This window comes from Sesamum indicum, linkage group LG4, assembly GCF_026168435.1.
Source record: "Sesamum indicum cultivar Baizhima isolate 11 linkage group LG4, ASM2616843v1, whole genome shotgun sequence".
Classification (NCBI taxonomy): Eukaryota; Viridiplantae; Streptophyta; class Magnoliopsida; order Lamiales; family Pedaliaceae; genus Sesamum; species Sesamum indicum.
The window spans coordinates 14,210,557-14,277,955 of NC_142660.1; the positions used below are offsets into that span (position 1 = coordinate 14,210,557).

The 67,399-nt window shown below is 33.5% G+C and overlaps 12 protein-coding genes and 1 pseudogene across 13 annotated transcripts; 5 read left to right on the forward strand and 8 right to left on the reverse strand.

Annotated features, from left to right (window-relative positions):
• Positions 1 to 5,180: 5,180 nt before the first annotated feature.
• On the reverse strand, positions 5,181 to 8,354 carry LOC105160647 (acid phosphatase 1). Its single transcript, XM_011078123.3, has 3 exons — positions 7,662 to 8,354; positions 6,785 to 6,994; positions 5,181 to 5,523 (listed from the first exon to the last, which is right to left on the reverse strand). The coding sequence occupies exons 1-3, from the start codon at positions 8,081 to 8,083 to the stop codon at positions 5,346 to 5,348; spliced, it is 810 nt and encodes a 269-aa protein (XP_011076425.1). The 5' UTR covers positions 8,084 to 8,354; the 3' UTR covers positions 5,181 to 5,345.
• Positions 8,355 to 9,249: 895 nt separating this feature from the next.
• Positions 9,250 to 11,517, reverse strand: LOC105160741 (F-box protein At5g07610-like). The gene is made up of 2 exons (XM_011078220.3): positions 10,934 to 11,517; positions 9,250 to 10,809 (listed from the first exon to the last, which is right to left on the reverse strand). The coding sequence occupies exon 2, from the start codon at positions 10,249 to 10,251 to the stop codon at positions 9,496 to 9,498; it is 756 nt and encodes a 251-aa protein (XP_011076522.2). The 5' UTR covers positions 10,252 to 10,809; positions 10,934 to 11,517; the 3' UTR covers positions 9,250 to 9,495.
• Positions 11,518 to 11,662: 145 nt separating this feature from the next.
• LOC105160648 (uncharacterized) lies at positions 11,663 to 12,862 on the forward strand. Its single transcript, XM_011078125.3, has 2 exons — positions 11,663 to 12,011; positions 12,568 to 12,862. The coding sequence occupies exons 1-2, from the start codon at positions 11,801 to 11,803 to the stop codon at positions 12,699 to 12,701; spliced, it is 345 nt and encodes a 114-aa protein (XP_011076427.1). The 5' UTR covers positions 11,663 to 11,800; the 3' UTR covers positions 12,702 to 12,862.
• A 449-nt stretch (positions 12,863 to 13,311) lies between these two features.
• On the reverse strand, positions 13,312 to 14,937 carry LOC105160742 (F-box protein At5g07610). The gene has a single exon (XM_011078222.2). The coding sequence runs from the start codon at positions 14,626 to 14,628 to the stop codon at positions 13,462 to 13,464; it is 1,167 nt and encodes a 388-aa protein (XP_011076524.1). The 5' UTR covers positions 14,629 to 14,937; the 3' UTR covers positions 13,312 to 13,461.
• A 981-nt stretch (positions 14,938 to 15,918) lies between these two features.
• LOC105160743 (F-box protein At5g07610-like) lies at positions 15,919 to 17,740 on the reverse strand (the record flags this gene model as incomplete). The annotated part of the gene is made up of 3 exons (XM_088880106.1): positions 15,919 to 16,384; positions 16,454 to 16,731; positions 17,423 to 17,740. Coding segments are annotated over 3 exons (1,062 nt in total), but the record flags the coding sequence as incomplete, so codon positions are not given.
• A 779-nt stretch (positions 17,741 to 18,519) lies between these two features.
• Positions 18,520 to 23,010, reverse strand: LOC105160649 (uncharacterized). Of its 2 annotated transcripts, XM_011078126.3 has the most exons (8): positions 22,739 to 23,009; positions 22,439 to 22,619; positions 21,451 to 21,664; positions 20,967 to 21,133; positions 20,588 to 20,703; positions 20,212 to 20,272; positions 19,076 to 19,124; positions 18,520 to 18,861 (listed from the first exon to the last, which is right to left on the reverse strand). In XM_011078126.3, the coding sequence occupies exons 2-8, from the start codon at positions 22,604 to 22,606 to the stop codon at positions 18,785 to 18,787; spliced, it is 852 nt and encodes a 283-aa protein (XP_011076428.1). In that variant the 5' UTR covers positions 22,607 to 22,619; positions 22,739 to 23,009; the 3' UTR covers positions 18,520 to 18,784. The 2 variants fall into 2 exon arrangements, 1 of the variants encoding a protein (XP_011076428.1); XR_016065069.1 differs by lacking the exon at positions 18,520 to 18,861 and having other exon boundaries at positions 19,070 to 19,124; positions 20,568 to 20,703; positions 22,739 to 23,010.
• Positions 23,011 to 23,852: 842 nt separating this feature from the next.
• LOC105160650 (H/ACA ribonucleoprotein complex subunit 2-like protein) lies at positions 23,853 to 25,601 on the forward strand. The gene is made up of 4 exons (XM_011078129.3): positions 23,853 to 24,073; positions 24,175 to 24,244; positions 24,744 to 24,849; positions 25,346 to 25,601. Exons 1-4 carry the CDS (start codon positions 23,938 to 23,940, stop codon positions 25,505 to 25,507), a joined length of 474 nt encoding a protein of 157 aa, XP_011076431.1. The 5' UTR covers positions 23,853 to 23,937; the 3' UTR covers positions 25,508 to 25,601.
• A 1,126-nt stretch (positions 25,602 to 26,727) lies between these two features.
• LOC105160651 (Transducin/WD40 repeat-like superfamily protein) lies at positions 26,728 to 30,817 on the forward strand. Its single transcript, XM_088879313.1, has 6 exons — positions 26,728 to 27,241; positions 27,840 to 28,328; positions 29,136 to 29,357; positions 29,433 to 29,505; positions 30,009 to 30,119; positions 30,277 to 30,817. Exons 1-6 carry the CDS (start codon positions 27,125 to 27,127, stop codon positions 30,642 to 30,644), a joined length of 1,380 nt encoding a protein of 459 aa, XP_088735439.1. The 5' UTR covers positions 26,728 to 27,124; the 3' UTR covers positions 30,645 to 30,817.
• Positions 30,818 to 35,422: 4,605 nt separating this feature from the next.
• LOC105160652 (lipid droplet phospholipase 1) lies at positions 35,423 to 40,362 on the forward strand. The gene is made up of 11 exons (XM_011078131.3): positions 35,423 to 35,867; positions 36,271 to 36,338; positions 37,120 to 37,190; positions 37,308 to 37,550; positions 38,083 to 38,246; positions 38,362 to 38,417; positions 38,523 to 38,575; positions 38,653 to 38,770; positions 39,730 to 39,827; positions 39,915 to 40,046; positions 40,143 to 40,362. The coding sequence occupies exons 1-10, from the start codon at positions 35,728 to 35,730 to the stop codon at positions 39,984 to 39,986; spliced, it is 1,083 nt and encodes a 360-aa protein (XP_011076433.1). The 5' UTR covers positions 35,423 to 35,727; the 3' UTR covers positions 39,987 to 40,046; positions 40,143 to 40,362.
• A 477-nt stretch (positions 40,363 to 40,839) lies between these two features.
• PFK4 (phosphofructokinase 4) lies at positions 40,840 to 46,311 on the forward strand. The gene is made up of 14 exons (XM_011078132.3): positions 40,840 to 41,333; positions 41,432 to 41,478; positions 41,629 to 41,668; positions 41,760 to 41,822; positions 41,973 to 42,110; positions 42,519 to 42,677; positions 42,751 to 42,804; positions 42,885 to 42,953; positions 43,569 to 43,698; positions 43,791 to 43,831; positions 44,097 to 44,321; positions 44,804 to 44,852; positions 45,437 to 45,591; positions 45,824 to 46,311. The coding sequence occupies exons 1-14, from the start codon at positions 41,058 to 41,060 to the stop codon at positions 45,986 to 45,988; spliced, it is 1,611 nt and encodes a 536-aa protein (XP_011076434.1). The 5' UTR covers positions 40,840 to 41,057; the 3' UTR covers positions 45,989 to 46,311.
• A 2,201-nt stretch (positions 46,312 to 48,512) lies between these two features.
• Positions 48,513 to 50,101, reverse strand: LOC105160744 (mitogen-activated protein kinase kinase kinase 20 pseudogene; annotated as a pseudogene).
• On the reverse strand, positions 49,868 to 51,307 carry LOC105160655 (ethylene-responsive transcription factor ERF106). Its single transcript, XM_011078133.3, has one exon. It carries the CDS (start codon positions 50,903 to 50,905, stop codon positions 50,216 to 50,218), a length of 690 nt encoding a protein of 229 aa, XP_011076435.1. The 5' UTR covers positions 50,906 to 51,307; the 3' UTR covers positions 49,868 to 50,215.
• An 8,242-nt stretch (positions 51,308 to 59,549) lies between these two features.
• On the reverse strand, positions 59,550 to 60,854 carry LOC105160656 (ethylene-responsive transcription factor 5). Its single transcript, XM_011078134.3, has one exon. It carries the CDS (start codon positions 60,747 to 60,749, stop codon positions 59,787 to 59,789), a length of 963 nt encoding a protein of 320 aa, XP_011076436.1. The 5' UTR covers positions 60,750 to 60,854; the 3' UTR covers positions 59,550 to 59,786.
• Positions 60,855 to 67,399: the final 6,545 nt, after the last annotated feature.

The window sequence follows — 67,399 nt, forward strand, 5'->3', positions numbered from 1 at the left end:
TGTTTCGAAAATTATTAATACTCCATAATGTTTGATGAAATTATATAATTTTTTTATGGGGTCTGAAACTGTCGACTTTTCCTCTACTATATTTTTTTATTTAAAAAAATTATAAAAGAATCTAACCACTTGAATAGAAAATTTTGGAAAATTGTAAAAAATTGTACGCTTTGTCTATAAAAAAAATAAAAATAATAAAATTATAATTTATAATCAATAAGGGCATTTTTTTTTAGCTCACCATAAAAAATGAATGAAAATCTAACAAATACTAACAGAATAGGTTAGAATAATCATTAAAAAATTTCAAATAACGAGAAATATTTATAATTATGTTAAATTTTAAAAAAATTTATTGTAATTTATCTAAAAAATAAATATAATAATTAAAACAAAAAAAGCCTATCAAGGCATAGTAACTGGGCCATCACTCTTTACCACTGTGGCAGTTGGAAGTTGGAAGTAACAATAAAATCATACCTTGTGCTGACATTTTCCCCCACCTTAATTTTCCTGGAGTGGGACAATAAGACTGTTAATGGGGAGATAATTTTTTGATCGGATCGAGTTCGATCGTATCTGAATTAATTATATAATAATTTTTTTTTATATTTGTTATATGATTGTTCATTCAATGCTAATTTATGGAAAGTGACTAACTACACCACAAGAGTCGAGTAATTTGTATCTTTCATGTTATAGCAAATTATAATAAAAGGCACATAAAACAAAATCGATGTGCCAATTTTAGGAATCTTGTATACGACTTAAATTACAAATAGATCTTCCTTAACATGCCTTGTACTTTGGACGGATACAACTTTCTCTTTAGTATCATGATTTTTTGTTTATCAAAAGAAGGTAATCATTGTCCATTTCAACGTCCACACTCTAAAATCCCGAGTCTTGTTAGAGGTTCTCCTATGTTAAAACAAAAGATGGTTTTATTTTTTATTTCACTGTTAGTACTTCACGATAAAAAATTCAACATTTAATCATGGCTAATTGTCATGGTTAAAAATAAAATAGTCGTAGCAAATATTCATTGACCATGGCCGTAACATCTGAAAGGGTGGCTAAAGCATTCATCATGGTTAAAAGCGATGACAGATATTTTTACCATGGTTAATAACTTTTTCTTGATGAAAAACTTATATTTCTACATCGACTTTATTTAACCATGGTCAATAAAAAAATATTTACCATAATTTTTATTCCATAACAGGAAGTCAGCCAATTTTCATCTTATTAACCCATGACAAAATCGACTCAATCATAATCTTAGTTATCAATAATTCAAATAAATAACCAACACATATGATTGGTTCAATGTGAATTTTTTTTAATAAGTAAAAGTAATAAAAGAGTTAGATATATAATTAATTATTCTTTCCACCTAAAACTTTAAAGAAAACCATAATCACCTTAGCCCTATTTACACATAATCATTCAGTCACATCTTGCCTCTTTTGGGTGGTAGTTAGGTGACTCAATAATTGATAATCATACAACTAGGGTTTTATTACCTACACTTTAAAAAAAAAAAAAAAAACCCTTGTGATACGCAATTTTGAATGTATAACTTTATCCTTTTATTTTATTTTATCTCTTCAATATATTTCGACCATTATAGTAATTTCAGTATTTTTTAATAAATTTATTAAAATACCCTTTAAATTTATACACGTATTTCAATTTTCGACACATTTTATATTTTGAAGTTACTATATCATAACTGATACTCAATCCATTAATTTTACAATATTTTTATACATATATCGAGTGTATTGTGTACTGCAAGTTTCTTCGAAATAGAAAAGGAATTAAGGACCAAAAAGAGCTTGAATTTTGACATTATCTTGATTTAACCTTTGCATAATCAAACAAAAATGGGACATCTCCCACCACGTGGGGATGATTTTATAGCAAAAAGTGAAGACAATTTCTGGCCCATAAATCCATCCATGCATATTGCCACCATCTTCTGTTTGGACGCCTTGATTAATTCTTTTTTTTTTTTTTTTGGTATAGATTTTGTTAATTTCTACATAAATTATTAGAATTGATTATTTATCTTTACATATCATCAAATAATAATTAATTTTTTCTACTTTCTATACGATGAATTCATTTGTTGTGGTGATGGACAATCAGTTCTAGTTTCTTATTTTAATATGATGATTTGGTGTATAATTTTGATACGTACAGAATCGAATTTTGTTTTATTTAGAAATATGCAATAGGGTCATTGTGGGAAGGGTAGATGCGTTTGATGTGATATTGAGAAAAATATATATGAAATAGATTATCTGAAAAATACATTAGAGACGTTCAGTTACCGTGAGAACAATATATTGATATTCAAGTTAAATTTGGCTTAAAATTAGATAATAGTGTAGTAGAATAGTTTGTGAACGAAGAAATTATAGGGGTTTATAATGTCTTTTTTATATTTAAGTGATGCGATTTAATTAGCACCTTGTTGTACGAGAAATTGTCAGCTCAACTTCGTATGAACCTCACATTTTTTTTTTTTTAAAAGACGCTATGCTACGAGGAGGTCTTGTGGCTTATAAACCACTCAAATTTTTCGTTTGCAACTAATGTGGGATGCGTATAGATAGGATAACACCGTGAGGCTCATACGAAATCAGTACGGACAATACCTTGGGACAACAAAGTACCAATCAAGTCTAAACCGCATAATTTGGCAACATCTATACTAATATAAAAAGAAAAATTCTTCCACACTCACAAACGACGATTAATGATACTGCCGTATCAATTTTTTGTGAAGTCAAAAATGTCCTTTATGATAACATAACTAACTTATTCAACTTCAAAATTTATATTAATTGATAAATTATTCTTTTTATTAATAGAATGCATTGATTTACATATTTTACTTTTATTTGTAATATATTTTAAAAGATAAAAAATTATTTATTATATACACGTAGAAACAATTTACGAGAACCAAGAATTTATAAAAACAAAACCATGTGTTGTCCCAAATTCCTCAATTAAAATCTGGTAATATTGACATTCATCCCACATGATTAAATCTACTAAAATGAATTAAAAGACTCCAACATATAGGCTTGGTAGCTACTACCTCCTGGAATTAATTCAGTCCAACTTAAGAACTTATACATATACATATATATATATATATATATAGTTGACCTAAGGCACATGGGACAGACAGACATACTATTCCTATCTTCAACTGTACATATATATATATATATATATATATATATGAATCAAGCAACATGATTTTTCAATCATTGTTCATCCAATCTAATTTCGTTGAGATCAACATTGTTTCTGCTCAAATGATCATTTTTTAGGTTACAGACAGTGCGTGGGTCAAAATGGTACTAGTACAAGACATAAAAAGATAAAAAGCTAATTATACTTATATTCCATTAATTTATGATTTATTTATATAAATTATTTTTATTTTTTTGTTTAATTATATAAACTATTCATGACAGCAAAAAAGTATAGATAGTTTATGCAATAATGTTGGGGTCTCTGAGTAATGTATGTGTAATTTTTAAAAAAATATGAGTGGTTCACAGGCTTAATTATTTTACTATTATCCAAAAAAAAATTATAAAAATAATATTTTTTTTTAATATACATAACATATTTATGTTCTGTGTCCGACTCGGCACAAAATATAGTGATGGCTATCCATGACCCCTTTTTTTTTTTTTTTAAATCTATATTATATTTTAGAAATTATTAATTATAAATTTAAACGTTGTAATTACAACAATTTGTTACAAATATTACAATAAAACAAATATTTAAAATGTTCGTCCGTTCCACAATTGCGTCTGTGTCATTGATGCCGAGGTCTTCTTATTTCCTCGCTCATCTTTTGTATTGACTCATTGTGGTCATCATTATAATCATCACCGGAATTAATGTGCCACCGACTTGATGATGTTGCAGAATTTGACTCCACATTATCACGATATGTACTAAATGATGAGAATGAAATTGGCGAAATGTTATATCTTGGTGCATATGGTTGATTAATGTCAAGGTCAAGATCGGCATGTGAAGAATAAGCTTATGCATGCTTGGGCATATATAGAGCCGATTGAGACCAATCATCTTATGACGGTTGAGGCACATAGTAATTTTGAGGCGGTTGAGGCACATAGAGATCCTGAAGTGTATACACTATAGAAGGACCAGTTATATCCATCCCAACATCATCACGTTTAAGTGTATAATTATACGATATACTATTATAACAAACTTTTTTTTCAATTGAAAAGGTAAAAGGTTATGAGAAATTATTAAGAGACAAAAAAAAGGTAAAAATGAGAGACAATGGAAAAAGAAAAGGAAAAAATTTACCTGAATATCTAATTTGCTGCAATACAAAATTAAATTACATGATTTTTCATAGTTGCATAAATATTTTTGAATAAATTATACTCTATAGTTTAAATAAAAAGTATAATTTTATTTGACTAAGCATTCAAATTGAATTTTGTGGATGATAATGAACTTTATTTTAAAAGTTATTTTAGAATTATTACTGTGCTTTTGGAAGCATTCAAAGTTGCTATCAATCTCAAATAATTATTTTTCATCATTGTCCTATTTCTTTTTTTAAATTAACATTGTGGCAATGTTTCCTCGCTGGTGCTTTTTCTGTCTGGAAAAGTTTAATAATTTTCAAATTCTCAATTATTTATAAAATATATTTAATTTTTTGGAGCAACTTACCTAACTCAATTTAATGATTTTTGTGTGACTGTCGAAATTTGGTTTGACCAATTTGAAATTCGGTTGCTGAGCAGTGCCCTACTTTTGTAGGTTGTTTGATCCAATCTGGTGAATATAGGTGTATGTCTGTTTTTATATTGATTTGTTTTTTTTATTTTATTTAATTTTGATTGAAGTTGTTACAATTATAATATACCAATTATTAATATTAAATATTTATAATTAATTATAATAGAGAAATAACTACTATTTAAGTAGAATAGGTAGAATTTGAACTTTTGAACTTAATAATTCTGGAGCCTCGACTTCCGCAATTAAGTCAGGCATCGTTCGCGTTGATCCATGTGATATTGAGCATAAAAATCTCAGAGCAAATGCGGAGATAAAATGTATACTACCAAAATATTAATACGTGACAGAGACAATGAGACAATATAACAAGAAACTAGAATTAGACATAGTATGAATCTTTCGTAATTCCTATTTCTTGTAATGTTCATAAGAATGAATGTCCTGTTCAGTCATATATATATACAGGTTTTGTTATTTCAATATTCCAACCAGAAAGAATCCATGACGAGCTTGTCCGGTCAAGGAATGTAGTACATTGGATTCGGCAGCTTGAACGAACGTTTTGACATGGAAGAACCCAATAAATCACTCCACTGGTCTCCAGAGTTGCCCAGGATTCGGTAACCCTCTTCAACGAGCTCATTCCTCTTATCAGACTTGTACACTGTTGCTGTCTTTCCGTGATCCTCAGACGACCTGCACAAATTGGGTCGACATAGATTTAGTCGATGTTTTTAGCTGTAAATGCGAAAGCATCCAAGGTTTGTATGGATTTGGACATAGGACAAAGTCAAGTTACTAAGGATGTAAAAGTTTGAAAGTTCTTAACTTGATTTCCACGACGGAATGCCCTCGACAAAGACACCTATTGTCTAACAAAAGACAACGGCACTAATTTGGGTCCCAAACAGCGAAGAAAAAGTTGAAATGTCCACATGAAACACTAAATGCAGTAGCTTTATTTGATGAACAAATTAATGAAGCAAAACTAAGTAGCTGCAGTTTAAAGGCTCACATGCTGGCAATCGCAATCGTCAATTGGCAATAGGCACATGTCGTATAATATATATATGTACTAACGGACAATGGGATTATGTTGGAGACACGGCACAAAGATTCTTGTTAGACGAGAATTAGAATGTTGGATACATGTAAAAGAAGGAACAAGAAATTCAGGAGAAAACTAAACCCGAGGTCACTCTCTTTCAGTTCCTTTTCTTTGTTTGGCTTCTTTCGGAGCAATAGAGTAGAGGAATCAGGTAATGATCAGAAGAGAAGACAAAAGTTGAGGGCCATAACTAACCTAATCAAACATGGTACGATCAAACATAATAGAGGACCATCAAACTCATATGTTTCTTCCTTATCACTCCTGAACCTAGAAAACCAACAACCAGAGTTTGATGAAACCTAATTGCTATTCTTTCTAGTCCTTAAAGTTCACTTGGAAGCCATGTAGCCGCAACCAAAAGAACGAATTAAAATGCTTATGTAGAATCTTGTAACAGAGCATCATTGAGAAAACTCACTTGTGTCGATACAAATGAACAACATTTGATGTTTCTGAAATAACTATAAGTGAATAGTGTGAGCCTAAAGAACAGCAGATAGTTGTCCTCAAATTAGATAACAATAAGGAAAGCAAATGTAGATAACTTAAGGTGTTCTAGCAGAATTTAAGGTGTTTGCTATTTCCTCATCATCATCATTTCACTGTCTCATTTGATCCTAACTTCTGTACCATTTGTTGAGTTTTGCAATGTTTAGGATGAACACTACCTGTTGCCTAATGTTTATACAATCGGCAAAAAGCATGCTGGCAATGTAATATTTTTGTTCTAAAAAGAGACCTTTAGTTAAATGAGGCAGAGAGTGAAAATGAAGCTACTTACTCAATCAAAGTTAACGAACAAGATATTCCATAGTACATGTGTTGAGAAAAAGGCAGAACACTCACCTGAGTATGAGCTTGTCCCATTCCCGAAATCCAGCTCTCAACAAATTCTCGACAGTAATACCACGGTGCCGTTCACTTCTACCAGTCAACAAGATAACCTTGAATCCCAAGCTTAAAACCTCCTCATAAAGCTTCAGACTAGACTCTACAGCAGGTGCCGTTCCCGTCTCCACCCATTGATCAAATTTCGTACTATTAAACATCTCCAAGCTAGATTACCAAGAAAACAACGCATCAGATCGAACCCGTTATCAGTGCAATAATTATTATGTTAACCAGACTGATATTAACCCCCCACCCGAAGAATCATACTCCCATATACCAAAATTCCAATCACAAAACTTCATATACCTTGGGAAAGAAAATATCTAGAGAAATGCAAAAGGATAAACATATATACTCCATGTCAGTAACCTTACCAAAACCAAGAGTAACAAACAGGAACAACCCTCGAATTCAGAGTTCGTGTTACAACTCCAACAACATTGAATCATTAATGGAATGTCAGAAAATTAGCAAGAACATATAAACTAGAACTTCTAACAAGGTAAAATCCTAATCCAAATGATGATTACCAAAACCAAAAGTAACAAACAGGAACAACCCTCAAATTCAGAGTTCATGTTACAGCTCCAACAACATTGAATCATTAATGAAATGTCAGAAAATTAGCAAAGACATATAAAGTAGAACTTCTAACAAGGTAAAATCCTAATCCAAATGACAATGAAAAGGAGCAATCAAGCTTCCTACAGTCTTCTCCAACAACATGAAAACTTTTCAACTTAAATTACTGAAATAGGCATTTCTAATCAAAATTACACCTTTACTTAGAACTACATCAAAATCTTGGAAAAACTGAAAGATTATCACATACCCATAGCCATGTTCAGCATAATAGGGAAGATTGGAAAGCAGAGTCTCATCCACATCAAAAATCCAAGCATCTTTCCCATCTCCATTCAAATTGACACTTCTTGCATATATTCCAGCTTCATTATAAACCCTTTGAAGATCAAACTCATAAACATTCCCAGTCATATATTCTTTGACATAATCAGCACAATCCTCCGGTATTGTCTTCCATGGGCTCAAATTGTTGGCCTCCACAGCAACCCTCCAACTTGTGCACTGTAAATGGGCTTCCTCCAGAGTCAATTTCTTCAACTGGGCTTCATTTCTTTCTGGTAATTGAAGTATTATAGCCCCAGGGAAGGCATCAGGATGAGAAATCTCTTGAGAAAAACAGGCAAAGGGCAAAATGGACAACAAAAGGAAAATTCTTTCCAAAGGATTCATGGCAGACCAATGATGAAATTGTTCCCAATCCCAAGATTGTTTGTTTTATATGTTGAACAACGGAGGGACAGAAGGAGGAAAGGAATGAATTCTTGGTGGGGTTTCAATTTTCTCAAGAAATGCTTTTCTTTATGTGAATAGGAAACGAACCCCTCCAACAGTTCCCTCTTTTCGATTCTTTCGGTTGTTATAGCTTGGATTTGGGATGCGGGTCACGACAATGGCGTCTGCGTTAAGTAATGGAGTCAATGCATTGGACACACACACACAAATGCAAATGTATATATATATATATATATATGTGTGTGTGTGTGTGTGTGTGTGTGGAGGGGGTGGGGTGGTCGGTGGGGGGTATGGGTGTGGGTGCACTGTTAAAGGTCTGAAATGTTGTGGACCAGGCAATAGGATTGGTTGAGAGGGTGTGGGCGTTAAGTTGGTTAGGCCATAGTTCATGTCTTTTCCCAAGGAAAACAAGATTCCTTTTTCATTCATTATTTCAAAGTCATATGTGATTTAGATAATGGTTTTTTTAAAATATTTTTCTTATATTGTATTTAATAAGTTTAATTTTTTAAATTTTAATTTTTATGTATACTTTTTTATCAATTAATGGACAAAAAATATAAGTAATGACTTGTATATTAAGAAAATTTTTAGTTTATGAAATACAATATAAAAAATTATAATAAATAGAATTAAATTGAAAAACATCTACTATATATGTACCAAAAACGTGATTTTTCGTAAGATTGCAATAGAACTAATTGTTGTTTTGGAGTCGAAAGCCGTGTGAATGAGTCTGAATTTCTTAAATTTGAAGTGTATTCTATGCGTGTATTTACACACACCAATACCATTTCATGGATGATCTAGTGGAAAGCATTCTTTTATATATATAGAGAAAAGAAAGAAAAAGAAAATACCATTTCATGGGCTTTTACTAATTACAAAAAACTAGAATTTTCTAAATCGCATAATATTTTCGAGATCTGTAATCAATAACATTTTATGTATTTTAAATAATTATCTAAAATTAAAATAGAAAATCCGACAGATTAGTCTAATATTTCCTACATTTATTATATTCGACACCACTTTATGGATTTTCAGTAATTATGTGAATTTTAAGAAGTAAAATCCCCATATTCATGAAATATTTTGTTCATTTATGTGGAATAATGCAAAGGTGAATTACAAAGGCAAAATTCACTATAAAACATGTTCAATTTTTTTTTTTTTAGCCGCGCTCGCACCTACTTACACACACTCCCAATGAATTTTTAATCAGATATCTCTACAATAAAATCTCGAATCTCAAATCATTGAAGTGTCCCCACCAGACTCTTGTTCGAATTTATTACACCTTCCAAATTTCAGTGCTTCAGTACAAGCCAATATCAGTCCGTTCTAACTCAAGAACAGAGGATGAAATGAGAAAAGCAGCTCAGAGTATACTGAAATGCATCATACCATCCCCAGCTTCTCAGGCCACCCCCATAAACATTATGATCGAAATCAAAATGAACTTGCACCCAAGAGGCCTCGCAGCCGAGACTATACTGAACTATACATCCATGTACCTGCAGAACCAAAAACCAATCTTCATCACTTTCTCGACAAATGACTGAGAGTAAAGTGATACCCTCCTCCGTAGGATATCTTAATTTTGTTGTCTCCGGCAATGCAGCTGGAATAGCATCGAGCCTAACCTCGCGTTTCTTGTACCACCCCGAGTAATCTATTTCCATCTCATAAATGTACAAAGCCACAGCTTGGCTATAGTCCTCGACCACATGCAAATGGCCACCAGATTCACCAAAATACACAAAAGGCCTCTTGAGCAAACCATCTTCCAATTTCACAGGAGGCGGCATGATATTAAGCTTTTCCTTATCGATGTTGAAATACAACCAATTATCAGTATCACAGTGCCAATGAACTGCTCCGTTCCAGTAGGCACCCCTGTCAAAATGTGCTTTACTTGAGTAGTAGAAGTATTCATCAGATTTGGAAAGTCTCCACACACGTGTCTCAGACGAATATATCAGTATTTTATAGAGAAGATCACCAGCAAATCTCCATACATATATTACTTTGTAATCAGGAGATTTCAATGGATCATACGCCAGATAAAGATGCCTCTCCATAATCCGTATGCAGGCCGACATAATACAATGATTTTCTTGGTTGTTGGATTGCAAACGAAATAGTCAGTATCCCCTCCACTGGCCCGAGGACTAGAACATAACAGCAAACTGTTGCAAGAATGCAAGATTTTCACGTCTGTGGACTCACAAACTGATCTCAGCCTCTTGAAAGGAGGAGTTTGAGAATTTACACCATCTGAGAGGCAGAAAATCGACTTCGCAGCTGAACGGTTCGTCCTGAAGTATAGATGGAAGCAAGAAAAGGCCAGAGGCGTATCTTGGCTTAAGGAGAGGGGAGAATTGTGGATCAGTGATCAAAGAAAACCAGTGTTTAGAAAAGGCTTCAAAGCGGACTAATGATCTCAAAGGAAGACATTCAAAGATTTTCGTCAAGATATAATCAATAGAAGCAACTTTATCAGCCAATGAAAAGTCAGACACAGAGAATGATTCGTCGACCATGTCCGTTTTTCCCTCAAGCACTCATCCACCAGACAGAAGACAATGGGCATTCACATCCAAAAAGGGGCTTCAAATAAACAACATTCACACCTTAACAGATGAATTACGGATTCCAGCCTGAAAGAAGCATTCAAGAAAATTAAACCAAAAAAAAAAAAAAAAGACTCTACATCACAACAACATACAAGAGCAAATCCCCATTTTGAAACAGAACCAAAGAGCGTTGAAGGGCATTATTTACCTCGCAAGCAGCTTGCAGACAGGGATCAGAGTGGTTTAATTGGAGGAACGCGTATTCAATTTGGGTACTATTATGCGTGTCCGAGTCTGGACTGGCTCACGGTCAATTTAATTTTTCAAATTCTTTGTGCAATCATAAACCCCTCTCCAAGAAGTATAAACCCCAGGTGTAAATACTGATCTTGTATATCCAATTTTTGGTATATTTATTGTTTTCAGTCCATAATTTTGTCCTACTTTCTCTTTAGCTTCAGTTGGATATAAGGATGGTATATTTAAGGGTAAATTCTGATTTGACATTCAAATTATGGTTTTCTTTATATTTTCAGCCATGAAGTATTTTGAGAGCATACTTGGAGAGGAGTTGCGTTATGATCAACTCATTATGTTTATGTTTGTATTATTTGATCACAGATTTACAGTCATGTCTCGTATTTATAAGTGTACTCAATTATTTTTATATTTTATGTAACTAATTTCTTTTAGTTTTAACTTATCGTATGAATTTTATACTAACATATGGAGATAGATGGTAATTTGCAAGCCAAAGAAGAAAAAAACTATTAGATAGTAAAATATAAAAAATGGTATAGTTCGGGACGTAAAATATTTTTTTTTTCTTAATAATTATAATGTATTTTTAATGCAAATTGCAGAGCCCCTATTTATATTGAATATATTAAGTATATATTTTATATATAAGAGATGGAAATAAATCATTAGACATTAGGCGCTTGGGTTGGTAGAAACCTGAAAGCAAAAACCCTAAATAGAGCCGTGCCTCGCTCTGTGTACGCAGCGAACTCTTTGATATCATCAGTCGCCGACGAATTGAAGAAGACAATTTCGACAAAGCCACGAAGAAACTATGGCGAAATCAATGAGATCGAAGAGGGAGAAGCGGTTGAGGGCCATAAGGAGAGAGCTAGTGGAGCCCATTTACGAGAAGAAAGAGGCCGCCAAGCTTGCAGCCCAGGAGGCTGCCCTCGCCGCGTCCAAGCTTCCTGTCAAGTCCGCTCCCTCCGCCGCCATGGATTTCGTCGCTGCCGCCACTACTTCAGCTAACGACGACGGCATGGGTATAATTCTTTCTTTCTCTTTTAGCCTCTCGTTTCTTCTGGTTTTTCGCGCTTTTGTTTGATTTTTTCGCTTTTATCCTATGCTGCTGATATTGATTTGTTATTGATGTTGGTATATTATTATCTTGATTTGCGAGCTTTTTTGCTATACTCAGTTTCCAAGTTTTAGGTCTTTCGAGATTTTGTGCTTTTTCTCCTTCCTTCCATGGGAACTTTTGGGCCAAAATTTTATATAATCTGTTACTGACCATTTGATGGTGGACAATGAACTCATAAGGTTATGTCGTGGGATTTCCCATGACACTTCCAAGGTTTAGTTATTCATATGCTGTTAAAATCCTGGACTTTGATAATGTTTCTCAGAGTTACAAGTATCTGGTGATGTTAAAACAGCTTATACTTAAAAATGTCATGGAAAAATTTCTCTCTGCACACGGTAGCATGTGTTGGGATTGTTTGTATATACCTCATTGCTGCCTTGATGAAGTTGGTCTTGTTTTGCCCTTATTTCTGGCATTTGTTGTTAATGGTATTGAATCTTGGTACTGGTTTGCAGATGTGGAAATGGCTGATGGCAATCAAAGCTTGAAAGCCTTGAAGCCTATCGGAAAGAAGCTGAAGAAGAAGATCAAGATGGCCAAAAGGAAGCATCATGGCAAGGGCAAGATCAGAAAGAAGCATAATGTATAACTTAATCAGCACAAGAATGTGTTTTTTCTCCTTGGTTACCCTGTTTCTTTGTGTAGTTCTAGGTGATCTAGTTCTTCGTTTACGAGAAATGAGAAATTTTGAGATGCTAGTTTTATTTGGGAAATGATATAAAAATTAATCTAACTGCAGCTTGATGAAAATCTGAAGTGCGCTTGCTATTTCTTTATTTGATTTTTTTTTTTTTTGTTTTTGCTGAACTATGCAAATTCTTCTTTGTGGTAACTTGTTTAAGTTGTGGACTCTGGTGACATTTTAAATTCTGGAATGACAGTTTTGAAGCAGCAAATTTAAGCCTGAAAGCAATGGTTTGTTTGTTTTGGATTGAACAGCTAAAACAGCAATTTGAATGGCAATGAGCAATTGCACAAATTGCCAGTTGCAGGATTGATACTGAGATTGATACCATGAAAATATAACATTGGGCAATGTGGAAAAAGCCCAAGAATGATTCAGGAAGGCTGAGGTGTGATAGAAACAACCTAAATTAGATTGTTGAGCAAATCACATTAATTACATTGATATGAATTTGACAACCTGAGATCCAAAATAGAATTTCAATGGATTGCAATCCAATAGAATTAGGGGAGAATTAACAGAAAACCAAGTAATATTTACTGCTGAACAATCACGTTCTGATGCTAATACAAACTTTAGTTAATTAATCTCTATCTCTTACATAGAAACGTAAAAGCTTTAGCTGAACCTAATTACAACACATATTTTCCATGACAAGAACACATCAAACACAGGCAAGGGATTCAATGTATTCGAAAGCATGCGGCAAGAAAGATTCAAACCAAGTATCCGCAGAATCACAAATCTCCTCCACAATATTGCAGTCAAGACTGAGTCGCACAACCTTACGAGGAGTCAGCAAAACCAAGAACGAACTTTCCTCCTCGGCCCGAACCAGAGAAAAAACAGAGAAAGCATAGCAAGTTCTGTTTATCAATGGATTCATATAAGCTATCTCAGGGAAAGCAGCAGTAACAACTGTGAGATCAACTCGGTACTTCACAAACCATTCCGAGTAATCCCTCTTCATCTCATAAACATCAAACACTATTTCATAATCATGACTTTCAATGATATGCAAATGATCACAAGACTCCCCAAAATAACCAACATTTCTCATCCCATTACCGTCCCTTATACCAGGCAACGACGTCTTCCCCAACCTCTCTTTGTCGAGATTGAAATACAAAAGCTCTTTAGGCATATGACTGATCCAATGAACTGAGCCATTCCAGTAAACCCCATACTCAAAACTGGCTGTGGAACTGAAAGGTTCGCCTGACACCCTCCAAGCACCGGACTCAGACGAGTATACCTCAACCTGGAAAAGCTCGCGGGCAAACTCCGACCCTCTAACACAAACAACTTTGTAAAAGGGAGCCATAACATGATCAAAAGCCAAGTTTACTCCATGCACAATTCTTGGAACTTCATTCACAACACCTGGTCTTGGAAGTTTGGTGTAACAGCCTGTAGTCGGATTATACACGTAGCATCTCCGTACAGGAGATCTAATACGCCTACAAACAAGATTCCCAGAGCTACAACACAGAAATAATCCATTACAAGACTGCTGAATCCAGAATGAGAAAGGGTCATCAGGAAACCTTAATTCCCTGAACAGGGGCTTTGTCTGATTTGCTGCACCTAAATGAACGTACTTAAAAACAGAGATCTTCCGGCCAGGACAGAACAATCCCACTGCAGGGCTAGGGCCCGTATAGCGCAGAAGGGAAAAATGACGCCCCATGATTAAAGATTTCCAGTGTTTGGATACTAGCTTGAACCGCATCAGCGATTTTACAGGTAACCATAGCAAGATTTGTAGCAAGAGGTCATCGACTGAACCTATAACCTCAGCTGATGTTGCTGCAGTGAACTTAATAGCCATATGTGGACTATGGGATTCCGGGAAAACTGCAGACGACTAACAAGCAAACTTACCTTCAATTATTCAACGCTGCAGAGTGAAACAGAAATAAAACGTGGGATGAGGGTGGATTGCTAATCAAACAATTTACTTTTTCTCGTGATGAATTGGGTGCGGAGAAAACAAGGGAGAAGGGGTAAATTGGACGAGGTTATGAAAGATTGGTGATGAATTTCATTTGGCTTTACCAGAAAGATTACTTTCTTGATTAGCCGTCATGATTAGTCTTTTGTATGTAGTGGAGAAAAAGAAAAGACTAAAGAGTGGGTACAATGTACAACGGACCAATACTTTTAAATACGTTTAAAAAAGCGACTACCACTGGAGAGTTGAGCATAGGTAATGACTTTGGAAACTGAGGTATCACAATTGAAGTAATGTGGTGGTTTTCGGGAAATTTTTCTCGGATTGGATTTAACCAGACTTAAATCAGTTATACATTTAAGTGTAATATATTTATTATATAATTTACCATGATTCAAAAAAGTAATTAATTATATAATAATTATATTATACTTGCTATGTAATTAATTTAAATAAAAATTTTCTGATAGTTTACTCAAAGGCTTCACGTATCATGATTCTCGATAGCTCTTATACATATTTACCATTTTGCTTTATGAATTTGGAAGAAGATAGACAACATAGTCTATACAATACGGGTATTTTAAACATTTTCATTAACACAAGAGTAAATTGCATTTTATATTAATCCAAGAATGCAGCAAGTGGAGGGCAAACGGGATTCGTATCTTTGTTGAGGTCGAACTTCTTATTTTTTCATTGTTGTTCCATGAATATTCAGCATATGATGTCCAAAAGGAAGCATCACGGCAAGGGCAAGATCAGAAGGAAGCATAATGTAAAACATAATCAGCACAAGAATCTGGTTTTTTCTCCTTGGTCACCCTGTTTCTTTGTCTAGTTAGAGGTAGCATGGTGATCCAGTTCTTCGTTTACGAAATATGAGAATCCGCGCCTTCTTCTTGGTGGTAACTAGTTCAAATTCTGGAATGACAGATATGAAGCAGCAAATTCAAGCCTGAAAGCTTCAAAGGGTTGTGTGTTTTGGATTGACAGATATGACTATTGTGCAATGCTGGAAATGCCTAAGAACGATTCAAGAAAGTCAAGGTATGATACAGACAATCGAAATTAGATTGTGGTCCATTACATGAGATCCAGAATAGAAGTTCGATGAATTTGCATCCATGGATGGAATCAGGTAAAGTTGCATCTGAAAAGAACACATCAAACACAGGCAAGGGATTCAATGTATTCGAAAGCATGCGGTAAGGAAGGTCTAAACAAAGCATCCCGAGAATGAAAAATCTCCTCAAAAGTATAGCAGTCAAGATTGACACGTACAACCTTACTAGGAGTCCGTAAAAGCAAGAACCAACATTCCTCCTCGGCCCGAACCAGAGCAAACACAGAGAAATCCCCATAATGCATCTGAGGAAAAGCAGCAGCCACTACAGTCCTATCAACTCGATACTTCACAAACCATTCCGAGTAATCCCTCTTCATCTCATAAACATCAAACGCTGTTTCAGTATCATAACTTACAATAATATGCAAATGATCACAAGACTCCCCAAAATAACCAACATTTCTCCCATAGGGATAGCCAGAGCCATCCACTGCACCAGGCCACAAGATCGTCCCAAATGTTTTTTTGTCAAGATTGAAATACAAAATCTCTTCAGGCTCCTCACTAATCCAGTGAGCCATTCAGTAAACCCCATGCCGAAAACTGGCTGAGGAATCGAAAAGTTCGCCATACACCCTCCAAGCACCAGACTCGGACGAGTATACCTCAATCTGGAAAAGCTCGCCAGCCAACTCCGAGTCTCTAACACAAACAACTTTGTAAAAGGGATACATGGCATGATCAAAAGCCAAGTATACTCCACACACAATTCTTGGAACTTCATTCACAACACCTGGTCTAGGAAGTTTGGTATAAGAGTTCGTAGTCGGATTATACACAGAGCATCTACGTATAGGATAACTTCTACGTTTCTCAGAGCTACAACACAGAAGTAATCCATTACAAGACTGCTGAATCCAGAGTGGAAAAGGGTCATCAGGAAACCTTAATTCCCTGAACGGGCCCTTTGTCTGATTTCTTGCACCTAAATGAATGTACTCAAAATCAGTGAACTTGCGGCCACGAAAGAACAATCCCACTGCAGGTTTAAGGCCCGTGTTGCGCAAAAGGGAAAAACGATTGTTGGAAAATTTATGGCCCAGGATCGAAAATAGGGAGGCCCAATACACCCACTTGGATGGCAATGGTTTTGGCCCAAGCCCACGACCACCGACCCACAACTCGACCCGTCCCGACCCGACTTGGTTACTTATTTTCTATCTAACCCTCATATCTCACATATCTCTATTCCCTCTCTGTGATTCACTTTGCTCTTGCAACGATGGTCTCCTTCCATAACCAAGTTGATGCTTTATGGAAGGTGATCCTTATCTTCCATCTCCATCTCTTCTCTCGGCCCTATAAATAGGAGACTCCTTCTCCTATTTTAGAACAGTAAACTATTTCAATAAGCTCAGTGCAAATCTTTGTGAAATAGAGAGATTGAAGGTCTCAGTGACCGTGTGCTGAGAAGATCTGTGTGATCGAGGTTTATAGCCTTTGTGATAAAGGCTTTGTGCCAAAATCGTGTGCAACCGTGGGTTTTATCTTAAGGCTGCCGATCTTAGTGATGGTCAGTAAAGCCTAAGAAATGGATCTGGCCCTCTGAGCGTTCGTTTGATCGATTATTTCCACTGCTTTATGTTGATGTAATTTCTTATTAATATCTTGTATATCTTTGTGTATTATTTCTGCAATAATGCTAGTGATTAAAGATCTCCAGTCTTTGGATACTAGATTGAACCGCATCAGTGATTTTACAGGTAATGGTAGCAAGATTTGTATCAAAAGGTCATCAACTGAACCTACAACCTCAGCTGATGTTGCTACAGTGATCTCAACAGCCACATGTAAACAATGGGATTGCGGTGAGAACTGATAATCGAGGGAGCAGCCCAGATTAAGAAAAGTTACCTTCAATTATTCAACAGTCCAAGAGTTAAAACAGGAAGAAAACGTGGGATGAGGGCAAATTGCTAATCAAACCATTTATTCTTTACATTTTTATTTTCCCTTTTTGTTTGTTTCGCTGAATTGGGTTGCGTAGAAAACAACGAAAGATCGATGATGAGTTTCGTTAGGGTTTAAGAGTTGTGAATGTAGACTTTTTCTTTTTCGTTTTTAATTATTAATATATGTCAATTAACAATATCAAATATGTATAACTAATCAATAATTATTATAAAAATAGACTAACAATTGCTATTATAAAAATAAACCAACAACTACTATTAAAACAGACAAATACTCACATATACATAGAACTTGAACATGGCCTCTAGTCATAAATCCTCAACTTCATCATTTAAACTAGGGCTCATCATGATAGATCAAAGACTTTTAAATACCTTTTAAAGTGACTATTTGAGAAATGTAGAAATTCTTAACCAAACCAAGTTTTTTATCGCACTTGAATTAATTATATGATAGAAATATACCTGTTGTGGGAGTGTAGTTTAAGAAAAATGAAAAATCATATAAATAATGTATTACACTTGTTCTATAATTAGTTTGATTTGATCAAATCTAATTTGGATTAAAAAATTGTTTGAGGAGGGAATAGTTGATGACTTCGGAAACAAATTTCACTCTACTTCATGCAAAATATAGAATAAATAATATCTTTGATAAACCTTTTACACTACTCGAATTACGAAGAAATTGTGATTCTCCATTTAAAGTAGAGCCAACACAAAAACTTACAAACCATTTCAACTCTATTATGAAATAGACTTAGTCAATGTCCATCACATAACTGATAATAAAATGTATCTAATCACATAATTATCTCTAACTGCTAAAAGCATTTCCAAGATTCACCTGGGTTGACATTCATTCGAGGGAAAACGCATTATTGAGATCCTCTTATATTGTATCATTGTTAAAGACAACGGACACTAATGACGGAAATTGAGGCGTATTTGATAATCATTACTATATCATCCTTGGAATTGCACTTTGTCGCTACTTTTTTGGCGTATCAGGACCTGTATCCTCCAATGATGTGAACATGAAGTTGCCTGAAAATATGGCTTCTTTATCTGCACGAAATTAACTGGATTGTCAAGTTAAGTTGTTATTGGAAGCAGATTTTGGTTTGCACCAGATCACTCACTTCGGAAATTAATGAAATATTAATCGTTTCCAAGTCAAGTGCTTTTTTCGATTTTAGGTGAGACAAAAATTTGAAAGCCCAACTGTAGCTAGATTCTTCTGCTTCTAACGTTGATACAAATGTAGGAGCACTATCCTTACCTGTTAATGACAGACAACTTGCTTCCCGACGAATATACCTTGTCAGTGCCTGGAAATAACAAGTTATGAGCAGGGTTGCTGTTATTTATATAATCTCTGATGCAATGGAATTGAATTAAGGTTCGGGGAAATGAAAGAACTATTTACAGAAAAAGCAAATATTGGTGCGTAAGGTGAAAAAGAGATATCATCACATCTTGGGATTACACAGAAGTAATTCTTTTCGCATTGCCAAGTAATATAGGACAACGCAACATATGTGAAAACTTCATGATTGGTATCACCTACTCTAATCAATTAATCAACATAGTGCAACATATGTTGCACTTATAGCAATTGAAATATCTCTGAGGACTCGAGGTTAAAAGGACTTCAATCCTATGACATCACCTCCATTAACTTTCTCGCTCATCTGGTTCTAGGGAAAAGGGTAAGAAAGAAGACAAAATGAGGAAGGATAAATTTTCCAATCGTTTGTTTGTATGGAAAATTCTGTGAACATAAATAGAAATCTTTTCAAATCAGGAGAATCTTCAATGCTTAAATAAATCATAATTTTTGGAAACTTGGTTTAGTTAGCCCATGTCTAAAACTAAATCAGAAATGAGTAATGAAACTCTCAAGAACTTGTTACTATTCTGCATGAAATTTAGTATTTTTGCTCATTTTTTCTTCTGACCCAATTCATGTGGAAAATGAAAGCCTAAATTCCATGATTGGGAATTTGAAACGAGTCTTAAGGAATGAAATAACAGGCAATCATTGAGTTGTAAAAGGCACCCAAATGCACCCTGAAATAAAGACTAGACATAAGATAGTCACCTAATTATACCATTAAATTTGCCAAGGGATCCAAAAGTTAAAAAATAACACATATCATCTAAACTGAATTTGTTATTATCAATTTGAACGTTGAGCATCTTTTCTGCCAAAAAACATGTTTTAGGTAACTTCTTTTTTCCGACCTTTATGCTAAGGAAATAGTTTTCAAGAGAATCATAATACCCTTCCGCTGCACCTCACACCACATATAAATTATATATTTAAGCAAATAGTTTTATTCGTTTCAAAAAAAAAAAAAAAAGCAAATAGTTATGTTAAGCCAGTCTATGCAGCATAAGAAGATAAGAACTTGCCTGGACTGGAAGTAAGGCACCTTCACTTGGTTTTGATGCACCATCATCAGAGAATACATTCCTAACGTGCAGAAAAACATGAAAAGCATTAGAAACATCAATACGACTGATACATACATAATCTTTAACCATCAAGTGCTTAACTGAAACTTCCCCCCATTGCTGTCAAAATAAGATGCAAAATTACTAATACTGAGGGACTATACATTCATGAGGAATAACCCACAGTGTTTTCATGTAACATATTAAAAAGTATCAAACTGATAGTTTAACTTCCAAAAACTAGCCTGCTATTAATAATTTCTTCAGCAAATTCTAACAGGTGAGAAAAAGCATGCCAAACCAACACATCTTACATTTTCTGGCAATTCCATACCTCCAAATGACATTTTGAAGGTCATCCTGTTTCCCCATGGCCGCATCATAAGCAACAATATTTCCATAAAAAATCTTCTCCAATTCTTTCATCCATTTAGATAGCAGTAAATTTACCTGCACTTCTAAAAAGAGAATGAAAAGAGCAGAGCTTACAAACAACGGTAGCAGATAAGTAACTTGACGATAGATTATGGTCCGCACATAGACTTGGTTCCATCATATAACTCAACTGTTTGCCTTCGGAGAGCCAACAAAAATCTTCAAGATGGTGATCACTTATCATAATGATCATAAGTGCGACCTTCAGACTTGAAGATGAAGTACTAGAAAACTAAAAGAGAACAACAGCAGCTTTACAAGCAATAAAGATAACTCACCCCAGCCTTAGACACCCTCAATTCCAGGTCATGATTATATATCTCATATAAGTATTGCCCCAGCTCAACACCTTCCTTGCCCTCTTCCTTTAAACGACGTAGGCAAAGCCACATGTGGAGTACAAGCAAGGAAAATGTTGTTTTAAATGTCTGCTCCAAGCTAAACACTGCACATCAAATAAGACAAAACTCCGTTTAAACTTACACAAGAACACTGAGACAGCAGAAGAGGTGCAGAACATTGCTTTGTGGTTCATATATGGGGGAAAAATCTAAGTCAGATGAATGAGATCCCAAACACAATATACCACTCTGATCAGAAACTTTTGATATCAGACATCCCTTCCAACATTTCTCAAGGGTCAGTTCTATTTGTCCATGAAATTTAAAATCGGTAACAAGAGAAAAAGGGAACACAATGCAGTGGAATGAATCTCATCTGCCCACAAATCATGAAAGAGACACAAAGCAAGGAAAAACTAACCATCATATATAGCAGGTCTATCAACTTGGTATATTACACGGTGGTAAATAGCATTGGCCCAACGGATGAACTGGCTCTGCTTGCTGTAGAATAGCATCAACTTTAGGATAAATCGTTTGACGCCTTCATATTGTGGGTCTTCAATTCTATTTGGCGAATCAGTTGCTAATGCCAATGAACATGGCTTGGACCAAAACATCTTGTTAAGATTCACCTGGAGAGTAAGCGTTTCTTCATGAATCTGATTAGGAAAATCGAACAGCATGAAGCTTACAAGAGTACATGAATTAACATCTAACCAACTTATCAGATGCTTATTACTCTCATTCGACAATATAATACAGCAGTTCACCATCCCCCAGGCACAAATCTTTCTGTGATAATGTGGCAATATCTGGCACTACCACGGTGACAAATTGTCTATATTACCATAGACTTTAGAACAAAGAGCAGTAGTACATTGAATTAGTACATTTATCAGTTTTACGCTCAAAGCATGAAGCTTTTTTACACTATCTGTAGCAATTCTATGATGTCCAATTGCAGCCCAGGCCAGCTCATAATTCAAAATCAAGAACAGACACAAAGCTTTGATACAATCATAAGATAGATGCAATTTATCCATCCACCTTATTATTACTATGTCATTGTAGATTTTATATTACACAATGTAGACATTTTGAATCTCTTTAAACACTATATCATGATAATTTGCCACAAGACTCATTTCTTACCCAAAATTTGGCAAACCCTCCACCCCCACCAAGCAGGAGTTTCTGTAGATCCAAGCCTAACAACAATGGATTGCTCCAATCGTCTGATAAAAAGATACCGCACTTTTTTTCTATTTACAGAGATGGGGGTGGGGAGACCTGGTCTTGAACCTAGGACCTTTCCTACAAAGAAAACACACTTAAAGATACAAACTTTTGACAAAGTTTCTGCAGATCATTACAAGAACAATTGATAAGTTTTGAAATTCCCATACCTCTGGTTTATTAGTATCACTTTTAAAATTTGGCTCCACAGCAGCCGCAACCTTAGCATAGTTCCGCAACGGAAAAACAGATAAATCCCCCCGCACCAATTCAGAACTCCTTTGCAGATTACTAATCCTGCTAATATGGCTGAAAATTCTGCTCCACCTTGGAGACATTTTGCTTGAATTTCTGCAAGAGTTCGGAAAAGGGAGAAAAAATCCCAACAAAATCGGATTAATTTCAGAACATCCCTTAAAGAAATCATCAGAGATTTCAACTAAAAACGTGATATAACACCACAAACATACTATGCCTGCGCGCGGGCCAGGTGGAAACCGGCACCTTGAAGAATCCGATGATGCTAAGAGGACAAAGGAAATGCGTACGTTAAATTGAGGGGATTCAACTCAGCATCTATGTGGTAGCAGCATTTTCTTTCAGTAACATGGTAAAGGGAATTGAGGTTTTGAAGATTAGTTCAACCCTACTCGTAAAACTCAAACAAGAACAACTCTACAAAATTGGTACCTCTTTTTTTTTTTTTTTTTGGGTTTTTTTCCCCAATCTTTGGTGAAAAAATGTAGTTTTGGTCCCAAGCACGACATTATATTGCCTTTTTTTTTACCCCCATAAAGTATAAAAAATTCATTTATTATGGGATAAAAAATACAATTCTTTCTATCGGACAAAAATACAATTTCCCTGATTTTTTCCATTTGAACGGTCATAATTATAGAAATGTTTTGACAGACAAAGATATAATTAAAATTTGGGTTTTCAGAAAAAATAACCCTCATTTTTTTAAAATATAAATAATTTTTTTTAATCAATCACTATTTTATAAAATTAATTATATCAAAACCTATTAATCAAGAATAAGATAAATTTCAATGAGTTTTCATAGAATTTGTTATAATTACAAATACTTATTTCTTGTTTGAAAAATTATAATTGTCGCTATAGAATTAAAGATCGTTTAACAAATATCCCTATTGATAAACTGTTATAAGGGGTATTTATTAAACAGTTATTAATTTTAGAGAGTATTTGTAATTTTTCAAACAACAATAATTATAATAAATTTTAGGACAAAGCGTTTGTCCAAAAAATAATATTCTTTTATAGTTAAATTAACTATTCAAAAAATGGGTCAAACTCACCCTATTTAAAAAATTAAATAAATTACAACAAGATTTTTTAAAATTTGCTATAATCATAAATATCGATTGTTTCAAAATTATAAATACCTTTTAAAATTCAAGATTGTTTAATAAGTACCTCTCATGAAAGTCAGAGTGTATTTTTTAGATGACTTTTAATCACAAAAGGTATTTATAATTTTTAAATAATAAAAAATAATTATAATTATAATAAATGATGGGTGTTTTTGGTATTGTACGTCCAATTTTAGTTCATTTTAACCTACTTGCCTAAAACCCTAATCCCCATCCCCAAAACCTTCACTATCTTCTCTGTGCTCTGCTTCTTTCCTACCAACATAGAAGCGATGGGAAGCGACAGCGAGATTGAAAGAACAGCGCAGAAAGAGAGGGAGAAGAAAAAAATGTTGGCTCTCGCCCCCATTGCCAAACCACTCGCCGGAAAAAAGCTCTGCAAACGCACCCTCAAGCTTGTTCGTCGAGGTCACTATTTACACGCTTATGATTTTGAGCAAATATGCAGATGGGCTTATTGTATTTCAATTTTTCTTGATTTATTTTTTGCTGTTTGTCGTCAATTTCAGCTGCGGAGCAGAAGTGCTTGAAGAGGGGGGTTAAGGAGGTGGTTAAGAGCATTCGCCGCGGGAACAAAGGGTAAAATTTTCATGTGATTGTACTTGTATTTTGTTCACATTTGATTACTGATGACACCCGATTTGGTGCATAAATGTTGAACCTTGTTATCAGTTATGCTTACCAACTATACGCTAAAATGCGTTTTGTTGTATAGCTATGGATGGGTGTTCTCTTTGTTCATTCTTTTTGTTGGAATAGAGTTTGGTTCTTAAGTTGTAATGATTTCAGAAGAAAGAAAAACAATTGATTTCATAGGTATTTGGCATGATGGCGGCTTAAACATTGGTTTAAGAGGTGTGCCATGTTTGGCAGCCTAGAAGCAAGACTTGATAATTGGATCATAATTAGTTCTCTTTACTTGTTTGGGAACATTGATTAAGCTCCAGTGACGTGCCAACAAGTTGGATAACCACCACCCTACTTGTCTGATTATGAAAGAGGCTTGCATAGTTCTTTTTTTTTTTTGTATATAACTCGTTGAACTTCCGTATGGTGTCCTAATTCATGATGATTGCAGGTTATGTGTTATAGCAGGGAACATATCACCTATAGATGTCATCACTCATGTTCCAATCTTATGTGAAGAAGCTAACATTCCATACGTCTACGTACCGTCAAAGGAAGTAAGTTGTTTTCTTCACTGCTTTTTGATATTTAATGATTCTAAGTGTTATTCTGTAATATTGTTTTCATGTTCATGAGCAAAATGTGCTCATTTAGATGCAGCTGAACTCTGAAATAACTAAACAGTTGCATCTCATAGCATCTTCATCTTTCTTAGTTTTGTTTCCTCATTCACCACTACTTGATTTGGGAAATTTTGAAAGCTGATTTCTTGAATGATTCGGTATGATTTTTGGTTTGGATAATTGGTTGTGTTATTGGAAGTTGCATCAAATGGGTCTGGCCACCCAAAAAATCTAAACAGCCGGCATCCTTCTGTTAATATTGCTGTTAGAAATTTGTATAAGGGAACCATTAACAAGATCAATGGCATTGTTTGCCCCTTCTGCAATCCAGCGACATGTGTCTTTTGTTCTATATTCTTAGATGAAACAATCCATATTGGAAGAAACTGAAATCTGGAATCTAACGACATGATAATCTGCTCTGTTTCAGGACCTTGCTAATGCCGGAGCCACAAAGAGGCCGACTTGCTGTGTTTTGGTGCTGACTAAGCCCACCAAAGGGGAACTTGGCCAGGAGGAACAAGAAAAGCTGAAAGGAGACTATAACGAGGTTGCATCAGAATTATCCGAACTGGCTAACTCAATGTTTTGACAAGGAGGCATTGCACGATGAAGTTTGTATTCCAAATTACATCTCTTGGGCTTGTAAACCTCTTTTGAGCTAATGCATCTTTCTCTTGCACTGCTCCTTCCTCTTGGAACATATATTGCCATGAAGGTTGATGATTGTGTCTCAGGGTAGTTAGTGTGTTTGAAAAATCGAAGAATGAGGTATAAGTTTCTTGATGGGGTAACTGCTATAGGAATTTAGATGTTATCTCGTTATTTTCATCACAGGAAAATTGATAAAAGCGTGTGAAGACTGACTTAATCTTAAGGCTGGACAGCAGTTGCTGCAGCCCACGTTTCTTCTTGAGTAGAATCTTGCACTGTTAATTTTGTACACATCTTTCAAACCACCACCTTGATAAAAGAAACATAACAGCAATTCGGTGTAATTTGAGATTGGTTGGAAATGTCAAGGAGGTATTGCTTGATTGATAATGTTAAAATTTACAATCAAAATATTATGAGTTTGAGTTCTGTAGATGTTAATATATGTCTACTATTATGGTAGTGTATGTCTATTATTATAGTAGTTTTTTGTTTCTTATCTCATTTAGATGAGTTTGTTAATTTGAATTATCGTTGTATTAAATTAGTTTTTAAATGTGAATGTTAAATGATGGAATATATTGCATACTATTAAAAAAAAGACAGGTGGAAGTGAAAGATCACGGAAATTGCTTTCACCTTAGTTCCAAATTTTCCATTTAAAATTACAGAATGTTGAGAGGGTGAAATATTTTCTTTTACACATTCGTGACATATGTGGAGCCACATTAAAGCGTGATGGGTATGCATTTCACTTTTAAGTTGAAATTTAATTTGAATATATAGTTTTTAATTTTTAAAAAAAATATATATCAATATAATATTTATGTCATATTTGAACGGCTGTGTGTGGCAATGAGTAAAATAATTTAAATATTTAACTAAAATCAGTCTTCAAATAAAATACACTTGAATTGGTGATAGAAAGAAGAAAAAAAAAAGAAAAAGAAAATAATTCAAAGCATTGAACATATTAAAATAATCTTATTCAATTTTTATATATAATAATATAAATGACATAGACATGGTACTATATAACTTGTTCAATATATAACTTCAAATATGAAAATTGAAAAATAATAATATCATATGTGACATTTTCTCTCCGACCAAAGATAACAAAAATGTCTCTTTCTTGATTTCTATCAAACTTATCTTTCATGCCAAAATGCTAAATCTCAACTAGGAAGTTGAGTGAGAGGGTGAGCAGTTCAAGAATTGTAATCCTGAAAAGCAGGTTTACATGCCCCCGCATATATATATATATATATATATAAACCGAGGCTCTCCCACTCCCTGCGCTCTGTTGAAAACATTTTGACTGTCTGTCGCATAAAGAATCAACTCTGCTCTTTCATTCTCCTGCAATTTGTTGACTGCTGTTTCTTAAAATTTGAATCTGTCTGACCCTTTTACCGGGCCCCCATGAGACCCTCCACGGATCTGTAGAACCCATTTGCGGATCCAGTCGCGGAGTCAATGTTGGCTGTAATTCTGTGCGGAAGAGGCGAGCAGTTGTTTGTTTTTGTAGAAAAGATCGTTTCTTGGTGGTGAAATGGAGTTCACTGAAACGTATAAGCAGACGGGTCCCTGTGCGTTTTCGCCTAATGCGAGGTTTTTGGCAGTTGCTGTGGATTATCGCCTTGTCATTCGCGATGTTCTCACACTCAAGGTACATGCGCCTTTTGGTTTTATTATGTTTGTGGGTGATTGGTTTTGTAGTTCGGTGGAGTGGTGCATTTGGAATTTTGATTTGGGTTTTTGATGATGTTGTCAATTTCTCGATGTGATTTGAAATTCAAAGAGCTCTGCTTTGGCACAATGAGGTATCCTATTCTGTTATGCTAGATTTGAATGGCTGTTAAATTATTTGCCCCATAGCCCTGACGTTTATTTACTCGGATTTACTAGCTCTGCACATTTTAATCCAATTCTTGTTTGCTACTTGCTAGTTTGGATGTTTGAAATTAGAATATTGAGGTTGTTGTAATTACCAAGAATTGAAAGATTGTCTAGAAAGAGGGTTTGATCTAGCGTTTAATTTCTTTCTGGAGACTCTGAGGAACTCATGAACACTGTTGCTTGAAACTGGTTGATGAAACGGTGAACATTTGATGTGATGATTCAGTGCAGTAGAAAGGCCTTCTTCCAATGCAAAGAATCACAATAGGATGAATGCCCAACGAAAGGCGGACACTCTTCATGCTACATTGAGTGTTATTTGGGTTTTAGATTTTAATTTATGTTATTATGTGTGATTTGCTTTGCAGGTAGTACAATTGTTCTCTTGCTTGGACAAAATAACTTACATTGAATGGGCCCTTGATTCTGAGTACATACTTTGTGGCCTATTTAAGAGGCCTATGATACAAGCATGGTCGTTAGCACAGCCAGAATGGACATGCAAAATAGATGAGGGTCCTGCGGGTATTTCCTATGCGAGGTGGAGCCCTGATAGTCGCCACATACTAACCACTTCTGAGTTTCAACTGCGGTTAACAGTTTGGTCACTGTTGAACACCGCGTGCATACATGTGCAATGGCCAAAACATGGCTCTAAGGGAGTTTCATTTACTAAGGATGGCAAGTTTGCTGCAATATGCACAAGACGTGATTGCAAAGACTATGTTAATCTGCTTTCTTGTTATACCTGGGAGATTATGGGGGTTTTCGCTGTTGATACATTGGATTTGTCTGATATTCAATGGTCACCTGATGACAGTGCCATAGTTATCTGGGATTCTCCTTTGGAATATAAGGTGTGTGAGTGGTGCTACTGCTTGGTTTTGTTTTATAGTTGAAATAACTTAACATCCATTTATACTGTAGCTTGTCATTATCATATTTTCCATGATAATGAGCTTTACAGTTTGTCTGATCTAAATTTCATTGAATTGAATTCTGGTTTTCTTTTGTCATCCCCTATAACATGATACTTATATATTTCTCTGTTCATATGCAACACCAGTCTTGTAAAACCATATCTCTAGCATTTCCAACCATGTCGCTGCATTGATGTATAAAACTGGAAGCACTTGTAATTGGTGGAAACAGTATCACTAAATTCTCATGCTCAATTGTGAATGGAATATAAGATTAGTTACTGTCATATTTGTTCTAAGTTGCATGTATAACAAAAATCTGTGAATAGACATCATACAGTTAAAAAGGATAAACCGAACTATCTGTTTTAGTTTTCCTTCCTGTGGTTCTGTTTCCTTTTGAGTTTCTTGGCCAAAAAATATTGAGTCAACTATGTTTTGAATGATCACACTTGGTACAAGTCGGTATTTTTAAAGTTATTTCACTTTTGTTGCTTTTTATATCTGGAAGGGTTGGATATTGTTGTTATTTTAACTCTCAGAAAAGTTTATACATTCTTAATTGTTTAGTGGTGGACTGCTTTTCCTCTTTTGAAATGGTGTTTGGTACTATTGACACATGATCGAATAAAAAATTGGTTAGGTTTATCTTTATTGCTCTTAAGTCCTTGGTCCCCTATATTCATGCTTGAATTTGTTAGTTACCATCATTAAACTGTTTACATACCATGCGGTTTGGTGTAGGTTCTGATATATTCTCCGGATGGCCGGTGTTTATCTAAGTATCAAGCATACGAGAGCGGATTAGGAGTAAAAAGTGTTTCTTGGTCACCCTGTAGCCAGTTCTTAGCTGTGGGAAGCTATGACCAAATGATACGTGTTTTGAATCACTTGACGTGGAAAGTATTTGCAGAATTTACTCATCTATCTACTGTTCGTGGTCCTTGTGCAGCTGCTGTTTTCAAGGTAGGAAAATCATTTATTTAGCTGATGCTTACATACTCTTCGCAACTTGTTTCCAATCCTTTTCCGTCCATTCAGGAAGTAGACGAGCCATTGCAGCTTGATGTGTCGGAATTGTCACTGAGTGATGAATTTGCTAAAAGGAATGCTGGTGAGCTCTCCTAAATAATTTGATCATCAGTATATCATGCTGACGATAATGTATTTCTGCTTGTATTTGTTCTTTGATGGAAATCTGACTTAAATTAGTGGTTATTAACTCAAAAACTGGGAAAACAAGTCATTTGTGTCTTGAGCTTTGAATTATTGCTAGGTTTGGATGCACTAGTTTCACATCAGTTAACAGCTACGACCGAAGTTAATCTAATGAATGAGGCGCTGTTTTACTGGAAGTCCTTTGTCCCATAAGCTAGTACACTCGGAGGTTCTAGCACAAGTTGTCAATTCACAATTTTCTGACAGAAATTTTCTCTTAAGAACTGATCGTAGATCCAAAGTTTCTAGAATAAATTCTTCTCAACTGGAATAAACAAAGAACGCAACCTTGTCGGAAACTTTGAGCGCATTCTGCATGTTGCAACTTGCACATTCTCTTATTCTGTCACGTTCCTCTCAGAACTATCTAATTGTTTCCTGGTCATAATTTCCCTACAGATAATGCTGCCGAGACATACATTCAAGTCAGATACGATCTCATGGAAGTGCCAATCACTCTTCCTTCTCAGAAGCCTCAGGCAGATAAACCAAACCCCAAACAAGGAATTGGTGAGGCAGAGTTCATTTCAGTCGATAATCACAAAATAGCACGCAAGAATATCATTTGCTCAACTTCATAGTTTAGAGTTGATGATCCTGTACACTGACTTCTGTTTAAAACAAAGTATAATGCTGCATTTTTCACTGGTGACTATCTTAATTTCAGGCCTCATGTCATGGAGCAATGACAGCCAATATATATGCACACGCAATGACAGCATGCCAGCGGTCCTTTGGATATGGGACGTGCAACATCTCGAGCTTGCAGCCATCTTGATACAAAAGGATCCCGTTCGAGCTGCAGCTTGGGATCCAACATGCCCCCGACTAGTCCTATGCACCGGAAGCACAAATCTATACATGTGGACACCATCCGGTGCTTACTGCATTAACGCCCCGTTTCCTAACTTCTCCATCTTCGATCTGAAGTGGAACTCAGATGGGAGCTGTCTTCTTCTCAAAGACAAGGAGTCATTCTGTTGCGCAGCTGTGCCTCTATTGCAAGAATCAAGCGATTACAGCTCCGAGGATTAACGACGTTCGAACTCCAGCTGGAACACGTCTGCAATCAAAATGTTGAAGGGTCCTAACATTTCTCATCAAACTGGATTCTTGTACTCCAACTGATTTGACACTGAGAAACAGCCTAACCCCGTCTGTAAATTGCGTATTAATTTACACTTGGACTCTTCTCCTTTCTTGGAAAATGGCAGTGTATGATACAATCCTGTCCAAATTATTAACCACCCTAAAGAGACATATATATACCTCATAAATTGAATTTTAAGGTTGGTAACAACCAACACTTCATCATGAATCTTGATTTGATGATTGAAATTATGTCTTCTAAGGAACTATAAAAACCACCATATTAATCTCCAATGACCAAACACCTAACTCTCATCCAACCTAATGTTCGACTAAATATTTCATTAGTCCTTCATCCGAGTTTTCCGTCCCACTTTAGTTAATCATCTTTTCTACATGCATACTAATCTTCTTGTCACTTATCATGGTATGCTGAGATCCATCTCAATTCAATCATCTCTCTATCTACATATTAATTTTATTATCGTGATCTGCTGAGATCCAGCTAAATTCAATATTCGTTCTGTATATGTACTAATCTTGTTGTCATGATCTACTGAGACTCAGTTCTTGTCAAATTACAATACATACAAATTTTACTCTTTTGAATGGTGAAATTTTTTCAAATTTATGCAAGTTGTGTATGACAGGGGAGAACACAAGATGCATGTGAAAAAAGGTGTAAATATATGTCACTGTTGATGATTAGTACTCTTTGACATGAAATATGATGAGCATAGGATAGCTGTGATGTGATGACATTCTGCTTCTTTATTGCTTGTCCAATTCTCATCTGTCCCAACACCAAACTCATCCAATTCCTTGTCCAAACGGAAAAAAGGGGCTGCCGTGCAAATTTTGTGTGGCTTAAACAAAAACGTTTGGCGATTTCTAGCAACACACATTTGCCAGATTATTCAAGTCGAATACAACTATAAATGGGTTTCGTTTACGAGAGTATCTGGCTGAACTTATTTAAAATATTTTTTCAGTATCTTAAACGTATTATTAAATGTGGATATGTAATCTTTTCTGAATTTGTAAAGTAAACTATGTATTACCTTAAAATTTAGTATTGAGATTTTGAAGGTCTAATGCCAAGGAAAATGTGGGACATTAATGGTTGTAGAGTTTCGTCGTGACAAGTTTTCAGATTTGAGTCCTTTTGAGGTGTTGTCTGTATGTAATGTCTTCTGTTAAATAAAATGACTTAGCGGTGTGGTGATGGCTCTATTATGTAGTTTGGATTTACTTTTATTGAATTTAAACATCATATTTTTTGATGTAAATTATTTCTTTACGGGCTGTATTTGAACATGTTTTAACCCGTTTAAATAATTTGAAATAAAGAATAACTCTATATTAATTTTGGATCAATTCATCGGACACATAAGACCCAATTCGTTGCCTTGAAATTTAAAAATAGATAAAATACTGAAATTTAAAAAATAAACTAATATATTAATAATTCAAATAAACAAATACATAAAAATGAGACAAAAATAAAACTAAAATACCACCAACAAAATCACATTTATTAAAGTAGATGAATACTTAAGAAATTCAAATCCACAATCTCCTAGTAAGAGTTTCCGTTTCAATTTCATCATTAGACATATTACCTCATGTAACCTAATTTTCCTACTTTGTATAGTTGTTGCTAAATTCAACCAAAAAAAAAACTTTGATTTTTTATAATTTAAAGTCAGAAACGTCACATCATTAAGATAATCGCTCGGAAATTTGAAATTTGACTACTAATTTGTTAAACACGATTTTTGAATTAACTTTACAAATATTTCGATTAATTCACGACGTCTTCTGGTTTCAGTAAAAAGAAACAAACATGGGCATTAAAAATAAGGATAAAATTATAATAAGCTCTCCCGAAATTTTAATTATATATCTCTTCGTAATTTGATAAATCATCAATACCTTCATGATGTTTGATGAAATTGTGCAATCTTTGGATGAAAGATTGGAATTATCAATTTTGCCTTGTAATATATTTTTTTTAAAAAAAATTTGAAAATTTGAAGAAACATCGGACGAGGTGGATGCAAAATTTAAAAAAAGAAAATTAAAAAAGTATCCAATTACTCAATAAAAAATTCAGAACAAGTCATAGTTTCTAAGGACATATTGATCAGTTCACCATAAAAGAATAGAGAGATATAACGAATTGTGATAATTGTTGGATGGTCGATAAAAAATTAATGTGTATTGGTATTTTTAAACAATAAAAGACATTTATAATTATATTAAATTTCAAAAAAAGCTCATAGTAATTTATTCTAAAAACAATAATCCCATACCCAAAAATAAATATTATTTGCTTATATATGTCAAGAACTAAAAATTCAAATATAGAAGCATGAGGATTGTAGACAAATGAAATGGTCCAAAAATGTCTACCCCATTAGGGCAAGGACCCATACTCAGATTAACAATACCTACTACATTGTCTTTGTCTCCTAATTTTTGGCTTCCTATAATTTCTTTCCAACACTGCCCCTTCAATAATGTATACTTCTTGCTCGATACGTGTGTATAATTTAATTATATAAAATAGAAAAAAAATACATAACTGATCATAATTACTATTTTGTAAAATAATTTTTATTAATTCTAAATGTGCGTGAATAAAATATTATTGATAGAAAAATATTGAAAAAAGGGCCATTTCGCATAAAAAATAAATATGTTTGAGAGTGTTTTTAATCAGTATATATTTTGTCAACAAAAGTTATTATCTTGACCCATTCACACTTCATATAAAGTAGGGTAAATTACCATGAGCTTCTTTGATATTTTCATAATTATAAATACCCACTTCATTGTTTGAGAAAATGCAAATACCCCATAAAATTAATGATCGTCTAACAAATATCCTCTGTAATCGATTGTCAAAAAGGGTATTTATTAAACGATCGTTAATTTTATCGAAATATCTATGAATCTTTAAAAAAGAAATAAATATATATATATATATAATTATAATTATAATAAAATTTTAAAAAGTTCAGGCCTTAGAATCAATCCCGGGCCAAGCCAAAAAAAAAAAATCAAATTAAATAATAATAATAATAATAATTCTTGTAGACTATATAATTGACAAGTTCACTTTATTATTATTTAATTAAGAAAAAACTACTTATTTGTTCTATTTGTTTAATTATTTAATTACTAAACTCGGAATTATTTATTAGTTGGTCTGTGTCAACGAAAAGATTTTAATTTTCTTTTTAAAATGTCTCATACAAAACTTTTACTCATATAAATATTTTTTTTTTATTTCACAATATTTTTATTCAACGAAGTGATATGGGAAAGTGTGTGAAGACATATTTGCCCCCTTTATAAATGGCTATCGTCTTAAGTGTTTTCTAACTATATTAAGTTTAATCGATTCGTTCGGGAAGAAATCTTGAAGGAGGAACCATCGATTAGACACATGGCATCATCTCAAGGGTCGAAGTGTAGACCGTATAAGTGCAAAAAGTCACAAATATCCCCATTCCAATACTCCTTAGTTTGGTTTTTTTTCTAATTATAATATAAATACATTTAACTGTATCCTAGGACTATATAATCTGCTGCCTAACTTGAATGTTGAAGTATTCTCACAAAGGGCTTCCAATGAACTGGCCCCGTGTTTGTAGGTCGTCCCATCGAAGAATCGGATTGAGGTTTTGAATATATACATCTGATCTGGCGCGATCAACTACTTCAATTATACAATCGAAATCTTAACTGGTAATCGTTATATCTAATAATAAAATTATAATTAAAATAAATATTTTAATTTTCGATTCTCATTTTAATTTCATGGTCAAAGGTATATTTAATTAATTAATTAAATAGTGATAAAAAATGTATTATGACATGAGAATAAAAAAATATCCGGCACGCACGCCGACCACGGACTGCCTTCTCTACGGTGCCGTCTACTCTACTCGCACCACCCAAAAATAGATAAATAAGCCCACCTCTTCTTTAAGCGTTCTTTTATTAATTACTATAATATATCTTTCATTTTTTACGCTTTTCTCTTTTTCTTTTTAAGGGTAAATTGAAGTAATTGAGATTTGACGTAATCACATTTATTTTTTATAATACTTTTATATAAATCGATTGAATAAGGACTTATTCACTATAATTGAATTTGGGTTTTTGTACTCAATTTAATATAAAATTATATTTTTAATATCATAGGATAAAGATTCAATACTTTTATCGTTTTATTTTATGAAATTTTTTAAAATAGTTTTAAAATTGAAAAAATTCGACATATTTAGTCCTATATTATAAAGGATTTATGAGATTGATGTGGTAGTGATTTTAATTAAGGGATGGAATGAAAAATTTACCCTCGATACGATAATACACTCAGGTATAATTCAATCTAATGAGAGAATTTTTTTAGAGAGAAGATGGAATGAGTAGTCTTATAAATGAATAGTGACTTCTCTTAAAAATGATCATTTGGGTTTTTACAGTGTTGAGAGTTTTATAATAGGGTAGAATTTATGCGTTTATTATGTGTAAAAATTACTTTCATATCTTTATATATAAATATATATTAGTAATATATACACCAAAAACTAAATATATCAATTTTTTTTTATTTTGAAACTAAATACATCAAGTTTTTTTAATTTTTAAATTAGGTAAAAATCCGAGTGAAATTTCGTCATTGTACGAACCGTAAAGCAAAGGCATATGTAGTGCAGTGGGATACTCTTGCTTTGCTTACATTTCCACCGTCACGACACGTCTTCACACTATCGCCTCGCAGCGGAGCCCCCCTTTTTCCCATTGAATTTCAACTACTTCTCGTCAATTTTCAAACCCCTTTTCAGTAGAATCGAGAAGTGTACATTGTTGTGTTTGGATTCAACATCTTGTTCTTGCTTGAGGCGTTTATTCTGACTTATCTTAATTTTAATTTCTGCCTGAGTTTTCGGATTTTCTTGAGTGAATGCGAAGTTTATTAATTTGAGGGGGGATAAAAAACTAGAAGAAGAAGATGGAAAACGGAGTCCGGGAAGACGGTGGGGTTTGCTCGAAGGAAACGGGGAACGGAGGGGAGGATGTCTACAGTTGCAAAGAATCAGATGCTTCATCCGCTGATCATCTTGTTGTTATGGTCCACGGGATTCTTGGAAGGTATTTTTTGAGGAATTAAATTGATTGTGCTTCACTGTCTGCTACTTTCTTCTCCGTTCTTCATATTATGGAGTTCAGTTAATTGTGAGCTAAAGATTGGAACTTTCGTTGGCCGATTGTTGATTTCATATCTTGTCCCGTTCTTGAGTATTTTGTTGAAATTTTCCGATACTAATTACGAGAATGTCAGTTATTTTACAGTCATTTGCCAAATTTTAAGCTGCTTCAGCTTGTATATTGTGCATGATCAGAAGTTTCTTCTTTTACGCGTGTGATTGAGGTTAAGAAGTAGGAAAGAGCAGGAAGAGGGTGTTGCATTGCATCTTTTTCTTCACGATTTTGGTATGTGTTTGTTTTCTTTGAAAATGTAGTCTTGTTTCTACTCATAATTCTGTTATTGCAGTGGATCGGATTGGAAATTTGGTGCTGAGCAATTTGTAAAGAGGCTTCCTGACAAAGTTTTCGTTCACTGTAAGTTGTGCTTTCTGCATATACTGGCTGGTATTTGTGTGAATTCTGTAATAGTAATCTGATTCCTTTTAAGCGGGATCTTTTCTTCTGATGAAGACAGGAGAAGGTAGTCTGGTTGTCGTCTTCTCTTTCTTTGACATATGCTAACCGAAGTTTTATGTATCTTCTAATGTTTCAACTGAAAGTTTTGCAGTTGGAAGTTTATCTTTTCTTATCTGCCGGCATGCCGTATGGAATATATGTCGTGCTATGTGCTCAAGCTTTACATTTTGACATTTAAGTGACCTTTTCAGTTCCAACTAGGATTCAACAATGTCTGACTTTATTTTTTGGGGTGTTCATTCTGGATCATCACTAAAATTCGTTAATGTGGCTCCTTAGTTTTTGGAGATAGAGAAAGATGGATTCCATTGGAAGATTTTTAAGGTTTTTATTATTATCTCCACCCATGGGTCTAAATTTTTAGAAATTATTGCTCTACTTTCTATCCTTTTCTTTGCTTTGATGTTGATCATTATATTGCAATGGGCCCACTTATCACAGAGTTCATAGTTAATTTGAGCTACTTGAGGAAAAGAAGGTGCTTGAATTTTCATGAACTCGTGAAGCTTTTATTTTTTTGATTGCACTGCTTTAAAAATGAGCCACAAAGTTGCTTCTGTTGGCATCGGTGAAAAAATTTCATGTCACTGATATCGATGAATATGCTGTGTTGTGCTGCGCACTATACTACAGTTGATTCTTTTGGCTGCTTCTCCATGAAGTATTTTTTGGTCTGCAGGTAGTGAACGAAATGCTGCAAAGCTAACATTGGATGGCGTGGATTTAATGGGTGAGCGACTGGCTGAGGAGGTTGATTTTAGTTTGATCTACATTCCCTGCATTTCTTCAGCCTTAATTTCTTGAAAAACATACTGTGAAGGGGACTTTTATACTGTGGTTTGATTCTCACTTTGAGCTGCATTCCAGGTCCTTGAAGTAATCAAAAGGAAGCCTGGCTTGAGGAAGATTTCTTTTGTTGCGCATTCTGTAGGGGGGCTTGTAGCAAGATATGCTATTGGGAAATTATATAGACCTCCAGAGGGAGGAAGTGCAGAAGAAGTATCAACCAATGTCTCTACTGAAGAGTCAAAGGGTACAATAGCTGATCTTCAACCAATGAACTTTATAACTGTTGCCACTCCTCATCTTGGTTCTAGGGGTAATAAGCAGGTATCTGCCTTTTTATTTGCTCACTGCTTTCCATTTAGATTAGTAGTCATAGATTAAGCAGGTAACGTGAATGATTGACATGCACTACAAATTAAAATACACATGTTTATCTATTTTGAATCTCTAAATAATTTGAGCTTTTAGTTGGATACAAAAACAGATCCATATTGAATCCATTTTGGATCACAAATTTGAAGATAGTTGGGATCATCCAATGCAGTGAGACACAACAATTAGGTTCCGGTCCGCTGGATTTATGTCATGTAAAACAAGGAAGACAAAGAATATGATTGTGTTTACTTTAGATGTCTCATGTTTCATATTAGATTATCTTTGATGTCTAGTAACTTATTCGTGAGGAAGATCGAAATGTTGCAACAAGCTTATTGGTCTGCTTAAGTAAAGGAAGAACCACTCGAAGAGTTTGTTCATAGTATTTCATCTGTGTATACAGTTAATTTCCTAGTATCATGGTAAATACTTTGTTGGTCACCAGAAATATGTTAACTTCTTTGATTTTGCCATCTGTTAGGTACCATTTCTTTTTGGGGTACCTGCTTTTGAGAGAGCCGCGGGTCTTGTTATTCATTGGATATTTAGGAGAACAGGCCGACATCTTTTTCTTAGAGATGATGATGAAGGAAAACCTCCATTGTTGAGACGCATGGTGGAAGATAATGAAGAAAGCCTTTTTATGTAGGCTTACTCACTCCTATCACTATTTTCAGTTGGGTTACAAACTAGGTCTAGATGTACTATATAGTAAGCATGCAATGTGTGTTTTTAAAATTGTTACAACTCATATATGCAGGTCTGCTTTACGATCATTCAAACGCAGGGTGGCATACTCAAATGTTGGCTATGACCGTATCCACGAATTATGACCTTATTTATTATCATTTCTTTGTGCTATTAGCCTGTTCGATCAGTTCTCCTAGTATTACCCTTGTTTTCCTAACAAGTATTGCTTAGATATTGTGGGCTGGAGAACATCATCAATTAGACGGAATAGTGAACTGCCCAAGGTCTTACTTTCACCATACCGACTGTGATTAGTCTTTTGATTTTCTTGTTGCTTTGGATGACTTTCGAGTTTTGGCAGTGGGAGGATTCTGTTGATGAAAAGTATCCGCACGTTGTGTATGAAGAGCGCTGCAAGGCTTATGACAATGAGCAGTCCGAGCCTCCAGTAGAAGATGATGGTCTGGATGAGCTGGAAGGTATGCTATTTTCTTTTCTACCTGCAGAGTGACTCAAAAAGTTTACTCGCTACTGCTATTCTATCCTTAATTTTCCCCCCTTCTCTACTTTCTCTTCTTGATAAGTATAGCTCCCTAATCATTTTGGGTTGATGTTTCAGATTAATTATCTTCAGATTAGTTATCCATGAGCAAAAATTTAATTCGAATTTGTATCTTGAGCCAAACCATTCGTTTCAAAGTTTGCCTGGAAATTCTCCAACACTGGTATCTCCTAAGCCATCGTTCATATGCTATTTTTGCAAAACTCTGCTGCATCTTAACTTTGACCAAATTCACTCTTTCCGGTTATACACTTGTGCCACTTATTTTTGGTGTCTGATTACGTGGTTGGAGCAACCTTGCAGGAAATAGATATGTATTTGCTCATATTTAGAGTTTACTTTCCTCAACTTTCGTCACTCTTTGCCTTTTAAACTATTTCCCTTTTCTTCTATAGTTTTCCCAGTTCTTCCAATTTCCTCCTAACTACATTAGCAGAAGTTGAAATTCCTAAAAGCACAGATGGGATAGTTTGTTGACCCATTTTAGCTCAATCAAACCAAAAGATGCTTATAAGAATTTTGTTAATTATAAATATAAATTCATACCCAACCAGCAACAACCAATCCCACCTGTCCATTTGCTGGTGCAGTTCTTCTCATCAAAATTTTTCCGTCTGCCATTTCTCCCCTACTTTTATGTTCTTTGAGTTCCACTGTAGCTTGAGTATGTGCATCTGACTCATCATGGGTAAATGAAGAAACCACAATGAACAGAATTCCTAGGTGTTTCAACTTTCTTCCCTTTGTTTTTTATCTTGAAGTTTTATTCATTTGCATTGAATCCCTGTTTGGTCAGTTATGGTCCACCATCTCTTTATGCTTCTAACTTGGAATTCCATGTCGAACTAAAATCTTATTCTGGCTTATGGAACTCAGAGGAACTAGTCACTGGCCTTTCTCGCGTGTCATGGGAGAAAGTGGATGTAAGCTTCCATCGAAGTCGGGTTAAATTCGCTGCCCACAGCATTATTCAGGTCTCTTCTCTCATTAACCGCCCACACCATCAACTTCTCATTTCTCGTTTAAACGTTGAGTTCTTACTTAAAAAATGCGAAATGCAGGTCAAAGACCATTACATGCACTCAGAAGGTGCAGACGTTATACAACACATGATTGATCATTTTCTTTTATAGGAGAGCCCCATTGGCCCCAAATTACAGCATGTAAGGGCCTCTTACACGCGATGTTAGAAGGTAAGCTAATGCTACGCCATGTACATATAGCTTCTTTTCTTTCTCTTACTCAACTTCAACGTTTAACAGCACCCATAAATTTCATCTGCGGTGCAGGGTGCTGGTTTCTTAGCCTCATCAAAGCAAATTGAGAAGATCCCCTTATTACTACATTGTAATTGTTGCCAGATACTTTGTCTATTAATTGTTGTCCACTGTAAATCGATTGATAAACTGGTCCGTAGTGGAGATCTATCTTATGTACTGTTATATATGCTCATAAGTATCGCAACTGTTGCTTATTTTTTATAAAAGAAGTTACAACCGTGGAGGGCCAGGACAGGGTAAAACTTGAGTCTGCATTCAGGACCTCTCTCGCAACAATAAGAGCTTGCGTCAATCTTTGACGAAATTGTTGGGGTCTTGTTAGGATTGATGCTGTCCCAGTTTTTGAAATGATAATGTTGGACGATATCAGCAAAGAATCATTTAGTGATCAAAGGTGCAGTCATGCAGAGATTATAATACTAAAAATGTTAAATTATGTTACTTAGCTTACTATTACCACAACTTTTAGGCATATAATCTTTTGATGACAATTCATAATTTTTCTTCTTACTACTTTTACAAATTATTTGATTGCTCGTTTTTTAAGTCATAAAGGGTCTTATCAATTATTTATTCCACGTATAAAAAGTAAATGGCTCATGAAGTATGTAAATTATTATTTTTTTTTAATTTTTTATATATACAATTATTATTGATTGAATATAATAAATATTTAGTAAGGTGGATTTGCGATTTTTAGTTCCCAAAAAAAGTGAAAATAAAGAAAAGAGCATCCGACCGTCACCGTAGAGGGGACGAAGCTTCTCTGGTCAAACTTCAAATGCTCATTGCATTGGTTCCCTCTGAAAATTCTTACTCCCTACGGTTCGGTGCAGTTCTCGCAACGGCATCTCCATCGTCTCTTAAAGTCGCACGAGCGCGCCGCCGTCGCTGAAACTCCGGTTCTCTTCAGTTCCGTCGCCGATGGAAACCACCCTCACCTCCGCCTCTCATTCTCTCTCTGTTTCGTGGCCCCCCAGTTCTTCTACGCGAAGGTTCGCTTCAGTTTCTTCTTTCAGTTTTGTGAAACTTGGCATCACGAAGCAGTCGTCTCTCGGGAGAAAGTTGATTTCGCGCCAAAACTGTTTGACCAAAGTCCGAGCCTCAACCGACGGCGCTGTCAATGTGAAGGGGGAGCAGAATGACGATTTCGTCCTCGAAGACGTCCCGCACCTAACCAATTTCCTCCCTGACTTACCGGTAAATTTAGTAGTGTTATCATTACCTTTCATCTCATTAGTAACTTGTAAGATGTGGAATTCCGGAGCATATACATATGTATTGTTTGTGATTTCCAGTCATACCCAAGTCCGTTGAAGAAATCGCAAGCTTATGCCATCGTAAAGTAAGTCAACATTTTACCTCAAAAAGAATTAAGTATTTACTACTATGCTTTTCTCAGTATTATTTATTTTGGAAGTTAATGTATTTGCCCTTTTCTCGCGATGAATAACATGCTTCATTGAATGTGTTATATTTTATTGTTTTGTCATAGGAGAACATTTGTGAGCCCTGAAGATATGGTGGCACAGAAGGTAAAGTCACTCTTCCCTAGCAACTTTTATGCCCAAGATTTTATGTATTTGTTGAGATATAGTCAATTAAAAGGTCACATTTTTCTTTCAGATTGTTGTTCAGAAGGACAGCCCCAGAGGAATACATTTTCGGCGTGCAGGGCCCCGTGAAAAGGTATGATATTGAATGATTATTAAATAAAAAAAAGAAAGAAAAGATGCAATATGTTCCTTGAAAGGGCTATTTGACATAACTGGTGTGTTTACTAGAAGCAAATATATTAATGTTCTTCATGGAAATGTATTTTTTTTCATTTTAATTTAGGTGTACTTTAAGCCAGAGGAAGTGCGTGCATGTATCGTCACATGTGGGGGTTTATGCCCTGGAATTAATACAGTGATGCGGGAAATAGTTTGTGGTTTGAGTAACATGTACGGAGTAAATGGGGTCCTTGGAATTCAGGTTAGATTTGTAACTTGGTCTTTCATTATCTACTTAAAATTAGTTTGTAAAAGGTTTGCTTATGTTTATCATTACTTGGATGTCAAAGCTCTTTTTTAACTTTAATGCCATCCATTGATGTACCCTGCCTATTGTTGTTGGATAGCTTAGCTCTGTGGCCATTAATTTTACACCTGGAGATTTTTAATGTTGTTCTTTGTGTTTAATTTTCTTAAACCAAGGATGGTCTCTTCTGCTTCATGCTGCTCATGAGTATAGTGCAAATAGTAAAACCACCCTTGCCTCACTTTTTAATCTTTGAAACTCAAGGTTAAGCATCATATCCAAGTAAATAACTATCCTGTTAACATCCTGGTTGTCTTCTGTTGCACCTAAGAATACGGTAATCATGCTAATGAGAATTTTCAGGGAGGATATAGAGGGTTCTACTCAAAAAATACTATCCAGTTGACTTCAAAATCTGTAAATGATATTCATAAACGTGGTGGAACTTTCCTGCAAACTTCAAGAGGAGGTCATGATACCAATAAGATAGTTGACAATATTCAGGATCGGGGAATAAACCAGGTGAATATCGTATTTTTCTCTGGATGTGTTTTTATTAATTTAAAAAGTTTTTGAAGATAATTTAGATTACCAGGTTTACATAATTGGAGGGGATGGTACTCAAAAAGGCGCAGCTGCAATTTATAAGGTGATCATTGAAACTATATCTTCTCCTCCTGTTTTATGGTTGTTTAAGTATTTCTAAGGTGATGTCTGCAAATCTTTAAGGAAGTGGAAAGGCGTGGGCTTAAAGTGGCAGTAGCTGGAATTCCCAAGACAATTGATAATGATATTGCTGTAAGTTCTCCCAGTAAGATCTCTGTCAGTGTGGTGCATATTATCTACAGTTAGATACTTGGATTGATGCTTTTTGCTTGCGCTTAGATTTGTAATATTTTTCTTTTACCTATGACATTGATTGTACTCACTTGTTCAGATAATGGTAATGAAAGGCTTAAACCAAACCTGCAATGAGAAAAGACGTTACTTAACTGAAGTTCTCTATCTCTGATGAATAGGGGAAATGGCAAGATTATGGGATAAGTTGTTTATTCTGCAGCCTTTGTATTGGCAGACATGTTATGGCTGGGGAATCTGAAAAGGCAGATATTTGCATCTGTTTTTGAGATAAATGCAGAAAGCCCGTAGGTCAAGTTGGTTAACCAATTTTTGGATTTTCTTTTACCGGCACTTCATTCACCATGTTTTAAGCTGATGTGGCATGTATGTGCATTATGAAATTTCTTTCATCCTTGTTGGCAAAAGACTGTAGAAGACCTGAGGTGTAGAATGCGGATGCATATGTTTGTTACTGGATTCTGGTGTGACATTCGTTAGCAACAGATTTATTTTCTTCATTTCATAAATTTGTTTACACTCAATTCAAGCTTGATTCTGCATCTGATTGTATAGGTGATAGACAAATCATTTGGCTTTGATACTGCTGTAGAGGAGGCTCAGAGGGCCATAAATGCTGCACATGTGGAGGTTGAGAGCGTGGAAAATGGAGTTGGAATTGTGAAGCTTATGGGGCGCTACAGTGGTAAAGTGATTGAGCATTGTGTAAAAGGAGCTAATTGTTCTTCCACAAGCTTTTGAGTCTAATTCTAATTGACTTTTGTATTTTTCCCTCAGGATTCATTGCTATGCATGCAACATTGGCGAGTCGCGATGTGGTAAGAAACATCAAATTCCTCCATTTCTAGTTCTTTAATATATGAATATCTGTCGTAGAACTGTCTTTATGCGTATTGTTCTTTTGTTTACGAGTATATTTGAAACAAGTATTACTAGATGTTTTCAAGTTTTTTGTTCATTCTCCTCACTGATTGGAACTTTATCTTTTATGCTGACTGGTTTAATTGTAGGGCTTTTCAAATATGTTGGAAATATTATGACTGCACTTTGCAAAGTCTCCTTACAGGTTGTGGATTGTGACAGGATTGTTGCTTAATACCCGAGTCCCCATTCTATTTGGAAGGGCAGGGTGGGCTGTTTGAGTTTGTTGAGGAGAGGCTCAAGGAAAATGGGCATATGGTGATTGTGCTGGCTGAGGGTGCAGGACAGGAATATGTTGCTCAGAGCTGGCATGCAGCTGCTGAAAAAGATGCATCTGGGAACCGGTTACTTTTGGATGTTGGCCTCTGGTTAACACAAAAGATTAAGGTATCTTGGAGATCTACAATTTTCCTCTCTTTCAAATGTTTTGGCTTTCATTATTAACAGCTCAATATGTAGATTCTTCTAGTTGGCAGTTCCTCTTTATACCTTGATACTAATTAACTTTCATTGTGCTGATATGAATCTATACACTGCAGATTTCCCTGTCTCATGGTTTTGTTATTGCCAAACATGCATTCTTTCCATTCACTTTCCCGCGATATCATATTCCTGTGCTGATTTATCTTGTTCCTAATAAATAAATTTTGATTGCCACATGACCTTCTCCCCCACTGATATCCTTGGATCTTCTGTTAAAGCTGAATATTTGAGGAATTTTGTCATATCTTGCTATTTAGTTTTAAGAAACGTGTCAATTTGTATTAGCTGTACTTTGTGATGGTAATAGGATTTAATGCTAAGATCTTCTGCTGTCAATCTCTTTCCTAGTTCCTGCTATTGAATTTGGATTTTTGTTTTATTTCCAGGATCACTTCACAAATGTGCGGAAGATGGCAATCAATATGAAATATATAGGTAATATGTTTTCATGATTTTCCATCAACTTTGGTAGGGATGCTTTCGATTGAGCCAATTTTATCACACAACTTATCATATGGTTTGTCATTTTGTATTATGCATCCCCCTTTTTATCTAACTGGGTAAAGTTTCAAAAGATTAGCGAAAGCATATTGACTGAGAATGGTAAAGGTGAAAATTAGTTTTTCTTTTGTCCTAAATATTGTAATGCTTTGCATCATGAATGAGAGTTTGTGAAAGCAAGCTTAAGCTATAAAATTTGGGTTCATCCGTGCTATTATTTTCAATGTCTGAACCATGTGCTAATCAGGACTTCTCGATATTTTACTATTCACATATAGAGATATTCTCATGATCTTATTCTTAAATTCCGTTACTTTTATGAACTGGTTAATTTACACAAAGCTTTGGAAGCTCCTCAACTTTGTATTTGGGTGAATTTTCTCTCGCCACCTTGAGAGAATAATGGTTGCATAAGGCCAACTTTTTAAGTCTAATATGATGAAATTATAGTTGCGTTAGCATTTATTTTCCTCTCCAAGTTCTTTTTTTCTCAATTGATACATGAAATGCTTCTGCAGATCCTACATATATGATTCGAGCAATTCCTAGTAATGCATCGGATAACATCTACTGCACACTTCTTGCTCAAAATGCCGTTCATGGAGCCATGGCAGGATATACTGGCTTCACTGTTGGGCCTGTAAACAGCAGACATGCCTATATTCCAATCAATGTAAGCTCTTCGCTGGATATATAATACTATCTTTAAATACGAAAGCTATATAGTATGCATGTGTCATGCTTCTTTGGATATAATAGATATATATATATATATGTAAATATGTGTACATTTACTAAAGACAAATGGATTAGGTAGATGTTTAGATGGCCTGCTCGTGCATTTTGTGCCTGACAATGTAATTACTTGAGTTCTTAGAGTTAACTTTGTGGGTTTGTATTTCCAGCGAGTAACAGAGACACAAAATACGGTGAAATTGACAGACCGAATGTGGGCTCGACTTCTTACATCCACAAATCAACCTAGTTTTCTGAGTTGTGAGGTTGTGCAGGAAAGAGTTAATGCGGAGATCTTTGATGAGATCAACAGTATGAAGATTACTTCGATATAGAATACGTGCCATTATTGTTGGCTGTTACCTCTTGGTGTTTGTTGAGTGTCCATACTGCTCATGTTTTACGTTGTGGTACGTCGAGAAATTGCTCATATTCAGGCTCTTACCGACATAAAACAAATAGTACCGGAAGTAGCAGTAGTTTATTATGGATGCTTTTTTCAAATGTGAAATGAATGCATAAATGATGCTTGTAGATAGAGTAGCTTTTCCCATTTGATCTAATAAAACACAAAGGAGAAATCATCTGAGATTCTTAAACAGTTTTATTTTGATGTGACTTGGAAATGTCAGAAACAAAATGATATAGCTTTCTTTTCCGTTGGTGAGGCTTTCCACTTGTGTGATAATGGTCCTATAATTTGTAGTTGAGTATTTTAGCTGGGGAACACCTCATATGGCCATGTAAACTATGTTTGGGACAGAAAATCCTGCAACCAGTTGTTCTAGAGGGTCCCCCACTTGCAACTAAAAGTCTGCAGGTGTGCTCTCTTCTTTGATTTGTTTAGGTACATCATATTGTTTTTTTTCTGGAGATGGACAATCTTTCTTTGGCTTTTGCTTTTCATACGATCGTTGGAATTTCAGTATATACATTTAACTTATATAAATAATAGTGTGAAAATATTCTCACGAAAATTTTCATTGGTTATTTCTTTTTTTAATAATATCAATTTTTTTTTAGATAAATATATTATACTTTTGTTGGAGAAAGTGCAAGTACTTTATAGTGAAGTTTTAGCGGAAAGGGGAGTAGTTTGTGTTCAGAATTAGAAGTGAGAATATGGTTTATGGTATAGTTCATGGGTTCTCATACAAAATCTTGGGTACATGTGTTATATGTTTTATTATGGTATTTGAAGAATAATACTTCATATAATACCGTACTTTTACTATCTATTTAAAATGTACCTATCAAGCTAATCAATATTTCTATCTTGTCTCTCTCTCCCCTTCCTTTTTTGATGTCATTTTTCTTTATGTTTTATATTTTCGATCGCACCAACAAACTTTTACCAGTTTCCACAGCCGGTATCTAATGCCTAAGAAGTGGTATTTGCTACCATGTTAACTTCCATTACAAAGATACCTTGGAGAGTGCAAGTAAGTTCCTCTTCCAATGCCTTTCCTCATGGGAGTAACGACATGCATCTTCTATCTTATTGCTATTCTCAACCTTCTTCCTCTTAGGCTTGTCCTCGGCCGCTTTGGTTTCCTCCTTGTCTACTGGAGCCTTGCGCTTCTCCTTGGTGAATGATGTGTTTTCTTGCCCTTGGCTTACAAGTGGACGCTCCGATGTTGGTTTTTTAACTGTCACCTCGTATTGCCTCGACATATTGATCACCTCACTTTCAACACACTTATTTTTGCTTACTATTAACAATAATATGTTCAAGCAAAAAAGTTCCAAAATATTTGAGAGAAAGAGCAATTTAGAGAAATTATAAATTAAAATTACATATCGTAATATAAGCCTTTTGATATTATTCGGCCATCAAAATAATTCATTTTTCTTTAAAAAAGTAAATTCTCATTGGTCTTGAGAATGATACGATCAAACAATTATTTATTAATCGTTATTTATTTAACAGAAAGGGAAAGATTAAGATTATCGATGAAAATTCAATTGTAGGTAATGTTCAAATTCATAATATACTATACAACAATATAATAGTCATTTTCATTGTCTCTTTGTTTTCTTATTTCATGTCAATTTTCCAGCAAGAAGCAATGGCGGGTTGTTTCACAAATTTCCAAAGATTGAGGGTCAGAGCAGTTTAAAAACTCATTTTAAAATAATATATTATTGTTTAATATATATATATATATATAACTTGACCTAACAAACGTATGAGGTAAGATGACAAATATTTTTGTTCCTCGCCGGCTTTGAAAATATATAGTTCAATAAAATGATTATTCTTTAGTTCACCTTACATTTATTTATCGTTTTGAAGTCGGTGAAAGGCAAAAAAATAAATAAATAAATATACAAAGAAAACAAAATGTCAGAGACTACAGCATTGTCATCACTCACACAACCTTCATCCTAATACTACCAGTGATAGAAAACACACATTTTTCATCTTTGTAACTTGAAATTGGAGATGACATTTTTTATTTCAATTTTATAAGTGAGGATGAAAAAAAAATAGCAATTTCATCCAAATTTCACTGGAAAATTAGTTGTCACATGTCAAGAACATGTCTTTCCCAACGAAATTGATATTTTTTTGATAGAAATATATATAGGGCAAATTGCAATTTTCGTCCAGTTTTTTAGGGGTGTTGGCGTTTTCAGTTCAGGTTTTTTTCAAAATAGAATAGTAGAACAGTAATTAAAAAAATTTGGCAATTTTAGGACAAATTACCCTAAATCGACCGGAATTGTGCACGAGGGAGGCACATGAGCGTTTGAAAGTTGGGGGAAGCTGACGTGTCCGGTTAAATGAATTAGGTGTAAAAAAAAAAGGGGGGGGCAACATGATGTGGCAAAACTGACGTGGAAAAAAAGGCCACGTCAGAGCATCTCCGCCGTCCATCTCTTGCTTGGATCCTTCACGAAACATTTACCAAGAAAATCTCTCATTTCCTCCGATAAACTTCTGGGGATCTCTGGCACTTCTTCACCTACTCCAATTCTCATCATCAATCCGGTAATATATGAGCACCGCCATGCCGGATTTCCAGACAACATCTCCACCACGACGCACCCAAGCGCCCAAATATCCGCCGGAGGCCCCTGCTCGCCCCCGCGACCATCTCCGACGACATGTACAAAGGGGTGCCCCTCAATTTGCACCCCGTCGCGGCGCCTTTTCTCCCTCCATCCCGCTTCGTCAGCCTAAAATCGGCGATCTTCACGCGGCCATTCATGCCTAAAAGATGTTTTGAAACTTGATATCACAGTGAACGCACCCGAACTTGTGAATATAGTGAATCCCTTTGAGCAAAACTTTTGTGTATCCCCGGACTTCAGATTCCATCCCCCCACCACTGGAATTCCTAAGCTTATTAGCAAAAGCGCCGCCGGGAGATACTCCAACAACACATTATACAATTACTCGCCCTTCTCATATGAACAATTCTCCCCAAAGCATAGAATTGCAATCCACGTTTGCAAGCTGACGTGGCCTTTTTTTCCACGTCAGCTTTGCCACGTCATGTTGCCCCTTTTTTATTTACACCTAATCCATTTAACCGGACACGTCAGCTTCCCCCAACTTTCAGACGCTCACGTGCCTCCCTCGTGCACAATTCCGGCCGATTTAGGGTAATTTGTCCTAAAATCGCCAAATTTTTTTAATTACCGTTCTACTATTCTATTTTGGAAAAGACCTGGATTGGAAACGCCACCGCCCCTAAGAAAATGGAGGAAAATTGCAATTTGCCCATATATATATATATATGTATATTTTGGTCAAGTTATTGTCCTTATTTGTAAAATTGAAATCAAAGTGCCTCCCACCAAAGAGTTATAGAATAAATAATACATTTTTTTCTTCATCAGTATTATTAAAGGTCTACATAATTTGTAACTAAAATAACAATAATATGTACAATATTTTTTCATTGGTTGAAGAGCGATATGTAGAATGAGATTTAAAACGCAGTAACGCGCAACCCAAAGCCGAGAAAGCCTATATATATATGACCACAACAACTTATAACACTATTTTTTAGTGGAGTAATTAAGCACAACATATAATATATAAATAAATTAATACCTCCATAAATTGTATTTTCCTATTCCAATTTCTTTTTGCCAATATAATCACTTTTCATTTAATCAGAACCATTATTTCATCACAACTCCTAACATGAAATACAGTATATACTATTACTAAAATACCAAATATTTCCAAATATCTCATATTTAAAAAATTAGAGTATTTTTGTATCATATACATATAACCATATTAATAGATACACTATTGCGTTTGCAGTCAGAAAATTCAAGCCCAAATCGAGTTTGGTCAAATTCGAGCTAGTGATGCACTTGTCTTATAATTGAAAAAGAATGATCAATTATACGATGCGTGTATAGTACTTGTAGCTGAACCCCTTGTACTCGAAATCTTGTCTTCTCCATGGAAACGATGCATGCATTACTACATCATAATCACAGGACCTTACCCTACTGATTACAACTATTCTGCAAGTATATATTAATGATCACTTGATTCGTTGATCGACAAGCCCTTTGACTTTTGTATCCAATGATCAAGGGCTGGGATCTGCACAATCTTCGGACATCTTCACTCTTCTCCTCCTCCTGCCGGCACTAGCCGGCGGCCCGTACTTTCCGGCGTCCATAGGAAAGTTCAAAATGGCTTTGCTTCCCCTCATCTTGAAGGCAGCGCAGTCGTAAGCCCTGGCTGCATCAACAGCAGTGTCGTAAGTCCCCAGCCAGACCCGACTCCCCTTCCGGATAGGGTCCCGGATCTCCGCAGCATATTTGCCCCACGGTCTCCTCCTCACCCCTCTGTACCGCCTTCCCAATCTTGCTATAGGCTCCGACCCGAAAGCCATCTCGCATTGAAGGTCGGACTTAACGGGTTTCTCTATAGGAGGAGGAAGTGCTGGAGGAGTATCATCTGGGCCCGGATCATCATAATTATCAGAACTAGAGCAATTCATGCTGATTTGTGGCTTCATTTCAACTTCAAAGAAATCAGGCTGCAAATCCAGGTACCCTGAAACGGGCAAGTCGTGGGATTGCTTCGGGTCCGAACACGACTCCGACCCGGAAGAAGGGGAGCCGATCTCACCGGACCTCCCGACCGAGGTGTCGGCGAAAACATCTGGGAAATGAAGGTTGAGATTGTCGAGGAAGGACTCTGCAGACGTGAAGTCCTCCAGGAGGTGTTGCCGTATCAGATCCAACGTTAAACACTCATCAGGAGTTGCCATGACAAATAGATCGATCACAGCAAGAACCAAACATAAACAGATAAACTGTACAAACTGCTGAAACAGTTTTCTGTAATAATACTACAAGATCTAAAGACCTATATATATATAAAGACTTGAACTTGAGGATCGACGGTGCGTTTCTTGAGATAGTTAATTAGCAAAGAAAAAATGGATGTGGGCTATATATAGAGAGAGCGAGCTACGATCAGGCACAATAATTAATTCAGTACGACCAGACTTGATCAGGACAACTGTGCTTTGCGGATGGAGACACAGTGATTGTACTAAATAGAGGCTGGGGACATGAAAGTATCTTGTGGCTAGTTGTAAATATCATAAACAGAGAGAGATATTCGTATGTGATTGATAGGTAATTTGGTGTAAGATCTTATCTGAAGGATAGCAATGAGGGAGAGAAAGTCGCTTATGCAGACATATATAGACAAGGAGGGAGAGATTTAGACCGGAGTTGATGTTTTAGTTGGCTGCCCCCAAATTGCATATTACTCCCTATGTTTCAAATTTTAGTTAAAAGTTTTTCCGTATTTTTAAAATAAGCAAAAAACTTCTCTATTTTTTTAAATATAGCACACTTGTCACTCACTTTTTTACGACGTTAATTTTTTTGTCATAAAATCATTATACCCTAACTTATTTTCATAACTGCTGAATCTTTTTTAATTGCATAATAGCCGTATGATTTAATCAATTAATCTCAATCTTTAATTAAATCTTAAATTATTAAGAGTACATATTTAATAAATTTTGATGTACATTATATTTATAATTATAAAAATATAAAATATAAATTATTATTTATAAATAATAAATTAACCCATCTCCCTCCCCACCTCCACCCCAGGCCCCCCCTGGGCGACGATGATTGTCCAGAACATCGATCGCAACGCTATCATTCAATTTTTTTTTATATTTTTAATAAATTAAATTTTTTTTTTAGAAAGAGCATACTTTTAAAATAATAAAAAAAATAATTGTTTAAAATTTAAAATAATAAAAGAATGTATTAAAATTTTCATTGTAAATACACATACTAGTAATTTAAATAATAAATATTAGTTATAGTAAATAAGTTATTAAAATATATTAAAAGTAAGTATTAATTTAAAGTAATTAATAAAGTATTATTATTGTTCATTAATATTTACATTGATTATAAATATTTAAATTTTAAAAAATGAACTCAGTATACTATTTTTTGTATTATGATTTTAATTAAATTTTTTAATTTAAATTATAATTTTATAAAAAAAATATACATTTTTTTGGAGTTTGATATTTAAATAAATATATTTAAGAACAAAATTATTTATTTTTAGAGGGATGAAAATTCAAAAAAAATCATTAAAAATAAAGTTACAATATAAGGGCATTTTTGTAAATCAACAGCAAAAAGATTATGTCCACCTGCACCCCCACAGCGAGTGCACTCCATCTATTGTAGAAATTAACAGAATGGGGGTTTTGCACAGAACTTTAAAAGTTACGGAGAATTTTTACTTATTTTTAAAATATAAAGAAACTTTTTAGCTATTCTCGGAAATACGTGTTAAGAAAATGAAGAACACTATGAAGAAAATTGTAAAGAACTCCACTTATGGAGATGTACAGTGCTCGTCTTTAAATACAATGAATAAAAAACGTGATAACGCGTCTTCTTTCTCCAGCTCTACTCCTTTATAACAACTTACCTGAGTCTTCTACTTTGATCACTTTTTCTCTTGAGCAAAATTACCATGAATATAACGTGTTTTTATATATGTACCAAATATATCAAAATTCTATTGTTACTTTTAGTCAATTTTGCATCACTTTTTATTTGGTTTTTGCCTTTGGTCTTTTTTATTGTAAGATCCATTAGTTAGAATATGTTCACATTGCATTTTACGTCCCCACAAGTTAGTTTTATTTGTAATTTTGCTCTTATTACTTTTGAACTCACCACATTGTCACTTATGATTTCAAAAAAATTATAATTTTTAATCCCAAATCTTAATCGTGTTAATTCTTTTAAGGGAACAACATGTGCATGACACATGTTCGGTTAAGTTTTGAGGGGAATTAATTAAGATTCACTACAAAAAACACAACTGTAAACCATGGTGAAAAATGAAATAGTTGTAGCAAATAGTCATTGACTACGACCATGCAACGGAGGGTGGCTAAAATATTTCCCATGGCTTTCCATGACTTTTTCTTGATGGAATATCTATGTTTTTGCATTGATTTTATTTAATCGTAGTCAATAAAAATTATTTGCTATGGTTTTTAGTCCATAGCTATTAAAATTATAGCCAATAATCATTTTTTTTTTCTTCTAGTGATTGTTTCTATCATAAATTTGACGTAATTAAGGCGCTTGGGATTAGTATCATAAACCTTTTGGAGTTATGAAATGAAATATGGCGAGTTTGAAAATAATGGGATGGAATTACAAACAAAATAATTTGTGCAATTATCCTGAATTAAATTAAGCTGTAGATGAATGTTAACGTTTGGCCAAATTTGTGGCATAAAGGACAGGTGAAGTGAAGGACTTAATGAGAGAAATGCAAGTTGTGGGTGACGCATCCGTATCATATGACATATGCTGCTTGCTAGTTGCTAAGGCTGCTGAAGCTGTAGAGCAGCCTTCTTAGAAGGGAAACTCGAAAACACCTCGAAAATCGAAATAATGGAATTTCATGACCAACGATGATCCCTCATGACAATAGTGGTTATGAGTTAGAATCTTTTTAAAAAAATAATTACGTGCATAAATCAAACGCCCCACGACTTCTATCGAATTTAATCATTTTGAAGTTCCATCATCGAACAACGCATAACAAATGCCAAATAATCTTTTCATCGTCCCAATTAGCTTACACCCGTTTATCTTAATTACAAGTGATAACAATTGTCAAATTTTTTATTTGATCGAATTGAACATTAAAATTTCACTTATTCTATATATTAAGAGAAAGCACCTTCTTGACGTCTCTCGTATTTTTGTATGCTATATTTTTTAGTTACTATTTTTTTCTCTTTCAAAATTATTTATTTTTTTTATCATAATTATTTTTATATTATTATTTTTCCTACAACAACAATAAATTAGTAGATAATATATACTTATTTTAAATTTTATGTGCACATACATTAAATATGCCAAATACAGCTAGTATCATATAATGCATCGTCAATACTTTGCAAAATCATCACATACAGTATCACACCTAACATACCAACCATGTCTTAGCTTATTCAAAATTAATGTTTAGGGTGTATATATGTTTCCGACACCTAAGTTACTTTTTAATTTTTGAAACAGTAATTAAAGTAAAAAAAAAAATTTTTTACATGTATTTTCACTAAAAACACATAAATCTGATATCACAGTTCAATATAAAACACAATCTTATTAACTAATTTAAATATATTTTTATTTTTCATACAAAAATCGATATAAAGTTAAAAATCCAATTTTTTCATTTAAAAAAGAAAATTGAAAAGAAAGACCATTCTCAAAATGGCTGTTAAAATCAATGGCATTAATTATTACAAAAGTCAAAAACTAATAATGGAGGCAACAACATTTGTCTGCGTAGTACTTCCTAAAATATAGTCAATATTTGGTACGTACTTAACAAGGAAAAATTGAGGGTTTCATCATTCTTTTACGTAGACTTTAGGGAACAGGTTTCAGACCTAGGGTTTTGTTCAGATTGCCCATTGTGAAATAATACAATTATTACAAGAGAATTTTGACCTAGCTTGTGAATTGATGGATTCCTCATCACACTCCTGAATCACGGGTTTACACAATATTCTCTTCGAAAATTCATCCAATTAAATCAATTATATGATCAATGTGATATATTTATTATGTAATTGTTCACTATTCTTAAGTTGTTCACCAATTATACAATAAATGTATTATACTCATGCGAGTATTCATGTCTGGCCAAATTCAATTCGAATTAAGAATGTCTTTCAGTTTCTACCTTGGACATATATAACATTTATATTGAGGCACTACAAAAAATATAACATATAACCGTAGCAAATAGTCATTGACCACGACCACGCAACGGTTGTAGCTACAACATTTGCCATGGCAAATAGTTTTACTATAGCTCATAACTGTAGCAAATAATTTTTCATGATGGAAAAAAACTAGTTTTTTGCATTAATTTTATTTAACTGTAATTAATATGATTATCAAAATTTTTAGCCATTGCCATTAATATTATAATCAATAATAATTTTTTTCTAATAAGGTACCAACAGCTTTCTTTTATTTAATTTTTTTTGTTTATCTTAATTACTATACAAGAACATAATATTAGTAATAAAAATTTCAAGTGACAATATAAAAAATTGACTTTCTTTTCTTTTCAGCAGTCATTTTCTCAAATTTTATTAAAGACAAGGATTGTCCAAACATTATATATATCATCAGTGATGTAATTAGTGATTAATAAAATTATATATAAAATTGTTATTATACATAATCAGTGACAGGTGCATAGAGAGCGACAAATTAATAATAATAAATATGATTGTATTGGAATTAAATCGATTGTCATTTTACTAATCATTCAAATATTAACAATTAAGACCACATAACTCCAGTTAAAATATTTAAAATTGATCATATTAATCGGTAAATATAAATTATTTTATAATTTTGGGTATTGACAAAATATTTTAATAGTAATAATATATTTTTCTTGTAGTACGACAGAACCCAAAAGTCCAATTCTTTTTGTTACATTTGCTGAAATTGTCAAGCACAGATTTCATGCGTCAGAATATTAATTAATAAATAAATAATTAAATAATAGTATATATATGACAATCCTTACATATATAGGGAATAATAAATATGGACAACTTAGGGTTTGTTAATTATAACTCAAGGTCAAATAATTATTATTTTAATTAATTGCTCCAATAGTTAAAAAGTAAGCCATCTTCGTGTGTATGATTGTTGGTTTCAACTTGTATGTGGTTTGTTTTACCCTTGATCAATTCTCCCTGTGTTGCAACCCTACCTTCGTGAAATTGAGGTCTCATAATTAATAATTAATCGAATTTCATAAATTTGATGATTATATATAAATATTATAATTTTATCCCATGTGGATATATTCGTCAACTTGAATTATTAATGTATTGGTCATTTTTTAAATCTTTATGTATTGAATGATATAATAAATTTTTAATATATAAATGTGTTTCTTAAAAAGAGAACACTACGACTACGGTACGTAATTATTGTCACTATATATGTGTAACTGATATTTAACTTTAGTGATAATTTAATGCACAACTTTTGTCATTAGTTCTTAATTAATTAATTACCACTTAAAACTTTAAACACTAAATATATATAATTAGTTAATTGTCTACGTCACCAACCTAAGACCTCGTACTAGTGTGCGATTAGAAACTAACTATTTACAAATTAAGCACACTCGATATGTGTGCGTAATTTAAATTTTTATTATATTATATAATTATATTTAAAATAAGATAAGATGAATAGCTAATCAGAAAACTAATACAATCAACTAACTTTAAATTCACATACTCTAAAATTTCTAATAAAATTAATTGACTCTTTAAGCAAATCACATTTTGCCAACCATAATAGTTTGCCAGTTGATTAAGCTCAATCGACCGTCAGACAATGCAATAAACGATGATAATAAAACGATTAGATCAGCCAATGAGGCGTTGTTCGAGTGGTGAGATTGAGGCCTTACAATCAAGAGGTTGTGGATTTTTTCGAATCCCATGAATGTGGTACATAGTTTACTTCTAATAGCAGTGTCTTATTTTTTTTATTTACTTTGAATATATTAATTAATTTAAAAATATTAAAATATTAAATTACTATTTAAATTTAAATGTATTGAATTATATAATAATGATGTGGATTCCAGCCAAAAAAAAAAGAGAGAGAAAATGGATTAATAATGACAAGAAAAAATATAATTTATTATAAAAAAGAAAAAACATTAAATTGATTGAATATGACATAGCAACTTTTGTTTTTAGCGGCTGCTGGTTATTCCCCGGGCCATAGAGCTCCATTATTATAAGAATGCTGGACCACTCTCCTACTCTAAAATTGACGACTTTGGAATAAAATTTATTATTCGCTATAATTTTAATAATTATAAATTAAAACTATGATAAATATTTATTATTAAACAGAAAATTATTCGTCACAAAAAGTTATTTTCTTCATATCTATGAACCAAAACAAATATCTTAATCGCACTCGTAAAAACCACAACCAACAATCATTGCTTAACCCTCGTCAATAATAGTTTACTACGACTATTTATTCTTAATCACGACAATTAACCATTATTAAATGATATATTTCCTCTAGTGTGATACGCTCCGCCCCGTCTGTAATCGTTTTTAAATAGATTGAAAAACGAAATCTAAATTTTCAAAAATTTTAAAATATGTCGGGATGCATGTGACGAGTGTTTAGTATTATTTTTTCTTGCGATATTTTGAAAAAGATTGATATTATTTTAGTGAAAAGATTGAACTAGAAATAGTTGCAAATCTTCATAATGACGTAGAGCTAAGACACGCATACGTAGTTTATAAAAACGATGGACTTGTATGTCCAAAACCCCTAATACGCACCTAGATATTACACGCAGATTTTAATTTCAATGCAACTTGCTCCTACATGCACATAATTAGCTAGAGCATAGACTATTGTTTTCCTCCACCACACATTTTTTTATTCTATAAATCTAAAAAAAATAAGCGTCAAAATACTCAAATTATAAATATTTACATGTCTAGTGAGACTCGACCTATATAACTTTGAACTTATTCATCGGATCTCAACTTTAACCGTTAAATTGAGACATGGTTCGTAAACACGACTCCTAATTGTACATACAATTTTTTTCAGTGTTGTTGAAAAGTAATGCGAAGCCTTAGTTTCTACCATCCACGAACATTCTTTGATTATATCATTTTGCTCCTTATACTTTTTTAACTTTCCAACTCAACCTACTTATTCTTTTTTCTTTACTGCATCATTGGTAAGGTCAAATAATTATTAATTTCATTTATATACCTTGTCGAATTTTGGGTCATGTAAATATGGATCATCCCACTTAATTTGGATTATTTAGTACATGCATATCATAGTTTGTTTTGATTTTCACCAAAAACTAAAATAAAAAATTAATTATTCTCTACGCTACTAATCGCTACGGTTTAAAACTTATAGCAAAATAATATACTATCACCGTGATCAGATAAAATCGATGCGCAAATTTTAGTTTTAACCACAATTAGTTAATATTCTTTATGATTTTACCTATGTCTAAAATATTTATTATATTTTTTGCTATATCAAATATTTAGGCCTTGCTTGCAGAAACAACGGCTAATAGTTTTTGCACAACCATAATAAATTATATCCATCACAATTTTTTATTTTTAACCATAGTAAAAGCCATATTTCTTTTAATGACTTATGTCGTTAGTCCAGAATTTTTTTAAAACGGTGTGATAAAAAGTTAAATAAGATATTATTATGCAACTCGTTATTTTTAGGATTATGGTCCTTAGAAATAATCATCATACCAGACAAAATATTAATAATAGTATCATACAAGTTGCAATTAATGAAGTCGTGCAACTTGAATTGGTGAAAGAAACTAGCAACTTCTTGTTGAAATTTGTATGGTAAATTGTAGAGGGTTCTTATGAGATTTGTTCCAATTAAATTATTATAATAAGAGTAAAATAGTAAAAAATAAAATTTTATTTTATTTAAAAAAATTGATTCGAACTTACAACCCTAATTGGTTTAAAAGTATTTTTTCTTTTTTATCAATTTTAAAAGCAAACATTAGCATCCAAAATACTTTTCAAATATTTTTTTTAATCAAAAGTTGAAAAACATCAGTTCAAAACTCTCGCAAATACTCTTAAAATACATTGATATTTATATCAATAAAGTTGATTTATTGGTAATTAATTTCAATTTTCGATGAATTACCAAAGAGTTATTAATTATCAAAAATGGATTTTAGTTCAGCGTCTCAATTAGGGTGAATTACATTGATATTTTATAAGGTAATTAGTTCTAATTGCACAAACAACTTCTAACTCTTTGCATATAATAAATATACTTTTTGAAATTATAGTTGTAATTATTAGTACACCTTTCGTTCAGTAGCAAAATTTACCCGAAATGCTTCCTAAGACACATTCCAATAACACCCTCTTAAGAGATTTACATATAATTTTATAAAAATAAAATGTATTTACGTAATTAGATCTAATTTAAAAAAATATTGACATAATTCACTCTGACTATTTTTACAAATTTAGGTTTTATCAAAATGATAAGGCTGTGAGGAATGCCGCGTTTTTGTAATTATATAAACAATAAACAACAAATTATAATATCTTTCGATTTAGTTAATATAATTATAAATAAATTATAATAAGTGAAATAAATATTCACATATTTATAAGATTCGAATTAATGACCTCAATCTTAACTATTAGATTAAGGCGTGGTTGGTCCTTTTCTGTTAGTTGGCAAAAGCAAAAAACAAATAAAGACGTTGGATTTGGAAGATAATTAACCAAAGTTGTCACTTTCATATGTAGAAACGTGCTTCCACCTCATACAAACGAATAAATAAATCAAACAACTCTTACACTACATTATCCTATATCTACAAATTATTATTTATTATTATTATTTTATACATTAGATTAAGAACCAAAGTCACTATTCCTTTTTTTCTCCCCTAAACTTTCAGAAACCCCTAAATCACCCCAGACTTTTTGCGTCAGGTGCATTTGAGTCCTAAGTTCAAATAACCATCAGCCTTGAGTAACCCAAACTTGGATGAGGAGATAACGGCGACAGCGGCGGAACTTCAAATATTCCCTTTCCATCTCCGCCATCCCAAACGGCCGTCCAACTCGACGGCGTTAATGGGACTGCCGCCGTTGCTTCACTCTCAGTTTTAACTTCCCGAATTTCTTCTCTCCTCTTAACTTCTTTCTTCTCCCTTTCTTCACACTCCCACTCCGTCTTTCTCTTCCGGCAACCTGCCGCCGGCGCGGCCTCATTCTGCGGCAAAGGGTTTGAAGTTCCAATTTCAAGAGGGAAATTCAGTATGGCTTTGCTGCCCCTCAGCTTGAACGCCGCCCTGTCATAGGCTCTCGCCGCCTCCACCGCCGTGTCGAACGTTCCGAGCCAAACCCGGGTTCCCTTCCTGTTAGGGTCACGTATCTCCGCCGCAAACTTCCCCCAGGGCCTCTGCCTGACGCCTCTGTAATGTCTCCGGTCGGCGGAGTTCGCTTCAACCTTTCTCTCAGCCACCTTCTGCACTTTGAAAGAAGCATCGAAATTCTGATCCCACTCCACTTTCTTGCTCACTGTCGGAATGGCTATGTTGAGTGACGGCTTCCTCTCGCTGAAGTTCTTCTGCTTCATAGGGTCCGAACTACTACACAGAATTCGTGGCTTGGTTTCAAACTCCAAGAATTCAGGCGCAGCTTCTGATCTGAAGAAGCCGGAGAATTCAAGATTACTGGTAGCTGTAAAGACAGGCATGAAAACAGAAGAACTTTGCTCAACGGAGGAAGAAGATGTAGAGCTGTTGGTCAGTTCAGAGAGAACAGAACTCGAATTGCTTGAGGTTCTTGAAATCTGGGAATTATCCGAGTCAAAAACAGGAGATGAACAATAGGTTTGCAAGAAGGCAGAATCATCAAGAAGGTGCTGGCGTATGATTTCCAGGGCTGAACTTTCATCAGGCGAGGCCATTGTTATCTGAAAGATCTCGCAGAAAAGTAAAAGGGTTTTGATTTCTAGCTAGTCTTGATTGGTTGGTCTGAACTCAAAGTTGGTTTGAGTGGAAAAGAAGGAGTGAGGGGGTTGGGTTATAAAGGGGTGGAAAATATGGTGGAATAGTTGGGGTGGGTGGGGGAGGGAGGAGGGTTCGTGGGGGGTTCGGAGGAGGAGAGGGGAAGGGTCGGGGTGGGATGTAGAGTTCCTCCTCACTACGTCTGTCTAACATAATTTACTTATCCTTTTAAATTGAATGTGATTATAAGTAAATCTTTTATAATTTAAAAAACTATATATAATACCTTTATTTTTTGTTTCATTTAAAAGATAGTTTTTTTTATTGTTGATATTACCAAAAATATATATATATATATATATATATTGAAAATTCATATTTAATCCTGATTGGTTTATTATTGACTTATTGTAAGGATAGTTCTAAATATAATTTTTTAAATTATAAAAAATTTATATATAAATATACCAAACATTAGGAAAAAAGATGGTGTAATTATGACTTTAATTTACGTATTACCGAAAATTGGTGGTATTAATAAAATGTTGTCTGGTCTAGACCAAATCCCTGAGCTGAACCAGTATTTGAATCTCAAGACAAAAAGCCTCAGGGTTCATAGTCTTGAAGTCTACGTCAAGTTCACATTAGAACTTGAGAAATATAATAATATAGTATTGTGATTATTCTACGAATTTCAAATATTATAATTATGTTCATACACAACTTGTCTAATCTATTACATCAAATAATTTATACTCTACACTCTATTGGCATTTCGGTGTCTGACGTATTTATGGTCTTTTTTTTTTTTTTTTTTTTGAAAGTTTAAAATGTTTTAAAGAAGAGGAAAGGAATATTGCTGAAAATCTCTGTAAATGAAGTACAATTTTCTGGACACAAACTTGATTAGTATTTTAAATTACTCTTTTTCTAATGATGATATGCATTTAATTTATAAAATAATGATGATTAGTTTTTTTTTTTTTTTACCCCCTTTCAGTTTCATCTTATTATTTCCTTTCTCTTTCAGTATTATGTATTATTTATTTTTTTATAGATCATTATTTTATTTGTTATTTATCTTAATAATTCATTGTTCATGTATAATTATTTTTATTTATTAAAAAATATATATTTATACACACCCCCTATTAAGAGAATACAACAAGAAATATAATATTTAATCATAGTAAATTAATAACAGAAAATAATTATTGACCACGTCAAGGAACAATGTTGGCTTAATTTTTGCAAGACTGACTCAAAAATTTGTCATGGCTAAAAGCCATAATAAGTATTTTTTATGATGAAAAATTATTTTTTTACACTCATTTTATTTAATTGTAATTAATATTATATAATTATTTATTATGATTTTTTGTCGTAATCATTAATATTATCGTCAAGTATTTTTTTTCTAGTGGAAATAATTGTATAGGTAGAATATTTTACAAAATTGGCTGCACGTAGTGGGCACTTTATCGTTGTAGATTCAATTAGCCAAGTTCTTGGGGTATTAAAAAATATTGAGGCTTGCATGACGTGGTCAAAAACAAATTTGGACATCGTCAATACGAGTTAAATAATTTTATTTAAAAGCTAATAAATATGAATTCCTGAAACATTGTTGGTGCACCAACGTAAATAAATAAATTCGTCAATGAATATGGATTCATTTAATTCTTTTTACTTATTTATAGATAAATGTAAACAATCACTTCTAACTTGATTGGTGCTTCATTGCGAGAGATATTATTCGCTAGCTTTAATTTTGTATGGACCTCACAATTTTGTATTGAAAAGGTACCTCGCTCGAAAAAAAAAGCCATAGAACTTAAACTGCTCAAACTTTGTATTTACAACTGATGTCGAAAGCTCAATAATTTCAAGAGAATCAAAAGACAAAAGTCCTCGTCTAGAAAATAGGGAGAAAAAAATCATCACTTGTTGATCGGTTTATATTTATAATAAATATAATTAATTGTATTATTCAATGCCTATAAACATTAAATTCTAATTAAAATATATTAAAATTTTAAATTAAAAAAATTATACAAATATAAATATATACCCACACTCATATATAAAAGTCATAATTCTTTATTATGAAATTATAAATTTATCATTTAACACCTTATCTTAAATAATTAATGAGAGGAGACTTGGAACAAATAATTGGGGCCATGAAAAGACCACTATCTTGACTTTAGAGCCCAAGAAATTTAAAAAGATAATTACTTTTCAATCAAATTTAAATTAACTACGTGCCAACTTGATTCTCTCTGCATGGCAATTGGCATCATCATCAACCCAGGGTACCCACCCAACTTGTAGTTGTAATGTTAACGGGTCCATTTTTGTCCGATGGCAAGTTGGGTAGGGTAGGGTCGTGTCCAGGTTGTTGCTTTCTTGTTTCTCTCTCCCATGGGTTCTACCAATTCAATTTTCAGGTTGTCCTACCCGCCCCGGGAGATGCACCTAACCCACATTCCTCCACAACCTTTCTTTTAAATGTGTCGTTAGTTTTAAATCAGACGATATATTATTATTATTATTATTATTATTATTATTATTATTATTATATTCTCCGTATGCAATATATAAATATTTATAAATTATCCAATAAATTCAAAATGTATAAATAAACAACACATATGTATATATTACTATTAAAAATAGACTAAATATTTATATCAGCATAACTATTCGAACTCACTATTTTTTGATTATGAGACGCCGACCTCTCAACTCAGATAAGGAATCGTTGGTCCATCTCGTCTTCTGAATTCAATGTTAATACATACATATATATATATATGTAGCTGTATCTTATTTGTTTTCCACCTAATTAATATCTTTATTTGTTGTGGATTATGATTTAAGTCATCTTTGAAGGTTGGTTGAGTGTTGTAATCTGAAAATATTGATTTGGTCAACGTTGTTATCGACTGTAGTAATGATTCATGTTCTTGATTTTAAATTACTATATATATTATTTTAATATATATGTATAATTTCAAAGTCATGGATTTAAGTCTCACCGAACGTGTAGTGTTTATCTTATTATATATGAATATTTATCTCATTTTTTCGAGTTTATTATGATTTATTTAACACTTCTCAGTTACATGTCAAAGAAAAGAGAGTGGTATTACGTATTAAAAATACTATATGTGAAATAATTTTTATTTATAATAATATAAGAAAATCATCTATATGGTTTAGTTAGATGTATATTTTCATTTGATCCATCCAAATACAACCCTAAGTTTCGAAGTGATTTTTTTTATTTTTCATACATATAATTACAATATCCCATTAAATATATCAATATTTTAAAAACAAACGGACAAGAAACTACAATAAAATCAAATATCTACCCGCACTAATGCAATTTTTTTATTTTTTATTAATTATAGGAACAACAATTATATAATTACATCAACATCAATAGACTGAACAATACATTGATTCGATTAATAAACTCACATTAAATGCGATAAATACATATACGTTTAGTATAAGTCGATTCTATACAACCTCAGACTTATATATTCACGGAACATTAATATTAACCACCAAATTAAGACATCATCGACAGCAAACTTTTCAATATTAAAAACCTCAAGATTACATAATGTTTTGGTTGGGGATGGAAGTGAATTGAATATGTCTTTTCCTTTTTCCATAAGAAACCTATTCCAAATTTGCTTAATATTCCACAACTTGCACACCTACTCAATAGTTTTAAATTAAAATAAGCATTAAAGAAAAATATTGATCTTGATTCTTCCAAGCGTTCACATAAAATTTCTTCCGACAAACATAAAATACTTTATTTTTGACTGTCATAATAATAATAATAATTAAAGGGAGTTTTAGTTTGAAATTGAGTTCTAACCTACTTTTGCAGTGTTGTTGGCTAAGGGGTCCAAATGCGAACCCTTTTCGGCGCAAGTTTTGTAATAACCAAAGACGCATTCATTAGAAAATTAATTTTATTCAATTACCATATCTTTGGATGATTACGTTCAAATTAATTTCTATTTGATATATATATAGTTTATTATAATGCAGTTTTATCTTATTGCAACATTGAGAATTCTCTTTTCGATTCTTTACGTATGTAATTTGATTTTGACTATGTTCTTGTCGACCAAATTATAATAATATTTCATGTTGGCACGAACCTCTTTTTTTTTTTTAATTATTTTCGCCCCCTTTTTTATTTTTTACCAACAAATCAAGATGTCTGTGTAGTAAAATTAAAGATTCATGACTATTACAACGAATTTGAATGTCACGAATAATATATGATAATTGTTTGTTTATTATTCATAATTATTATTATTATTTTATAAAAAATGTTATTAACAAGATTTAGTGACAAAAAAAAATGTGCACAAAGTTGTTACTAAATACAGTTAGTGAAATATGTACAGTGACAATTTAGTGACAACAAATAATAGTTGTTACCAATAATTATATATAATGACAAGAGAAAAATTATTGTCACTTGATATATATTTTTAGTGATAATTTTAAAATTATCACTTGATATTTGTCATTAGTATTATATTTTCTTTAGTGGCATAATTTGTGATCGATGTGAATATTTCTTTATATTTTTTAACAATATGCAACTCTTTACATAAATTTCAATTTAAAAACTGATTCAATATATCAATAATTTAAATATGCTCAAATTAGACAAAAAAAAAAAAAAACAAATTACTATACCAACATTTATATCAATACCCACAATATTTTAATTGTAAAAACCTCGACCTTATCCCTCGGACCAATGACACTTTTAATTCCACCGGATAGAGGATCTAACACTTTAGTCCTCTACTTTATGAAAATTTTTAAAATAATTTTAAAATTAAAAAAACTTGAAAATTTTAGTTATATTCTTTTCGAGATTTTAAAAAATAGTCGCAAAATTGAAAAAAACTGGACATATTTAGTTCCATAAATCCCGTATAGTAGAGGACTACACATGTCGAGTTTTCTCAATTTAAGATCATTGAAGATTAAATGTGTCTAGATTTTTTAATTTTTTTACCATCTTAACAATTCTATAAAGCAGAGAACTAGAAGTATAGAACTCCCAATTCTATAAAACTAAAAATATAGTTTTGCCTATCGATCGAGTAAGCTGATCTCAATGGCAGTTGACATGAAGTTAATAAATATAAGGGTAAATTACAACTGCCTCCCCTGAGATTTGGCATAATTACAAATACACTTTCATTGTTTGAAAAAATTACAAATACCTTCTTCAAATGAAAAATACTTATGTAGCCCCTAGACGATAAAGTGGGCATTACTATTTTACCCTTGTTGAATGTTTTGAAAAAATAAAAATAGTATTTGAAAAATATAAAAAAAATTGAGGACGAGTAAAATAAATAATCTAGAGGGAACATTAGTTCATAAAAGTATTTTAAAAAATTATAAAATTATAATTTATAATTCAAAAGGGCATTTTAGTCAGTTCATTACAAAAAATGGATGAAAACCTAACGGAATGGGCTCATTGTTAGACGAACGTTAAAATTAGGGGGTATCTATAATTTTTCGAATAGCAAAAATGTATTTATAATTATGTTGAACCTCGAAAAAAAATGATTGTAATTTACCTAAATATAATGTTCATATCTATACAATTGGTATTATAAGGCGTAGCTCGTGTGATCACGTATTATATTCGATTTACTATATATACATTATTACATGGTTGGTTGGAGGATATTTAATATTGTAGAGTCTTGGCTGTTACCGTAGAATAGAAAGGTTGTAACAACCTACATTCTTGGCTACATCATCATCGTTGAATTTGAACTTCATTCACATCACTGCAATAATATCTTTCGACTTTTCCCATCATCATTATAATTAATTAATATTTTCGATTTTCACTAAGTTAATTATTTCACTACGATTTTTCTTTTACCCATAGAAATATTAATTATAACAAAAAATTATATTTCTTGTAATGTACTTATGCAAAAACTTTTGGCATAATTTCTAATTATTATTAATATTTTGACTTCACTTATATAAGCAACAACTAGTAGTTGGTGCATAGTCATAGTTAAGTAATATTCGTCGTAAGTTTTACTTTTGACCAAGGTTTTACGTTTTGATATGAGTTATTTGGGTCACATTATAAACTAAAGTCTTGTATTAATTATATTATACTTATTCTGATTTAGGCGGGTCGAGTTATTCAAGAAGAAAAGTAATTTGTACTGAGTTTTACGATAAGAATTGGGTCCTGATAATGTAATGTAAATATCTTGTAAAGGTGTATTGAAGTAAGTTGGTTTTTTTTTTTTAAAAAAAAAAAGATAAGATAAACATCCAAATAAAAAATAAATAAATGAATGAATAAGTAGGAGCAGAGATGAAGTATTTTAATTAATATAACAAGAAACTGAACGATTGTACGATTGACTTTTTGTCAAACGTACGACCATTTAATGCGTCAACGTAGGACCATTGATGCAGTGTGAGAAAGTCTGATATTCCAAGGGTTGAACGTTGAAAATCCCCTCAACTGCGCTGTTCTGTTCCTACAACATTTGTTTTCATCTGATTTGGC

Excerpts from the sequence above, each read along its gene's own strand:
- LOC105160650 (XM_011078129.3), top strand. The coding sequence starts at position 23,938 with ATGGGAAGCGACAGCGAGATTGAAAGAACAGCGCAGAAAGAGAGGGAG. Across the intron at positions 24,074-24,174 it reads CCTCAAGCTTGTTCGTCGAG|CTGCGGAGCAGAAGTGCTTG; the intron begins GTCACTATTTAC and ends CGTCAATTTCAG. Across the intron at positions 24,850-25,345 it reads TCTACGTACCGTCAAAGGAA|GACCTTGCTAATGCCGGAGC; the intron begins GTAAGTTGTTTT and ends GCTCTGTTTCAG.
- LOC105160741 (XM_011078220.3), bottom strand. The coding sequence starts at position 10,251 with ATGTCGGCCTGCATACGGATTATGGAGAGGCATCTTTATCTGGCGTAT.
- LOC105160656 (XM_011078134.3), bottom strand. The coding sequence starts at position 60,749 with ATGGCCTCGCCTGATGAAAGTTCAGCCCTGGAAATCATACGCCAGCAC.
- LOC105160647 (XM_011078123.3), bottom strand. The coding sequence starts at position 8,083 with ATGAATCCTTTGGAAAGAATTTTCCTTTTGTTGTCCATTTTGCCCTTT. Across the intron at positions 6,995-7,661 it reads TATGCTGAACATGGCTATGG|CTTGGAGATGTTTAATAGTA; the intron begins GTATGTGATAAT and ends TTGGTAATCTAG. Across the intron at positions 5,524-6,784 it reads TGGGACAAGCTCATACTCAG|GTCGTCTGAGGATCACGGAA; the intron begins GTGAGTGTTCTG and ends CAATTTGTGCAG.
- LOC105160655 (XM_011078133.3), bottom strand. The coding sequence starts at position 50,905 with ATGGCAACTCCTGATGAGTGTTTAACGTTGGATCTGATACGGCAACAC.
- LOC105160651 (XM_088879313.1), top strand. The coding sequence starts at position 27,125 with ATGGAGTTCACTGAAACGTATAAGCAGACGGGTCCCTGTGCGTTTTCG. Across the intron at positions 29,358-29,432 it reads GTGCAGCTGCTGTTTTCAAG|GAAGTAGACGAGCCATTGCA; the intron begins GTAGGAAAATCA and ends CCGTCCATTCAG. Across the intron at positions 29,506-30,008 it reads ATTTGCTAAAAGGAATGCTG|ATAATGCTGCCGAGACATAC; the intron begins GTGAGCTCTCCT and ends ATTTCCCTACAG.
- PFK4 (XM_011078132.3), top strand. The coding sequence starts at position 41,058 with ATGGAAACCACCCTCACCTCCGCCTCTCATTCTCTCTCTGTTTCGTGG. Across the intron at positions 42,678-42,750 it reads AGGATCGGGGAATAAACCAG|GTTTACATAATTGGAGGGGA; the intron begins GTGAATATCGTA and ends TTAGATTACCAG. Across the intron at positions 44,322-44,803 it reads GGTTAACACAAAAGATTAAG|GATCACTTCACAAATGTGCG; the intron begins GTATCTTGGAGA and ends TTTTATTTCCAG.
- LOC105160648 (XM_011078125.3), top strand. The coding sequence starts at position 11,801 with ATGGCGAAATCAATGAGATCGAAGAGGGAGAAGCGGTTGAGGGCCATA. Across the intron at positions 12,012-12,567 it reads AGCTAACGACGACGGCATGG|ATGTGGAAATGGCTGATGGC; the intron begins GTATAATTCTTT and ends ACTGGTTTGCAG.
- LOC105160652 (XM_011078131.3), top strand. The coding sequence starts at position 35,728 with ATGGAAAACGGAGTCCGGGAAGACGGTGGGGTTTGCTCGAAGGAAACG. Across the intron at positions 35,868-36,270 it reads GTCCACGGGATTCTTGGAAG|TGGATCGGATTGGAAATTTG; the intron begins GTATTTTTTGAG and ends CTGTTATTGCAG. Across the intron at positions 37,551-38,082 it reads GTTCTAGGGGTAATAAGCAG|GTACCATTTCTTTTTGGGGT; the intron begins GTATCTGCCTTT and ends GCCATCTGTTAG.
- LOC105160742 (XM_011078222.2), bottom strand. The coding sequence starts at position 14,628 with ATGGCTATTAAGTTCACTGCAGCAACATCAGCTGAGGTTATAGGTTCA.
- LOC105160649 (XM_011078126.3), bottom strand. The coding sequence starts at position 22,606 with ATGTCTCCAAGGTGGAGCAGAATTTTCAGCCATATTAGCAGGATTAGT. Across the intron at positions 20,273-20,587 it reads CTTCAAAATGTCATTTGGAG|GAATGTATTCTCTGATGATG; the intron begins GTATGGAATTGC and ends TCTGCACGTTAG. Across the intron at positions 19,125-20,211 it reads GTGCCTTACTTCCAGTCCAG|GCACTGACAAGGTATATTCG; the intron begins GCAAGTTCTTAT and ends TGTTATTTCCAG.